Source organism: Mytilus trossulus, chromosome 3 (genome assembly GCF_036588685.1).
Source record: "Mytilus trossulus isolate FHL-02 chromosome 3, PNRI_Mtr1.1.1.hap1, whole genome shotgun sequence".
In the NCBI taxonomy this organism is placed as follows: Eukaryota; Metazoa; Mollusca; class Bivalvia; order Mytilida; family Mytilidae; genus Mytilus; species Mytilus trossulus.
In genome coordinates this window covers 2,810,044-2,882,132 of record NC_086375.1, presented here as the reverse complement: position 1 = coordinate 2,882,132, position 72,089 = coordinate 2,810,044, and the positions used below count along the sequence as shown (strand labels likewise).

General features: G+C 31.8%; 2 protein-coding genes across 2 annotated transcripts; both read left to right on the top strand.

Annotated features, from left to right (window-relative positions):
- Positions 1-13,007: 13,007 nt before the first annotated feature.
- Positions 13,008-17,416, top strand: LOC134709878 (leucine-rich repeat and transmembrane domain-containing protein 1-like). The gene is made up of 3 exons (XM_063570008.1): positions 13,008-13,195; positions 16,775-16,846; positions 17,341-17,416. Exons 1-3 carry the CDS (start codon positions 13,014-13,016, stop codon positions 17,414-17,416), a joined length of 330 nt encoding a protein of 109 aa, XP_063426078.1. The 5' UTR covers positions 13,008-13,013.
- A 19,295-nt stretch (positions 17,417-36,711) lies between these two features.
- Positions 36,712-63,738, top strand: LOC134709173 (adhesion G-protein coupled receptor D1-like). Its single transcript, XM_063569352.1, has 20 exons — positions 36,712-36,821; positions 39,694-39,893; positions 40,215-40,400; positions 42,026-42,097; positions 43,193-43,301; positions 44,200-44,319; positions 46,715-46,787; positions 47,855-47,969; positions 48,314-48,360; positions 49,348-49,471; positions 51,664-51,767; positions 54,559-54,661; positions 55,299-55,449; positions 55,858-55,927; positions 56,400-56,466; positions 57,415-57,500; positions 59,219-59,345; positions 60,721-60,762; positions 62,604-62,687; positions 63,550-63,738. The coding sequence occupies exons 9-20, from the start codon at positions 48,326-48,328 to the stop codon at positions 63,604-63,606; spliced, it is 1,050 nt and encodes a 349-aa protein (XP_063425422.1). The 5' UTR covers positions 36,712-36,821; positions 39,694-39,893; positions 40,215-40,400; positions 42,026-42,097; positions 43,193-43,301; positions 44,200-44,319; positions 46,715-46,787; positions 47,855-47,969; positions 48,314-48,325; the 3' UTR covers positions 63,607-63,738.
- Positions 63,739-72,089: the final 8,351 nt, after the last annotated feature.

Below are 72,089 nucleotides of genomic sequence, written 5' to 3'. Positions count from 1 at the left end.
CTTACAGTTTTGCCATTTGACTTTTTGAATTGTCAGTGGAGGACAGTATTTAGTTTATCTGTGATGCTGCAAACGTTTGAAAAAACAATAAGTTGTTTTCTCCGTATGTCTCATTGTGAATTGGATAGTCAGGTAAAGTCAGGAATATCACAGCTGTTTCAAATGTTTTGTCAGGTTGTATGGACTATCCCTTTTCTTAACTTATCTTCAAGTTTTTGTTTGGGGGAAGGGAGGCTAAAACCTAACGTGAGAAAGATTGGTGATACATCTTCTCATATTGACTTATTCATTACAGTCAAATTAACAGCATATATTTAGTATTACATTTAAATCATATTGATTACGATGTCCTCGCCTTGAATGACAACTAAATGATCATTACACATGAAGATTTAGTCATTATTTAAAATGAAATTGAGAGTATTACAAGTTACATATTAAATAACATAGGACTACCAGTTTTTGATTTGTTCATTTATAGATATAAGAATATGTAATGAGTGCCAATGAGACAACTCTCCATCCGAATCACATTTTTTAAAAGAAAAACCATTATAGGTCTTCTACTTCTAGAACTGTCGGTTTCTGACAACAGTCATCATGTTGACTACTCTGTCACTTTTGGGTGTACGCAAATTTAATTTTGAATACAATAACAAAAAAGGGTGCTATGCAAATATTTAACAGTGGTTGTTAAAACAGGGGGTATTGATTTATGTGTTAGTCAAGAGCCTTTTAAAAGATTTAAGTCTGCTTACAGATGTAACTGGGGAGGGTAAGACATTCCAATTCCTGATGGTCCTCGGGTATACTGACTCTTTCCTAGTTGTTGTGTTACATTTTGGAACCTGGTTTATGTCCATATGTCTTGAGATCCAAGTGTGTGGCTTGCTGTAACGTTGACCTCTTGGTTGTTGATCGCACTGTGGATCCATTGTTATTCGTTGGATATCAATTTTCGTGGTTATCGTGGGTAAAGGTTTACCACGAAAATTAATGTTCAATTAATGACAAATTTCCTATTGGCTTGTACGCAGACTTATGAAATTAAATATCGACAACAATTTTAGTTTTCCATAATCCGGGAAAATAAATATCCACAGAAAAAAAATATAATCGTCAGTATCTTTATATCCTCTGATGGTGGCCACTTTAGTTATTCCAACATATCAGTATCGGATGATCGATCTGTTTCTGTTCCGGTTTGTTCATATCTGGTCGATCTTCTTTTTGTAATTTCTTACTTCTTTTTTCAGGTGTGGATTCCATATAGTGCTGGAATACTCGACTGTTTGTCTAACTAGGGAGATATTAACCTAACTTAGATATCGCTGGTGGATATATTGTTTTTTTTTTTCAGAAATCCAATTACTTTATTTTACTAGGCTCATATGTTTCTTATATGTTTTTTTTTCATTTAAGTTTTGATGTTATAGTACATGCAGTAAATAATACACCTATGTATTTTGTAGATGTCACGTGCTCCAAAGTGTGGCTATGTAAAAGATAATTCTTTAAGATAGGTATTCGGTTCTTTGTTACTGAATTTACGTATCATTTATGTTGATGGCATTCGATAATCCATTTATCAACTGATGTTAATGTGATGTATGCAATTATGCCATCTACAACTTACCTAACAGTCGATTTTTTTTCTGCGATGTAGTTCATATAAAAGAGGAAGATTCCTATATCGATCCTTTTAGTACTTCAGACTCTACATCTAATGAGTCAGATGTTTTCCCATCTATCAGTGCTCGCATGGTTCGTTCACTTAGGAATCTTTTAGTCCAGTTTTTTTTTTCTTGTTGTGGCATAGAGTTGGAGCTTGTGTGTCAGTAGACTATGACTAACCTTGTCAAATACTTTAGAAAATTCCAGATTAATCAGGCAGTTTGTTGTCAACTCTAAAGGTTTTTGTGATGTCGTCTATGAATCATATCACCTGGGTTTCACATGAAAGGTTCTTTCGAAATCAATCTGGATGGTCATACAGGATGCTTCTGTTAACTGCACTGTACATGATATGGCTTGATGCATTGTGCTCCATCATTTAACAAAATATATGAATTTTTGAAATACTAAAGCTTTTCTACCTCAGGCATGTATTGTCTTACCTGTATTTGGCAAAACTGTTAGGTATTCTGGTCCTCAATGCACTTCAACTTTTTAACAAAATTGAGTATGGAAATGGGGAATGTGTCAAAGAGACAACAACCAAAACATAGAAAAAACAACAGCAGAAGGTCATCAACAGGTCTTCAATGTAGTGAGAAATTCCGGCACCCGAAGGCCTCCTTCAGCTAGCCTCTAAACACATATAAAATAGTTCAGTGATAATGAACGCCATACTAATTTCCAAATTGTACAGATGAAACTAAAGAAACTGAAATAATACAAGACTAACAAAGGCCAGAGGCTCCTGACTTGGGACAGGCGCAAAAATGAGGCGTGATTAAACATGTTTATGAGATCTCAACCCTCCCCCTATACCTCTAGCCAATGTATTAAGTTTATTTGGCCTTTAAGCTATTTGGATTCGAGCGTCACTGATGAGTCTTTTGTAGAAGTAACGCGCGTCTGGCGTATATACAAAATTTAGTAAGTCTTGGTATATATGATGAGTTTATTTACAACCACTTGGTCGATGCCACTACTCGTAAAGATTTAGTTCCCCGATATTGGTCTGTGTTTGATTGTGTCAATATTTTATACTGTTTTAAATACTGGACAAACGTTTGTTGATTTCCATAATGGCGATATTATTCATGTTTCATATGATCTGATCAAGACAAATTATATTATAGGAGTTATTGCATTGGCTACTTCTGCCAGAAGCATAGCTGCATAGGAAAGATGTAATTAGGAGTTAGACGATTTAGTAGTTTCGTTATTCCTTCTTGTGGGATGGTAATATCTGGTGCTTCGGAGTGCTGGACAGACATGTTATATCTTTTCTTATAGTCTGTGTTGTTGAGGTAATTTTTACTTTAAAATGCTCCCTGGAACTGTGTATTTTAAATGTAAGCTTTGTCAGTTGAGTCGGCGTGTAGCAGACCTGCTGATTTAGGAGGATGTCTTCTATTCCCGTATGACCGTTAATGCTTAATGAATGTACGTCCAGAATCTGTTCATGCATTCAGTACCTATATCCGACTCACGTCTTGGTAAGGCGATGTGTTCGATACACCTTCTATATCCATTTCTTAGTTCTTTTGGGGTTTTGCTCTTAAGGTCTTTATATGCAGTACTGTCACTTTTATCACTTGTTTTTTCTTCTTTTTAAAAGCTCTGTCCATTATTTGTATGATTTTTGTCAGGTCTGATGTCATCCATGGACAAACATCCTTTTTACGAGCTGTCTTAGTTGGTATATTGTCATTTACGCATTAACGTGATGATACGCAAACGTTCTAGATGTCATTTACAGAGGTCAAATTACGGTCTCAAATACAGAGCCTTAGCTCACATAGATCAGCAAGCTAATACATTGTATAACATATGTTGAACATTCGTCATTCAATGAAGACGAGATTAAAACCTAATTCATTCATATGTATATTTTGTTTAATTTACTTCAATGCTATTTTTTCATCATATTTAGTACATTGTTTGTAAGTTTGAAATGTTTGTTTAGCATGTATATGTGCTGTGTGTATGCTAGTGAAATTTATCATGTGTATTGTATCATGGCACAATAAATATTGAAACAAGTAGCATGATATACTTACGCATATGTTAAATATGTTATGTTCGGAGTAAAATATTTCAATCATCTATACAATACTTTATAAAACACGTTAAGTTATCAGTATAGTGTTAATTGTTCAAATCATATGCTTTTAAATTGAAAGCTTATTATGGACAGCCACTTAACACTTTTTACTTATTCTAAGCCTCTTGCTCTCTTAAAGGTTGCATTTCTGTGTATATCGGCAATACAATTTCTCACAGGAATTTCCTTTACTGCTAAAACTATACCACGTTTACTATGATGTTTTGAACACAAATTGTTTCTTTGAAAGGAACGTTCTTATTCACTACTATTTTTTTCAAAGGTCAAAATATAGGGTTGAGTGGCATCTTTTCAACGTTTATGAACCCCAAATTTGTAAGAGTTCAAACATACACTAAAATCCTGTAATACCTAAACATTGGCTTTAGGTTTTCTTCAGATTTCAATTTGACCATTATGTATATATGTACTTTTAATGGTAACATTCCCATATTCTACAAGATCACATATAGGGATCATATCTGGGAACCAGTCAATAAACATAATTGATTATCTATGAATATTATATTTCTCCCAAAAAGAGGCGTGGTTTAAGGGGGGTATACCTGGTATATGGGAGACAACTCTAACACATGTATCGAAAATCATTAGTGCGTTTTAACATAGAAGTAAATTAAACAGTGATCAAGCATTTTTTTTTTACATTTGGCTGTGAGAAGGATGTTTTAAAAAATCCACCAATGAAATGAGTGTGGGGAGTTCTGGAGCAACTTTACTGACTATAGTACCTTGTGCCAGTTGTGGCATCATTTTGAAAAAAAATCTTAGAATTTTTTGGAAATTCGATTTGAACATATGAATTAAATAATAAAGTCATATGGTTTTAGTGCTAATTCATTGATACAGAGTTTGTACTTACTGTTCATGTTTTTTTTCAAATATAAAAGGCAGTATTATAGAAAATATGATATGAACATCAATCCTAGTACAAGCTTATGTTAATAGATAATCGACATCAACACAAATATAGTACTTAGATAGTGACAAACTGTCAAAACCATGAATTCTGATAGCGTCTGCTATTGATGACAGGAGCATTCTGTAGTCTAGAGAGAGAAACCAATAAAAAGTTTTGATAAAGAATTATGTCAACTCGCCCCAAGGATACTCGTCCAATACTGGATATTACTGTTTTTTGTTTTTTTTTGTTTTTTTTGTTTTAAATAAATCTTTTATTGCACATTTCTCTGATGTTTACAACTTACTCGACTCATAGCATGCAGTCGGGTATCCCTGTAAATTAGTTACTGTTTAACCAGGAGTAGATTATACAGTAAAAATTATGTCTATTGAATATGATTAGTTATATAATATTAATATATAAATACATTGATTTTGACAATTTGTTTTTTACAGTTTAGTCATATTACTTAATTACAGAATTGTATTATCGATTGTCCGATATTGCTTATACGTTAATCGTTGACCTTAATCTTGATCAAAATAAGTTCACGTAAAATTGAGAATGGAAATGGGGAATGTGTCAAAGAGACAACAACCCGACCATAGAGAAGACAACAGCAGAAGGTCACCAACAGGTCTTCAATGCAGCGAGAAATTCCAGCACCCGGAGGCGTCCTTCAGCTGGCCCCTAAACAAATATGTATACTAGTTCAGTGATAATGAACGCCATACTAAACTCCAAATTGTACACAAGAAACTAAAATTAAAAATAATACAAGATTAACAAAGGCCTGAGGCTCCTGACTTGGGACAGGCGCAAAAATGCGGCGGGGTTAAAAGTGAAAGTTTGCAACTATTTTCCCTTATAAAATTTATTAAAGTTATTATCGGGACAGTACTCCTTTTGACTATTACACATAAAAACAATGCAAAGAAAGTATGTAGGAGGTTTTGTAAAAGGAAAATGAATTTTGTCCCAAAATTCTACTTTTTTCGTGTGCCTTGTAAGCCAACTTGTTGAAAGATTTTGAAAATTTCAAACGGTCAAATTCGATATAAGTTTTGGAATTTCAAGATTAGTAACCAATAAAAGTTTAAACAATTTTTTGTAGGAATAAAACGACAACTTTTTCTATGGATAAATTTGAAGAAAAAAATGTGTTATCTGAGCTGGCCAGACTTTTCGCCGTATCGATTATTACAAAAACATTTTTTTTACATTCCGGCTATGTATATTACCATGATGTTTCAGATTTACTTTAAAATATGTTTCTTCTATGCAATTTAACAGTCAGGGTTATTTCTAATGACAACATGTGCAAAAACACTCAATGAAATTTACCTACTAGTGTTTTCGACCGTTTTTTAGGGTACCCCAAAACTGGTCATATTCAATATACCCTTAACATAAAATGACACAGTGAAACAGTTTTCACTAAGACTTTGGCATGATGATGCATATACCCTTACATTTTCAATGATGTAAATATAAGAAAAATTATACAAGAGAAAATTGTTGGTGTTACCAAGTCCTACCTTAAGAAACAGCTGTATTTAAAAACTGCAACCTATATATTTATAAAATATTACGTCAGTCACATCACATTGTGTGTTTATCAATTAACTGAGGTTCCAATTCAGGTTCACAAACGTACTATATATTCCGAAAGTTCGTTGATGTCAATTTATCTCAAAACTCGGAACTTTTGTTATCCGTCATGCAATGTTATGTTTTTGTAATCTAATAAGTTTAAACTTTAATTTCTCGAAAACGTCATAAAAGTATTTTATTATTTATTCAAAGACAACTGTAATGCACTGGTATTCAATCATCCTACCCATAGTTCAAAACACGACTTTAATGTATAAGGAAAACCTTTCCATCTATTTATATAATTTATAGTTGACTACGCTTCAATTAAAAAGATCATATTACTCGAAAAAGTGATCTTATTACCCGGACAAATTGTTTACAACAATGTATGTTTAAATGGTGACACGAATAAAAAGAGTGATGTCTTACATTCCTAATATTTTGTGACCGTTTAATACACAAAAATATAGCTAAAGAAGTTTAAAGGGGTATTGAATACAACAATGTTCTGTAAAGGAAGTATCTGAGGTAGGTCATAATTTTTTTTTCTTAAATTGTGTATAGATTAGTTGATGTTGTAAATATGTTATAAGTAATACATACATTGCATTAATGTGAAATACTTTATAAACAACTGTATTTCAGCTCTTAAACATTAGATACTAGTCTTAATGAAAATACTTCTTTTCAAAATGAATGAGTTGTACTTTTTCCCCATGAATGCCGAATCAGAATGTACATGTTTAGCATTCGAGACAAGTTGGACAACTGGTTAGCTACAGGCAATACAAGAGTAACTATTGAAACAATTCCACGTTGAATAACATGTAAACTCGACATATGCGTTTGTATGACTATATGATCAAACGTTTAAATGGAATTTCTCGTTACCAGATCTATGACCGGGAAATAGCATCACATGATTAACATTTCTACTGACATTATCAACATAAAAAGTTTTGCTGTATATAGATAACTTTATAATAGAAAGTATAACAGTCTAAAGTCTTATTAAAAACAACAGGTCTTCAAAGTCTTACATGTCCTAAACAAAACCAAGAACTCCAAATGTATCATTTTGCAATAGGACAGTATCAAACATGATTAAAATTGAGAATGGAAATGGGGAGTGTGTCAAAGAGACAACAACCCGACCATAGAGCAGAAATCAGCCGAAGGCATCAAATGGATCTTCTATGCAGCGAGAAACTCTCGCACCGGAGGTGTCCTTCAGCTGGCCCCTAAACAAATATGTATACGAGTTCGGTGATAATGGACGTCATACTAAACTTCGAATTATACAAAAGAAACTAAAATTAAAATTCATACATGACTAACAAAGGCCAGAGGATCCCAACTTGGGACAAGCGCAAACATTCGGCGGGGTTAAATATGTTTTTTGAGATCTCAACCCTCCCCTATACCTGAAGCCAATGTAGAAAAAAACCGCACAACAATCATCGCAATCATAAGGAACGCTCGAAAAACAAATGTATAATTATATCACCAATTTACTCACCATAGATTCATGAGATACCAGGATTGAAATTGTGTATACACGCCATACGCACGTTTCGTCTATACAAGACTCATCAGTGACGCTCAAATAAAAAAATGTTAAAAGTAGTTGAAGAGCATTGAGCACAAATATACCTTAAAGTTTTGCCAAAATAGAACTTAATATATAATATCAAAATCATTGTAAACTTTCCAATTTGTTAGTTTTTAGGGGTTCTATAATCGTAATCCTGAAATGTGGGCAATTTTTACAAAACTAATAATATCCATAGCGATAAAAATAAACATGGGCTTTCCTTTTTCACCATACATAATTATAATGAATACATTATGAACATTTTTATATTGGTAGACATCATCAAATGCATGGTTTTGTATTCTCAATACATATTGTAGGTCATCTGTAATATGGTGGCCATATTCTATTTTATCGGGGCTCTGAAAAGTAGTCATAAGCATCACTCTGCAAAGTGTCATGCTTTTATGATTAAGAGATAGTTTTTAATTTGTAAACTAATGTATAGTTTATGAAGGTTAACTGCTGGTACTTAAACACCGAACAAGTGATTTTAAAAAAAAAATTCAGACTCAATCAAAATATAATGAAAATATTGTTACTGGATATTAGAAACACAAGTATAGTGCAAACAAGAAAAAGAAATAAAAAACGATAAAAAAAAAACAAGAATCGGGTCATCTTAAGTCAAATTATTGATTAAATTATCAAAAACATTTATTGGCCAGGATGTTATTCGACTTATTAGTTTAAGTGCATACAGTACAGTTACTGCGGAGGTAATGACGTTGCTAATGTAAGATGCTATTTTCACGATATCAAACCGTGACTTATCGAGTATATGTGCATTATTCGACTGATATTGTTATTCAGACTGACTTCACTTAAAGTCGAGTTCATGGGCTACTTTCCTATTAAAGTGACATCATGTTTGATTACTTATGAAGGTTACCAATGCCAATTTCTATTTAAAATTAGCTATGAAATTTTTACAAACAGATAAATATATCACAAAAAATGCCCTTTTTCTATTAACGTGAATATTTGATAAAAACTAATTATTTTTGAAAATAATTATAAAAATAAAAAGCATATTATTGTAGAAATAGATATCAAAGGTACCAGGATTATAGATATTCCAGATGATTTTGAAAAAAAAAATGTATGTCTTTCGAAAGAATAGAAAATAGACACCGAAATTGTTAGTAAATTTTTAAAATTTGACTCCATTCATCTCTAAATTCGCAAAAATTATAAATGGAATGCCTTAGAAGTTCAATTTATCTTGATTTGCATATTTTTCTGATATCTAATGCATAAGTTTGGGTTTTTATTTGCCACAGAAAAAGAATAAAGGTTCGGTAGTTTTTTTTTCAATTATATTGTTTTCAAACAGCAAAATCGCCATAGCGTTTGCACATAGGTTACAATTTATTTGATTAACGTTGGAGGAATATCTAAACAGCCATTATTATGTACATGTCGGAGTATGCGCTAAGTAAAGGTATATCGATAATTGTGTCACAATGCTGTTTTAAAAGAAGCACATCATATGATTTTGTTTAAAATCTTTTGAGTTGATTTAAGGCATTATCAGACGTTGCTAATATTAATATATTACAAATTGCTACGAGTGGGTAGGTCGTACAAAAAGTTAGTGCAGATTAACAATTCCCGCATGTTCAGTGAAATTAATGAAAAAAAATAAGAATATAAGTATAATAAATATCATCATTTTATTCATAGCGGGTTTAGTAAACCTCATATTAGAAAATATTGAACCACACAAATCTAAATTTCTGAACGCGATATTTGAGAACTGATTGACCGGTATGCAATCAATATCGCAAACCTTCTTAGGCTAACTTGACCCTTGGGGGATTAAGAAAGAATATCGTATCAACGAGTTAATGATTTTGATTGGTTACAATTTTAACTGGCTACAACCAATCGAAAAGTGCCTATAACATCGGAATCATTGGCTAGCGAAGATTTATTATGCAGAGCCATAACACTTTGATTGTTTGTTATTTAAGAATAAGATCAATCGGACTTTAAAGGTGTTTAATGTCCTTGTGTCATACATTGTACTTGATAGTTGTTCTTCGCAAAACTTGTCAAATATATCAGTTATTCCGGTTTAATCTATTTTGAGCAACTATATACAGCAAAACATATTGATAAACATTAAATTGCGTTGTACAAATGTTGAGGAAGCATAAGAGTTATATCACAACGGTATCATGAGCAGTACAGCCGATAGGCTTACATCGTAGAGAATCAAGTTAAAAACTTTGTTATTTATAATTGTAATAAATTGGCGCAATTGTTACATGCAATTTTTGGTCTAGACAGCGTACACACGTTGAGAAGACTAGAATTAAACCAATTGCAGTTAAAACACGAGATATAACAGGTGTTTTTGTTTATTCTAACATGATGTGTAAAATGATATTAATGCATGTTGTGCATTTTTGTTTTATTAAAATATGTCTAATAGTGGAGTGACAAATCACGAAAAAGGTGATTATTTTACGAGTTAATGGTCCGGCATACCTACAGGCTGAAAATTATATTTTTGCAAAGCCAATACATTAATCTAACTTTTTTGCCCGGTCGTAGACATTTCGTACGGTGCAATTTTTTTTGAGAGGGAAAAGAAAATGAATTTTCGATTTTAACTTGAAATGCATTCCAAAAACATTTTTTAACATGATTTCATTTTTATAATCCACAAAATCTTAATTTTGGATTTTATTAAGAGAGTAACTACACATGTATATTATAAAATGAGAATTTGTTCTATTGAACCTCATTTTTAACTTTGTTATCCCCTTTGAAAAATGCATACTCTTTTTTTTTATTTGAACGGAGAGTTACAAAACTTGTAATTCATAATTTATCGATATATGTGAAAAGTAAAAAACTTCATTTTCTAAACTTATGAGACCAACTTCAGCTCATTCGGATGAGTATATCTATATTTTTAGCAATTTATAAACATTGCTATGAAATTCATTGAATTTCCGGATTTTTAATTGCTTACCGATACGCAGTATAATTTTTTTTGATTGATTTACCTGGATGAATCACATCAACATTTTGTCACAGTATTTTTCGTAGTTGTTCCTTTTCAAAGTCGTTTTTTTAATATTTTTGTATTATAGGGTCATTACACATTGTTAGTGTTTAATTGTTACTGATCAATTTTGAGTCAAATGGTTATCAAAATGTATTTTTACTTTGACAAATTAATAGGTCTTTTATAATTTAAAAGTTGAATTGGTGCGGATAAGTTGTTTATCTGGAAAATGTATACTTTTAGTAGCCCATTGAAGCTTACGGCTTCGCAAGCTAACAATTGCCGTATGTCAAAACAGTGGAATCTTTGCATTATATGTCAAGTTTCAACGGTGGAAAAACTGTCCTCTTTATCTACGAAAGGACAGCAAACACCTTTAGATGCTGTGAATACAAGAAAAGATGACGTGTTTCGTCGACCTCCTGATGAATATAGTTCACTTGCAGATGTAGATATTGAAAGATTGTGTTATCACAAATCTTGTTACAAATCCTACACTAGTAGAGTCAATTTAGAAAAGTTTGTAATGCCTGATGTTAACAATCTTAAAGACACTTCCAATGCGAATCAACCATGTTGTTCCCATCCTGATCAGACCAGATCAATGTTCACGCCGTTTGATTGGACTACTTGCATTTTCTGTAAGCACAAGTCGTATAAGCGCGACAAAAACCTACGTCACCTAGAAAGTGATGAAAGACTACAAAAAATAAGTGAATTAGCAGACCATAAACGTGATTTAGAGTTGAAGTCACTTCTTTTTTTCGGAATAATTTAAATCTAAAGCTCTTTACCACAGAGCTTGCATTGCTAATTATTTACTTAGCATTCAAAAGAAAGAAGAATTTAATGATGAGGTGGACATTTCTGTACATGACAAGGCTTTTCAATCCTTCGTTGGTCACATAAATGAAGACTTGCTTATTCACAAAAAGGCATACTTAATGTCTTTTCTTTGAGAAAAATACTGTTTCTTCTTAGCTCCCGAATTAAAAACGAGATATACTTCAGCGAAACTTCAACTTCAACGAAGGCTAGAAAAGCATTATGGAAATTCGTCATTCAGACACAGAAAGGGCAGGAAAGATCCAATATAGTATTCAGCAGTTCTATATCTTTGAGGCCTGGACTAAGTGAGGTGTGTCTATTTTTCTGCGTTGGTCTTTGCAGTATGTATTGGGGTTTTGTTTTCTGTTATTACATTGTAGTTAATACTTCATTATCATTATGTATATCTTTCATATTCATTTGAATAACCCATATATTAAATGTTTGCATAGCATAAATTGTTCTAATTAATAAGGATGTTCTATTCCCAAGCATAAAAACATAGCCGTATTTGACACAGCCTTTTTCAACTTTTGATCTTCAGTGCTGTACAACTTTGTACTTTTTTTCGCTTTCGATCTTTTATATCTGGGCGTCACTGGTGAGTCTTGTGTGGACGAGGCGCGTTTTTGACGTATTGAATTTTAAACCTGATGCTTTTTGTTATTCATTAATCATGTGTTTCTTTGTCTAATACGTTCTCCTATTTATTTGTATTGTAGTCCTGTAATATTATGTTGTCATTTCAATGTTACAATGTATATTTAACATTGCCATTAAAGTGCGAGGTTTTGCATGCAACAAAACCAGGTTGAACCCACCTTTTTTTCCTTTAAAAATGTCCTGTACCAAGTCAGGAATATGGCCATTGTTATATTATTTTTCGTTTCTGTGTGTGTTACATTTTAACGTTGCGTCGTTTGTTTTCTCTTATTTTTGAGTGTAATTTCATATTGCGATAAGACGTGTCACGGTACTTGTCTATCCCAAATTCATGTATTTGGTTTTGATGTTATATTTGTTATTCTCTTGGGATTTTGTCTGATGCTTGGTCCGTTTCTGTGTGTGTTACATTTTAGTGTTTCGTCGTTGTTCTCCTCTTATATTTAATGCGTTTCCCTCAGTTTTAGTTTGTTACCCCGATTTTGTTTTTTGTCCATGGATTTATGAGATTTGAACAGCGGTATACTACTGTTGCCTTTATTTGTTTAAGATGTTGATAACAAATATGGTCTGGTCGTTTAAAAACGTTTTTTTTTTTTTCAGAATGAAAACGATGAACTTCATTGTAGCTTTCGGACTACTGATAATTGCGATATATACAAACGTGGTTTCAGCATGTCCAGACAACTGTTACTGTTCTACAACAACGCCATTTGCAGGTCAAGTTAATGTAGATTGCGATTCTAACGGCTTGACTGTTATTCCAAGAAACTTCAACAATGACTCATACTCTATGTAAATATGTTCTTCATAAGTTATAACTTACAAATATGCTTGTATTGACCAACAAGATGATCAATTGATTTAACAATGAACAAAACCCATACCTAATAACAAGCCATAACAGTTCCCAACATATCAAACTATTCAAATGAGAAGTTAATGGCCCGACGTATGCAAAAAAAAAACAGTACACGAAAAACATTTATGTTTTAAAAACAATTACTGAATTACAGGCTGTGGACTTTGAACGGGTGCATGCAAAAAAGTACAATATAATCATGATAATGTTAGACTTTTCCAAATATATAACTCCTGGTAAATCTACATGAAGCCTCTATTTTAATATCCATACTATTTAAGGCCTGATTTTGTGTGTCGCTTCTCTTCCTTCCACAATGAATTCATTGTCATGCCTCTGTGTCCTATAGGTACATATCAAAATCGAATTAATCATCTTTGCTTATGATTATTCAGTTGGGCTATTTTGGGAGGAGAAGAAAATAAAGGTGTCTGGATAATATTTCTTTCATCGAACTGACTGACTTTTGAGGCACACAAAAGACTTCTGTTTAAGACTGTATTAAAATTACACATACTTTTCATAAATGATTTCATTGAAATTTTCACATGGCCTGGTCCGTGTTATATAAAATTTTATCCTGAGCCTTAGCGAGTAATAAAATTAACAGATATCAATGCCTAGACTTTAGGCACGTTTCCCTCGGTTTAGATTCGTGGCCCAGATTTGTTTTTTCTCTATCGATTTATTAATTTTGAACAGCGGTATACTACCGTTGCCTTTATTTATGTACATATACAACAATCTGTGGCTTCAATGAATTGTTCCGATTCTAAAAGTGCAAAATAAAGGCAACAGTAGTATACTGCTGTTCGAAATTCATAAATCGATTGAGAAAAACACATCCGGACAAATACGGTCATGAAAAAACTGAAGCAAGGTTGGGTATGACGTGTGAAGGGTTGTTCTATTATACCCACTATTATATGAATGTTAAACGCAATGGAAAAACCTTCAGCCATGGCGTTTTCATTCTCATGACGTCATATCTTTAAAATACGGAAATGCGCCAAAAATATTGTTTAATCCATTCAATTTTTCAAAAATGATTCTGTAACATTAATTTCTCCATAATATAAAGAATTGATAAGAACTATAACATTGCAAGCCATTTGATAAACAAAAAACTTTTCAAATTTTAATTCAGAATTTTGTATTTCTGTTGTTTTTTGCGTCCATTAAAGTCATGCTTATATACCCCTTTATTTCTACTGTAGTTTTACAGTTCTTCAGATAAGAGATTGTACTGGTTTGCACTAACCCAGTTTTATTTAGCGTGGATTGTTGTCTTCCTGCGGACAGCGTTCCAGTGTACAAGCACTATAAAATGTCCTGCAACTACGTAAGGCTAGCAGAAAGCAGTTAAAATTGTACATACACTCTTTGGATTTTTATTTTTCTATATTTTTTTGTACATACAAAACCCTTTTATAATTATTATTGCAAAATCCACATACATATATTTAGACATATTTCGGTTTATACAAGATATTTGGCCAATAAATTCACATACATAATTTGGTTTAGAAAATTATCCACTGTTTAATTGGCTTTTGGTGTACCAGAATGACGTTGCTGCCGTTTGTTATGCTTAGCCTTTTCTCCTGTTTCTACTTTGGTGGTTCCTTTTTATTAATTATTTATTTTTGTCGGTATATTTTTTATTTATTTTGTATCTCTTTTGTTTAATATATTTACTTCTTTTACATTCTTTTCTTTTCTTTAATTCAAAAAAATATTTATTTATTGTTTTATTCATCAATTTATTTTTTTTTTTAATTATTCATCAATTTGTTTATTTATTTAGTTAATCAATCAAATCATTAAACTTTTTACACCTTTTTTTTAATTGTTTTTAACTTTTTGTCATCCTAAATAATATCAATTACCACATGGTTAAATTTAATTATTTAAACGCCTAAAAGGCGCAAGTTATGGCCGACCGTGCACGGTCTGTATAGCCAGTCAAGGTAGCTAAAAACTTCCATCTTCATAAGAGCATGTTGATGTCTGCAAAAAAGTAAAAAAGGCTAAATAAAGTATGAACTTTCAAGTTGAAGATAAGCCATATTTTCCTCAACGCAATATTTACATGCCATTTAAGCCAAAATTAGACTACGAGCTGGGTTAAAATATGCGTTCTGAAGCAGCTATTCTTCTTAACTGCCAGATGTATCCTTAGCGAAACAATATTGAAATAAATCGTATTACTGTCTACTGGCACAAATCAAGAAGAAACCACCATAGCATTCTTTACCGAAAAATTATTATCATAAAAAGAAAAAGAATTATAATATGATATCTATTTCATTTAGAAAAACTTTTAAGAAATAACAAAATTGGTCTATGTTTACACAACAAAGAAAACTTATAGCACCAAAACACCAAGTTAAAGCCAAAGCAAGTTATTCACTGTCTTTATTCAACATAATATAAACGGTACTAAATAGTACAACATGATTAAAATCGGCAACTTTAAATCATAAATAAATAATATTATTTCACTGAAGTGTAAGCAACATATGCTTGGTTGAGACTATCCCATGTGACAATGAACAAACATTCAAATTCTCCACTGAAATTCTAGAATTATCGTATTATGTAACGCGAGGTATATATATATATAAATATAAACAGTGTAGTCAGCAATGTGTTTATACCTATTTCAAATGTTAAAAAAAAATAAAGAACAAAATTGTACAATTTACAGAATAATTAGTTCCTGTTTTGATTAGTATTACTTTTCATCATGATTTTGTGTTTTTAAAATATGCTGTTACATAATTTTGGAATTTATTAAAATTAAGGAATACATCTGCCTCATTACTCCTGGTCCAGCCTTGTCCTTTTTGGTTTGCATGTCTTTATGTTTTTAATAAAATTTGAAATTCGATTTTTTAAATATTAAATATCTTGGCCTCCAACATCACAGAAGCGACATTGATTGTCGAAATGCAAATCTGGTGCAGAAAAAATATATCATTTATGTTGTTATCAATGTTTTTGTCGTGTTTGGATATAAAACATTAATGGAAATTAATATTTTATTTTCATGTAATAACAAATATAGGCAGTGGAATTAAACCCTCATTTCCAATGGCTAAAGGAGACTTTTCCACCTTTGAAAAGTCATATTTCCCTCGGAAAAAGCCCCAGATTTTTTTTTTATCTTGAGCATGTTGAGTGAGCAACTGTTTATCTTCCTCAGGCATGATAGATAAGTAGATAACGTTGAATGCATAGATCACTATATTGAATTTAGTTTGTCTGTCTCGGGACTAATTGATGTGGTTGTCACCAAATGTTTTTTGAATAATCTGTTACCAGCAATTATAAAAAGTTGAACCAAACGTGTGGATCGTCAGTGCACATTTACCTAATATGTTCATTCATTATCCACCGCTAACTGCACTATTTATGTGGAACAAGATATTTCAACAACCCCCTAGAAATAAAGAAATGATAAACAGACAAGTAACCTACAATGTAAGAATACTTTGTATGCATTTCAGAAATATGCATAACAATTCCATTACCATAATTGAAGAAGGGACATTCCAGAACATGACATTATTATATCAATTGTAAGTATTAGCTTGTTATGTTTCATATATTATTTTAAAATTTACGTTAACTATAAATTTTCCTTTTTGATTAATGAAGAACACGAGAAGTCACATGAAATATAATAAATTATTGTATCATATACAAATTCGTATCAATAAGGTGGTCGTATAATTTACATATAAAGAAACTAAAAAAACTGTTCCTCTTGTAAAGCGTCTTATAACTATGCTATAATGTAGGTGACTCGAATATTGATCAACCTATTATAGAATGAAATAATACAAATGAACTAAGCTGACTGGCAATTTTCGTGGATATCACAAGTCCCATAGGCAGTACTCTGATTTTTTTTATATACTTTGTAATTAAAGTTTGGAGACAATCATTTGTTAAAATACCAATCTGAAATAGAACATTTGATGCCATATATGCTAATAATGTACGTATTAATATTATTATATCATTCATTGACAAAGACATACATATCATTTATATAGTTCATTGTTTTTAGAGATATGAATTCGTGTGAAATATCAACCATTGAAAGAGGTGCATTTATAAATTTGCCAATCCTTGAGAACTTGTAAGTATCCGCAAGTTGTATGTCCGCATGCTACTCACTTTTAATAGAAGTTTAATATACATGATTCTTGTTGAAACTGATAATGGTATTTTATATTTCAGTGTATGCTTTATTTAATATATAATACAATATAAAAAAACGTATGAGAAATTGCGGTAGCTCCTGATACATTGTTTGTGTAAATACTATACATATCTATCAAAACTGAAATAATAATTTCTAATGCGTTGATGCTTTTAACATGTACAATTGTTGATGAAGAGAAGAACTTACCACAACTTACATGTTCTCTCTCGCTTTTATCAAGACCTTCCCGATTACATAATTTTTTAATACGAATCTAATACCAATGAACCACAACTCCGATATGTTGTCACTAAATACATATCGTGACTTTCTCATTGTAAACTGAATGCATTTTTCTTTGTTTCTTATTGTAAACTGAATGCATTTTTTTTTGTTTCTCATTGTTAACTGAATGCATTTTCTTTGAGAAAACATGAATTTCAAGGTATCGTAAACACTTATCGGTATTGGTGCTAAACGTAGAGGTATCAAGCAAATGAAGTCGTTAGAAAGTAGAATCATCGTAGCGAGGTAGTACTGAGGACGACCAGATCGTAGTAGCTGCGTTATTTTGTATTCCTCATCTTAATATAATCGTATCAATATCGTAGCAGAAGCGTTAAATAGTCGCAATGAAACTGTAGAAAGGTTTCATCGAAGTATTTTCAATTGGCTACCCCGATTGTACTATGTTTCAAATACGATGCGTCTACGCCTATCCCGATCTATTTATATCCTTAGTACGACATTCATACTCTTATACTACGACTAGTTGTGGTCACGACAGCACAACACATTTTTCGAGCATGTTCAAATTTGGTCGTGGATCTCAACGATCATGACGCTTCTAAACACATCCTTACTACGACCTGACCACGACCACCACGATCTTACAACAACTTCGGAATACTTCATAATTTCCGAGGTCATAGCGGAATTCTTACTAGTATATTGTTTTGGTTATAATAATAAGAAATTGACAATTTACTTGGAATCCCTTCATACTAACTGCAGATGAAATTCCGACTTCATTATGTTCTTTCCAAATGAAGTTTCAATAGTTTATAAATATTGACCCACATATTTCATTCGCAAGGGATGAATTATCGGATACAATCAAATATCGAAATTTGTCGATCAACGGCACACTTTATGTACATAATGTACCAAATTCCATCAAATCATAAAAAATTGGGTATGTATCAACAAACATCAATTAAAAAGTTTGTATCCTGTAAGAGTTTTTACTCCAACTGCAAGGATTATGAAGTCTTACAGTTAAAATATCCGATTAAATTACGGGGTTTTAAACTTGTGTACATGTCGTTAATTTCCATCATAAAACAAATCATATAATATCAAACCGGTTAAGGATTTAAAGTGAATAATTTCTGTATAGTTGAGTGTGTGTTCATACAAGCTACTTACAGAAACTAAAAGTTAGGTCCTTTTTTAATTGATACAAATTAAACGGAAGATTTATATTTAGTGACATTAAATGGAACAAGATTAATATAAACAGGTTTCTTAGACCTACCCACGATTAAAGTGCAATATTCATTGAAATATGTTTTAAAGACTTACTCTACAAAGAATACTTCAGTGAAACAGCATGATAATCAAATTAATGTGCCAATAATAGGGATTATACATCTATCACGAGTATTTTTTCTGTATAAATATTTTTGTTTCTAAATTGGCATTCAGACAGTAGTAGTTTTTTTTTCTCCCAAGTCTGATTTAATCTTATAATTTTTTAAATAAGGAGGAAAGCTTTACAAGCATAACTGAATAAAATTATTATAGAGTGCATTTGATGAGTTACTTCATGCCCTATAATGGATGAAATAAAAGAGAAATATGAATGAAACATGAATTTCATCAATTATAAAGGTCGAAGAATACACTTTAATACCTGCAACAGTCAACCTGATTGAGGAAAAAAACAATGCAATAATGAAAATCACAAAGTCATCATCTTATCATTTCTGATATCTGCATAACAATCGCATAACAACAATACACCAAGGAACGTTTGTAAACCTTCCAGCTCTCAAAGTTGTGTATGTATACAGTTTTAAAACACTTAACAGATGCTAAATAAAGACAATAGTTGTATATCGCTGTTTGAAATTCATAAATCGATTGGGAAAAAAACCCAAATCCGTGTTACAAACAAAAACGGAGGGAAACTCATCAAATATAAGAGGAGAACAACGACCCAACAAAAACACTTATCTCTGAAATGTAACACACAGATAAACTGACTATGCGGTATGGGCTTTGCGCATTGTTGAAGGCCGTACGGTGACCTATAGTTGTTAATTTCTGTGTCATTTTGGTGCTTTATGGTGAGTGGTCTCATTGGCAATCATACCACGTCTAATTTTTTATATATGATATAACAATGATTATTTTCCTGACTTGGTACAGAGCATTTAAAGAAAACATGGTGATTGAACTTGGTTTTGTGACTTGCCAAATTTCCCACTTTTGTTGTAATGTTTAATATAACATTAAAATGAAAAAAAACATTACGTACATGACAGGACTAAAATGCAAATAGATGGAAAATATACCGGTCAGAGAAACACACACATACTAGCAATCAAAAGGTACCAGGCTTTTTATTTAATACGCCAGACACATGTTTCGTCTACATAACACTCATCAAACAATTCAAACGAGAAGACTAACGGCCTTATTTATGTATAAGGTTATCTGCCATGGATAAGAAAATCCCTAGTATTTAGATTTTTTTTTTTGCAAACAGTAAATTTTTGAAAGTGACTATATAATAGATGTACATGTTCACACCGAAGTGGTTACTGACTTCAGAATAAAAACGAATACATAAAACAACCCAAACCAGCACATTAAAAGGTCACAGTCGAACAACATATTATATGCTAGCCGAACAGATCAACGTACACAAGTGACGACACATTTAAATTTCTAAAATATTACAATAAAGGATCTAATTGTTAACGTTTTATCCCGTGTGTCTTGGATGGAGATTTTTTTTTTATACTATAAGTTATATGGTTCGGTACTGACCCCGTACGGATTCATAGAGGGTTAGTAAAATCCCCTATGATTTTATTCACTCTCTATGGATCCGTAGGGGGTCAGTAGTTAACCGTATAACGCTTGACTTTTTCTGCTGCGTATTGTTGAAAAATAAACAATCAAACACAACAACATTAATAGATGATGTCACCATTAACGCGTCATGAACCCCATATGAAACTTACTACCCCCCCTAAGGTCTCATAGGGGGTCACCACGTGAAGGCGTTTAACCAATCACAACCTGATAATTTATCTAAGGTCCGATAAAACATCTTATTATTTATATCAAAGGTAAGAATCGATCGCCAAGGGCACTAACAATCGATTGTGTTGTCGTTACTTTGTTGATGGCGTTTGCTTTTCAATCGATCACTCCAAGTTTAAAAGTGAAAGTGCATAAACTTATGCCAAATGGTACAGAACTTTTGAACTTTCATTGACAAGTTAACACCGATAACGAAGGGAAACCTGTTATGGTTTAGACTGCTTTGGTGAGATAGATTTCTATCCAGCTATGTCATCAGATAGCAGTCTCTAGTAATTCATTGTCACTTTGCTTATTAATTGATTTTATTTCATTTGAACAAAATGTTTCTAAATGATAAACAGATATGGAATACGGAAGACATGACCCATCACTTTTGTTAAGACCACAGATTCTTTTTTGCCAAATAAGTTGCAAACAAACATGCATGCAAGTTCTAAATTAAGTCGTTCAGAACGTCCAAGAAATGCTCGCACTAACAAATTATCATCTTATTTATATACATGTAAACAAAATCTGTTTTAGATTTTCTACATAGGAAATGCCTTTACCAAGTTAGGAATATTAAGTTGTTATGCATTCGTACGATGTGCTTGAGCTTTTTAGTTTGCCTTTTGATTAGGGACTTTCCGTTTTGCATTTTCCTCGGAGTTCAGTTTGTTTTGTGATTTCACTTTTTTCTCGTTACTAAGTGAGATTATTTTTCCCATAACTAAGTGCAACTCGAAGAGCATTTTGTGACGCGGCTTCATGAGTTGAAAAATTACTCTTTTTGCAAAATATTTTTGTTTGTTTTTTTACATCTTTACTTTATTGTTCTTTGCTCTCAAAATCATTACAAAGGGATTAGCTCAGTCACTTTCTAAAAATTGAAACCTGTTCAATGTCACTTCACAGTTGCTTCACTACGTGTGAGTTCCTCAATTAAAAGCTCATTAGGGATATTGAACAACTGTCGAAAATCTTTGCAAAAATAATAAAAATAACACAGAGGCGCTTCTACTTTGTCGTTTCAGAAATTTGTTCAACAATCAAGTAGCGACATTAACACGAGAAACGTTAGCAGATATACCAGCTCTCTATGTTTTGTATGTATATAGTTTTACTCTACTTTATGTAGATGCAGAAACCGTGTCTACTTTAATAATTGAGCTTTAATAAAGTATGTAACAACAATGTGCGTACTCCCAACAATAAAGATGTTTATGTCTTGTATTCCGTTTAGATAAAAACTACGACATTTTTTAACAGGTATTTGCATTTAAATCGTTCACTTATATTGCAGGAATAATCAACCACTCTGACTTGTGGATAACAAAAAAGCAACTTAACACGTAAATGTATCCGATAGCCCTAGATTAAGTCACCAAAATGAAATTAAAAAAAGACAAGCTCAATAAAGTCATCATCTTATTTACATAACATAACAACGTTTGTCCTTTTATATTTTTTTCTCTCACTGTTCTTATTTAACAAATGTTTACGACTTGTTTCACTAAAGAAGACAAGTGTAAAAAATGTATGGTCTTGATATTGAAGTAATAAAAGACATATACTACCATTTGCTATACAGTTGGATTACTAGACATTAATTTACGTCCACTCGTTAAGAGACTTAAATAAAAAAACGTAACAATCAGAATAGAGACTAAAATGGACAGCAAATTCCCAGCAACTTTCAACAGTTTGATAAGAACAATCACTGCAAAATAGATCATAATGAGAACAAAGATATATTGTCGTTTCAGAAATCTGTACAGCAATAAAATAACTATATTACACAAAGGAAAGTTCGGGGACGTACCAGCTCTTTATCATCTGTATGTATGAAGTAACTTAATATTTATTAAAATGATCAAGAAAAAAATATCTATTTTAAAGATGGTATATTTGTTAAACTAGTTTGAAAATCAGAGTGAGTACTTTCCATAGTATTGATATCAATGTGTTTTATTCTGTCATATTATACTTGGAAATTAGTATTTGCTCCTGAACCATCTACTTATAACTCGTTTGATTGATTGGTGCTTGAAGTAGAGGACTACTATAAAATGGAGGATGGCTGTAAATCGTTCAGTGTTGAGGTAAAATGATAAATCAAAAAATGACTGAACTTCGAGGAAAATTTAAAACGGAAAATCCCTAATCAAATGGCAAAATCAAAAACACAATCACATTACACGAATGGACAACAACTGTCATATTCCTGACTTTGTACAGTCATTTTCTTATCTCGCACCGTGTCCTCGTATTTTTGTGTGCATATCTTACATTTATTCACCAACAAAGCAACAAAGGTTACATAAGACAGTTTGTACCATATAAAAGCAAACTAGCTAAATTATATAACACAAAAACTATGTCTACGGTTCTTACACTTGTATAAGGTGTTCAAGTTCTAAAATATGAAAGCAAAACATTCTAATACTGGCATAACAAAAACAACAGACAACCGTTTACCATACATACAATCGTTTTGAGTTCGTTGCTTTTATCCAAATATCAAAGGAAACAACACGTAAATACAGAATAAAGACGCATGGATAGGACCAAAAACGAACAGCTGAATAATACTGTTGTCAGTAAGTTTTATAAGAAGAACACTAAATCAGTCCTTAAGATAATAACATTGAACAGTACAGGAATATTGTTTCAGGTACTTGGCAGATAATACAATAACAACTATACAACAAGGCGCATTTGAACAACATGCAGTGCTACAACGTTTGTATGTATACATTTTATATAAAGATTTATTCAGTTGCAAATGAAATGCATGTCTAGATTAATGTTTGACTATTCCAACTGGTAATTAAAAAAGCGATATGCATTATCCTATCAAGTACAAAAAAATCACGTGCCTTTTTTTGTAAAAAAAACACAAACTAAAAAGAAGAATAGTTATCATTTTGGATACAAATAAAGACTTATACAATGGTTTGAAATAAACTCATCATAGATACCAGGATCAACATTCTATATTTACGACAGACACGCGTTTCATCTAACAAAATGTATGTATTTCTGTGAAATTTCAGCACGTAAACATTTGACTCAATTTCCAAAGTATCAGACAGTCATCATTTTTATTCCATTCACGTTGTCGTCTTAAATATTTACTCACAAAACAGATAGTGTATACATATGAATACATATGTTACTGCATATACACTATAGGAACACGCAAAAAAGGAAGTGAGAGTCTAGTCCCAATGTTTAAACACTTGATACCTAGCTTCCAGGAACACGCGAAAAAGAATTAAGAGCATAGTTCCCGTGTTTAAACACTGATTTAATGAATGAAGACAATCTTTGAATAAAACATATATACAGATACGTGTTTTAAAATTAAAAAGAGCACACATTTGAACTGGGTATCACCAGCCCAGTAGTCAACACTTCGGTGTTGACATGAATATCAATATAAATGTGGTCATTTAAATAAATTTCCTGTTTACCAAACTTTGAAATTTTCGAAAAACTAAGGATTTTCTTATTCCAGGCATAGATTACCTTAGCCGTATTTGGCACAACTTTTTGGAATTTTAGATCCTCAATGCTCTTCAACTTTGTACTTGTTTGGCTTTATAAATATTTTGATATGAGCGTCACTGATGAGTCTTATGTAGACGAAACGCGCGTCTGGCGTACTAAATTATAATCCTGGTACCTTTGATAACTATTATGTTAATAAGTATCACACACGTCGGAACTGGAATCAACACATTATCAACTGTTTGTTCAAACTGCATCAATATACTAGATAACGTGACAGTTAATACATTTAAATTTGTGTTTAAATCAGATTATCATATGACACATACATTTAACAGTAATGCTGACTAGTTATTTTGAAATACTGATAAAAAACATTCTAAAAAAGGATTTCGCTGTTTTTTTATCCTATATCTAAAAGAAAAATAAAAAAAAATATGAGATCAGTGTTCATTTAAGCTCACAATCTGCCATCGAGAGAGGCATGCATTTTTGTTGAGGTAATATTTTTTGTTGAACTAATAGGAGAAAAAAGGTAATATCGAAATAAAAAAAGGACTAAATTACAGAAATAGCTTAAATTTTACAAAAGTTTATTTTAAGTACAGTTTATTTTAGAAATATAACAAAAAGTATACACGTAGGACACTAATGAGTTAAAACAATATTTCAATGTTACTGCAAAAAACTGGCATTTTTTTAACAAGGGAGATAATTTTGAGCTTTTTTCAATGCTATAAACATTTTAAAGTTATCCGGGGCCAAAACAATTTTTTTTTGGATGATTTTTGTACCATATCATAAAGTAACAACTAATAGTTATCAAAAGTACCAGGATTCTAATTTAGTACGCCAGACGCGCGTTTCGTCTATATAAGACCCATCAGTGACGTTCGATCATATCCAAAAAATTATAAAGCCAAACATGTACAAAGTTGAAGAGCATTGAGGATTTAAAATTCCAAAAAGTTGTGCCAAATACGGCTAAGGTAATCTATACCTGGGACAAGAAAATCCTTAGTTTTTTTTTAAATTCAATGTTTTGTAAACAGGAAATTTATAAAAATGACCACATTAATTGTGTAATACATAATATTTGTAATGAACAAAAAAGTTTAGATAGTTGCTGAATTTTGTATACCCGCGAGCGATCTTAACATGTTATCAATATATCAATACTTGCCACATATAATAAAACCGTATTATAATTTCAATTATTTATAGAGACTTGAACGATAACAACATGATACATCTCAGGAAAGACACATTTGTGAATCTGTATTCGTTAAGATATTTGTAAGTACAAAAAAATAAGAAATACTATTCTTTTAGGATTGAGGCCTGATATCTATTTATTGCATATTAAGATAAATCTAGTATCACACTGCACGAAGTGTGAAACGAAAAAATTGAAACGAAAATGTGCGTTAATTTGATTGTCTTATACATGATCTTTAGGAGATATTATTACATTTCCATTGTCTATTCGTTAAGTCATTGATGAGATTAAAAAGTTATGTATATTTCGTCCATGGCAAGGTTTTAACAATTTCTGAGAATTGGATTTCGCTTTATATCAACTCCAGCGATATCCCATTCTAACTCGTTATGAAACCACTAAGTATCATTTTTGTTTATATAGATAAGATGAACATAAAGTAAATTCCGTATATGTTAAATTAAAATTGTAAAAATTTGCAAACCCTTCCATACACGCTATTTTATAATTCACTGCTAGCATGTACTCTAGATTGTCATGATTGTTCTGTAGCTGGTTTAATGTACTATATGAAATTGTTATAATCCTAGCTTTAACGCACTACAAACTCCTCAGAGTCTGAATTGACCAGTTTTTGTGCTCGACCAGTAAAATCGTGCACACATTTTACTCGACTAGTCTCGACATTGTCTCGACTGTACTTAACTGTACTTAAGTGTACTCGACTAGGTCTCGACTTTACTTAGTTAGTCTGATTCAGAAGTTGATGATCTTTGTGTGGTCTGAAATGGTCTTGACCAAGGCTCGACCTGTCTTGACTAGTCTCGACTAGTCTCGACTCAGTCTCAACCAGTCTCGACCTGTCTCGACTAGTCTTGACCTTCAAATTTAGTTTTGACTGGTGTAAATCAGCCCATCTAACTAAATTAAATATTGATCTTACAAAATTCAAGCTTATTAGGTAGTTTGATTTATTGCTGTGAAATGAAAGAATTTAATTTTACAATATGTAAAAAAAAAATTATTATATAAAAATTCAGATAGGCATCTTTAATTTTTTTTATAACTTTTTCAAATCAACTTGGATTTTCATCAAACTATACAGATATCTTAGATATATATCAAGCTTACTGAATCCTATTTCATTTAGTTTTTTTTGTTGTATTGCTGTAAAATTTAAGAATTAAAGTAATTTTGGTATAAAAAGCTAGGATTTGCAATTCGGACAAAATAGAGAAAGTACACTTTAATTTTTTTCATAACTTTTTCAAATCAACTTGGATTTGCATCAAACTATGCAGCTATCTTACATATATATCAAGCTAACTGAATCCCATTTCATTTAGTTTTTTGTGTATTGCTGTAACATTTAAGAATTAAAGTAATCTTGATATAAAAAGCTAGGATTTGCAATTCGGACAAAATAGAGATAGTACACTTTAATTTTTTTAATAACTTTTTCAAATCAACTTGGATTTGCATCAAACTATGCAGCTATCTTAAATGTATACTAAGCTTACTGAATCCCATTTCATTTAGTTTATTGTTTTATTGCTGTAAAATTTAAGAATTAAAGTAATCTTGGTATAAAAAGCTAGGATTTGCAATTCGGACAAAATAGAGATAGTACACTTTAATTTTTTTAATAACTGTTTCAAATCAACTTGGATTTGCATCAAACTATGCAGCTATCTTACATATATATTAAGCTTACGGAATCCCATTTCATTTAGTTTTTTGTGTATTGCTGTAAAATTTAAGAATTAAAGTAATCTTGGTATAAAAAGCTAGGATTTGCAATTCGGAAAAAATAGAGATAGTACACTTTAATTTTTTTAATAACTTTTTCAAATCAACTTGAGTTTTCATCAAACTATGCAGCTATCTTTGATATATATTAAGCTTACTGAATCCCAGGTTATTTTGTTTTTTGTTGTATTGCTGTCAAATTTAAGAATTAAATTAATCTAGGTAAAAAAAGCTAGAATTTGCAGTTCGAACAAAATAGAGATAGTACACTTAAAGTTTTTTAATAACTTTTTCAAATCAACTTGGATTTTATTAAAACTATATAGCTACCTTGGTGATCTTACTAAATCCCAGGTTGTTATGAAGTTTTAAAATATTTTTTTGTCAAATTTAATGACATGGCACTATACATGATTTAATTACATCAGTACACGTGAGTTTTACAGGTAAAAAGAAAGCCCTACTTTTCTTAAACTCGTGTATTACTTATCTAGTGAATTAAAAGCCCTGCGATTTAGATTTAACAGGATGTTGCAACTTTGAAGAAATGTTATTTAGAATTTAAAACTCTCTGGTAGATGTGATCTTTTTAATAAGTTTGCCCCAAGCAGAAGGTATTGCTTTATAAATCACCACAAATCAGAAGAACTATTTTAATAATTTCTAATGTTTCATCCCTTTTTGATATATTTATAAAGTGTATATCAAAAGGAATAAAACATTAAAGGAATTATATAACTATTTTACCTATTTAACTATTTTGATCTGAGCGTCACTGATGAGTCTTATGTAGACGAAACGCGCGTATGGCGTATAAAATTATAATCCTGGTACTTTTAATAACAATTATATATACTTTTTCCCAAATTATGAGAAAAGATATATTTCTAATATCGTAGCTTTTTGACCTAGGTTAATTAAATTCTTAAATTTGACAGAAATACACCAAACAAAATAACAACCTATGATTCAGTAAGATCAATATATTGCAAAGATATTTGTAGAGTTTGATGAAAATCTAAGTTGATTTGAAACAGTTATGAAAAAAATTAAAGTGTACCATCTCTATTTTGTCAAAACTGCAAATCCTAGCTTTTTTTACCTAGTAAATTTGACAGCAATACAACAAACTGTATAACAACCTGGGATTCAGTAAGATAAATACATCACCAAGGTAGCTATATAGATTCAATAAAATCCAAGTTGAATTTAAAAAGTTATAAACAAAATTAAAGTGTATACTATCTCTATTTTGTTCGAACTGCAAATTCTAGCTTTTTTTACCAAGATTACTTTAATTCTTAAATTTTACAGCAATACAACAAAAAACTAAATGAAATGGGATTCAGTAAGCTTGATATATATGTAAGATAGCTGCATAGTTTGATGAAAATCCAAGTTCATTTGAAAAAGTTATAAAAAAAATTAAAGATGCCTATCTGAATTTTTTTATAATAATTTTTATTTTTACATACAGTATTGTAAAATTAAATTCTTTCATTTCACAGCAATAAATCAAACTACCTAATAAGCTTGAATTTTGTAAGATCAATATTTAATTTAGTTAGATGGGCTGATTTACACCAGTCAAAACTAAATTTGAAGGTCAAAACTAGTCGAGACAGGTCGAGACTGGTTGAGACTGAGTCGAGACAGGTCGAGACAGGTTGAGACTAGTCGAGACAGGTCGAGACAGGTCGAGCCTTGGTCAAGACCATTTCAAACTACACAAAGATCATTAAGTACTGAATCAGACTAATTAAGTAAAGTCGAGACCTAGTCGAGTACACTTAAGTACAGTTAAGTACAGTGGAGACAATGTCGAGACTAGTCGAGTAAAATGTGTGCTCGATTTTACTGGTCGAGCACAAAAACTGGTCAATTCAGACTCTGAGGAGTTTGTAGAGACGTCTTTGTGAAGATGTGTATGACATTTTTTCCCCAATTAATAACAATGTCACTTTTTTTAAACTGACAAATTGAGCGTTTTAATGTTCAGAGCGTTCATTAGTGATAAAGTGTTAGATTACCATACAATTAAGAAGTTTGCTTTATAAAGCTTTTTTTACCTAAACGCTAAGGCAACCATAAAAAAATTGTTAACTATAATGCATCTTTCTTTTAACTCACAAACCACATGTTTTTGCGATATCACATCTATACATACCTTACAGATTGTCTAAAAACAGTATGACAAAGTACTGAACCCCAAGGCAAATTCTAAAAAGGAAAATTATTTTTTACTAACAAAATCAAATGATATTAATATACAGAAGAAGTGAAAAACAGCTGCCATATTTCTGAGTTTGTTAATGCATTTTCTAACAAAATGTTACGATAGACCTGGTTTAAAAGCTACATAAACCTTTCACATATATGACAGATATTACTAGTTCTGCCATATTGAAAACAAAAATAATATGGAAATGCAACCCAAGCAGATCTAGACGTATTGTTATATTTTGTATTTACATTGTGTCACAGATCAAATTTATTCGTTCAGTGTATGTTCACTTCATTTAATTATATATAATATGTCTTTTAATTGAATGAAGCCTATTTAATTGATTAGTTATGTTGCGTCCTTTTTTTGGGGGGGTTTTGCCATATTGTTTCAGATAATGGCGAAGGTTGGTACATTGTACCTATTAAAACGTTTAAACCCGCTGTATGTGTTTTCACCTGTCATACGTCAGGAATCTGATGTTCAGTAGTTGTCGTTTGTTGATGTGGTTCATAAGTGTGTCTCGTTTCCCGATATATATATATATATATATATATTATAGATTAAACCGTTGGCTATCCCGTATGAAGGGTTTAACACATGTCAGTTTGGTGCCCTTAAGAGCTTGCTTTTCGTAGTGAGACAATGCTTCGAGCTGAAGTTTCATTTGAAACTGTTGTGAAACAAAATAAAATTAAGGAAATAATGATACGATATTTGTATTGCAAAGACATAAAACAACATACCTGCATGATTTTGTGATTCCATCTCTATTCCAGATATCTCCAGAACAATCAACTAGTCACAATTGAGACAGGATCATTTCGATATCTACCACGACTTCAAAGACTGTATGTAACATTAATTAATAATTAAGATCACTTAATTTTTTTAAGAAGTAAATCGAAATATAAATAATGTCAATAAGTAACGGTTTATGTTTTTTTTCTTTTGCACGTCTAAAGTTGTAACTGATTGTTTGCCATGATATTTCATTTATTTACTAAACTGTTATCATAAAAAAAAAAAGTGTTGAGTTCATCGTGACTTTTAACTATGATTTCATATAGATAATGATATAACTGAACTCGTAGTTTCTTAAAACATAATTTAGAAATGTGATGAAAAAACACGACGGTGGTCAGAGGTTGAACTGTTCTTGTACGACTGAAATCCTGTGCATGTGTTATTCTTACAGATATACACGTACATGTAATTAGGGAAGAAATATCTGAATGATTTCATAATTAAAACAAAATACTAGCCTAAACATAATAAACAAGGAACCTAAATAAAGGCAACAGTAGTATACCGCTCTTCAAACTCATAAATCCATGGACAAAAAACAAAATCGGGGTAGCAAACTAAAACTGAGGGAAACGCATAAATATAAGAGGAGAACAACGACACAACACTACAGTGTAACACACACAGAAACGGACCAAGCATCAGACAAAATCCCACGAGAATAACAAATATAACATCAAAACCAAATACACGAATTTAGGATAGACAAGTATCGTGACACGTCTTATCGCAATGTCAATTTACACTCAAAAATAAGAGAAAACAAACGACGCAACGTTAAATTGTAACACACACAGAAACGAACTATAATATAACAATGGCCATATTCCTGACTTGGTACAGGACATTTTTAAAGGAAAAAATGGTGGGTTGAACCTGGTTTTGTGGCATGCCAAACCTCGCACTTTGATGGCAATGTTAAATGTAACATTGAAATGACAACATAATATTTCAGGACTACAATACAAATAAATAGAAGAACGTATTAGACAAAGAAACACATGATTAATGAATAACAAAAAGCATCAGGTTTAAAATTCAATACGCCAAAAACGCGCCTCGTCCACACAAGACTCACAGGTGACGCCCAGATATACAAGATCGAAAGCGAAAAAAAGTACAAAGTTGTACAGCACTGAAGATCAAAAGTTGAAAAAGGTTGTGTCAAATACGGCTATGTTTTTATGCTTGGGATACGAACATACTTATTATTATTTAGAACAATTAATGCTATTGCAAACAGTAAATTTTATCAAATGAATATAACAGATATACATGATGAAACTGAAGTATTAACTCATTACATAAAACAAAGACGAATACATAATGCAAAGACAAACACAGAATAGACACACCCGACTCAGTCCAGGCCTCAACGCAGTAAATTATGAAAATGACGTCACATACGATGGTGAAAAGGTATTAAAAATTACGTCACATACCAACGGCCAAGCGACAAGGATTAGTCATATAAGACTACAAATATCATGAGAAAAAATAAAACGACCAGCGATCAAGCAACAGTAACAAACAGTACACATAAAATAGAATCAATGACACATACCCACTCCAAACACTTATTAACCAATTCTTGTTTGAACTCATCGACTGAGCAAAAAGTACAACTGTGGATTGATGTTGGCAAATATTTTTTGTATAGAAACAATCAAAAAATATATGATTGATATTCTCTGGTTAGTATTGTCAATAAATCAATTTGACACTTAACGTTAAAGTGGACACAATCTCGTAATAATTGCTGTCCTTTTTATATAACAATCCACCCTGAGTTTTTAAATTAACTGATTTGTGATTCTTATACATTTTACTATTATATAAAAATATGGTTGTTGAAGGTAACACAGTTGTTCAATTAACCATCTAGAACTAGCATTCTTCTGATTATTTAATGCCGGTTTAACATTTTCAATAATAAGGACATGTCTGCACTTTCATTTTTAACAATAATTTCTACAATACTTGTTGTAGATGGTTTAAAAACAATCTAATAACCACACTTCACAAAGGAATGTTTCAAGGCCTACCAGCGCTATACCAGCTGTATGTATATTATTTTCAAATACTATAAATAATATATGCAAAGGAACACTAATTAAAGAAATATATCTACTGCACAACGTACAGTAACAACAAGAAGGAGTTATAACGAATATTCCTTCATAGTTAAAAATGAGATGACAAAATCATTGCTGTTGTCGATAACAAATTGTTTTCCAAACCGCCCTCAATTGATATTTCTGTATGTTTGTCAAAATATGATGAAGATATAACTTTTTGGGGGTATTCCTTCTTTCATATTTGATGGAAAAGGTGCATTATAAATCAATACACATTAAATAATTTAGTGAAACATTGTGAAAGACATCATCATTCCATTTTTCATTCTTAATTTGTTCTTCGCAAAACTATTTTAGCATGTATCATTACCAGGTTTACAATTGTGTACGTTTAAATAAGCTATATTTATTTTCATAATTTTGTAAAGTAGATTGGTATACGAATTTGATAGTAGAAGAAAACAAAAATACCAAACTTCAAGAAAATTCCGTACGATGACATATTTTGAGGTCTATTCTATATAATGTGTTGAGCTGTTACGAGTTTTGCGAGAATATTGTAATGATTTATTGTTGAAATAAATTATATGAAACACTTTTCGTCGCTACCTAAATATTCCCACTACGTTTTTTTGCTAAAGACCATGGACATTTCCTACCTGTTTTGTTCTGTCTTAGAGTTGAACACACTTTGTTTTTCGCAGAGATGTTGTTGGTAACAACTTTACCTTTGTCAAGAGTGACACATTTACCAGTAATCCAAGTCTACGATTTCTGTAAGTAAAATTTTGAACAGTTTCAAATACAATGATAATTTGCTATAGAGTCACCAGCAAACTGGGTTATATTATTGGGATAGGCACTTAATCTGTATGTCAATGTTTAACTTGATATTCATAATTAAGGTAATTTCAAAATGAAATTAAATGTTCCCAATCAAACAACAAATCAAACCAAAATTAATGTTAGCTTTGAACCATTTACATCAAAGATGCGAATTAAGGAATAACAGTACTGTAGTTGAAGAGTTGCCACCGTCAATTGTCAAATGCATTACAAAAAGAAAAAAATACGATAAAACTTGAAAAACGTCTAAATTTGACAAATAGAAAATAAATCCGCGAAATTGCATGAATAATTTTGGCACAAAGACGTCATTGCTAAACGTGACGTCATACAAATGAAAACTTACAAACTGGAGGTTATTACGATACCTGTACGCTTCAAATTCGGATACAATTACATTAAAACGGCGAATTCGAGGTAGGTGTTGTTTAATTTTCGATTATATAGTAGTAATCGAACATTTGTTGATTCAATCAATTCAAAATGGTGGGTCCCTCCTTAGTTACGACTGGTCAACTGTGGATTTGACGGTTACTTTTAGCCAATGATACAAATTGTTTCATCCAAATTGCATTAGAATGCATTATACCTTAAATTGATAAAAGGATTTATAATTGATTTTGAAATTGAATACTACTTTGAAGACGGGATACTCTTGTCATTCTACAAATGACCTCTATCACCTAACCCTCTTGCTGCTAAAGGGACATTTATGGCTTCTACACACAAATCTTGTTGATTGTGTAGAACGTCAAAGGTCTATGGTAACGTCACAATACTCAGGGGCACTGGCAACGTCAAAAGACGGCGCCAAAAGGAAGCAAACTGTATTAATAAAATGCATTAAAAGTATACTTAAACCGGATGTCAAAAAATGATACTGGATCATAAGCTTGTTAGTACTATAATAATAGCATATTTAACGTGTTTACTACTTATCTAGTTCGTCATTTTCATGTAAAATGTTGCATTCTTTCGAGAAATGTGTTTAACGTTTTTTTCGCACATCTTTCAATCAGAATAACTTATGTAACACTCGCTTTCCTAATAAATATTCATAAAAAGGGTAACTGTTATACTTGATTATACGCGAAATATTAATATTCAGTCACAATACACGCTTTATTTATGCCGCGTTTGAAATCTCAGTTAGGATTTATTTTTGTAAAAGTACACACATGTTAACCGATATATTTGCATTGCCATGCGATATTTCAATACATTTTAAACCCGTTTCATTATGGAAGCATTGTATTTGCATTCGAAATAAGGATGTTAAATAAGTAGTAGACACAATGATTTCTATTCCTATCATATATATAATCGATATTCTTTCCCAGTGGCAACCTCTTTTTTTCTGGCATTCATCACAGATCTTTTACATTGTAGGACCCATTGAGCAATATATGTACTGTACATTAAATTTCAGACGTCCTTAATATAGCATGAAATATTTGCCACTGAACGTTGAGAAGAAAACAATTTCTCAATTAACAGATTTTAAAGATATTTTGTGTATGTTAATAACAGTGTGTACTTTATCATAGAAAATGAAAATATAGTTTGTAAAATGTATGTAATAACCATGAACTGTAAAACTAACAAGCTATGATCTTATATATGAATTCACTGAATAAATTCCCTGGTTATCCAGTGACTAATTCTCAGGGATACTCGGCCAACTGCTGTAGGTCGAGTAATTTGTTACAACAGCAAAGAAAAGTGCAATAAAGACATTATTTTATTAAAAAAAAAAAAAAAAAAAAAAAGAAAATGAAAATGAATTATTATTGATTCAGGTTCACTTGTAGACAATAGAAATTCATTTTAGAGAATTTCGTCCCTCGTTTTTAACTATGTTTTTTTTCGTATTCTCTAAAATTTGGAGCAATAGGTGGTCAACAAAATAATAATAAACATGATTAAAAAATAAACAAAATGAATATGGATGATCTTTTGTAAAAAATATTTCCTCGCCTAACGAAACAAGGCTCGAATGAAAATGTTAATCTGCCACGCTTGATACTTTACAACAAGAAGTAGTTCATAGAATCAGCTGCTTGGAGATCTTATTTTATTTTTATTTGTACACACATTGTTTTTATTTTTGTTTTCATTGGGTGCCGATGTTTTGCCATTTATATAATGATTTGAGAGACTTTTTTCCGGTATTTACCAATTATAACAAGGTTTAATAAGCTAATCCAAAAACGAGAATATATATATTTTAGTATTTTAGAGGTGGCTAAGAATCATTTATGCATTTCACTTGACAAAGATCAAACAAAATCGCCTTCAAAGCTATTAGCAATTGGTATATCATTTTCACTTTATTTAAGATAAGACATATAAAAAAACAATATTTCAAGGTTAAAAGTTGTATTTTTAAATAATCTTGTATTCAAAATATCGTTTATGACAATTTTAGAGCAATAACTTCTGTAAAATTACTTACTCATCGTTTTTCATAATTGCGGCTACAGTAACGCGGGAAAAATATGGACGGCGGGAAAGCGCAGTTCTACAGAGAGAAACAAGTTTTGCAACGTCACATATAAGAAACATCAAGATGCTTTTGCGCGACAAAGCAAGAAAAATACTCGGCAGTAAGAGGGTTAAGGAATAACAGTACTGTAGTTGAAGAGTTGCCACCGTCAATTGTAGATTTGACGGTCGCAAATGCAGTTTTACTGTTGAGGCGTAGCGGAGACAGTAAAACGGAGATTTGCGACCGTTAAATCAAAATTGACGGTGGCAACTTTGGGAATGTGATATATTTTTTTTATGTCAGCGCAGATCACAAAAAAACAATAACAGCCTTCAAAATATTTGAATTTAGAGTAGCAATAAAAAAGCAATCAACATAGGCAATCAATTTCACTGAATTAAAACCAATGAAAAAATCACAACCACGACAGTAAATAATGCACATCTCAAGATTGTTTGATACCGTATCAACAAAACAAACGAAACCATCTTCTGTACCCAAGAAATATATAATGCCTCATGTTGTGCTACTCAATACAGTCAAGGTCGTTAAACATTTCCATTTATTTGTTTACTCAATACAGTTTAATTTAAACGATAACTCGAACTCCACGAACATATATTGACATCATTTTGATAGCAATATTAACTCTTTGAGTATGAAAAATTATTTAAGGTTGTTTTATTAAGTTTTATTATTATTTGAATGCCTGATATTAACTTAAACACTAATATCACGTGTGTAAAGTCTATATAAAATGTGTTTTTCTGGATTGACCGTCATCAGGAACACTCACATATATATATAAAAATAAGAAAATGTGGTATGATTGCCATTGAGACCATTCTCCACAAGAGATAAAGCCATATATTTGAAAACAAAGAATGTCTGCTGTTGGTCGGGTTTTTATCTCCTTTACCATTTCTATTCTCAATTTTATAAAACAGTTGAAGAGCTACATGTATATAATCAAACTAAATGTCTTCACAGACTATTCTTGTCATCCTGAGTACTGTTCAAACGGTGGGTCTTGCAGTCAAAACAATAATGGTGATTTAGACTGCTCGTGTGTTGGTGGCTGGATTGGTGAAAAATGTACAGGTAAGAGCAAATATTGGATCAAATGTTTTTCATTTATTTATCTCGGATTCATTATACAATTGACCACATACTTTTAGAAACAAATTACCAAATTAAGTACATGCATGTATTGTATACACCATTACATCGAATGAACGGATAGGATATACATATTTTTCTATATGCAGTACGGTCGTTTGTATTGAAAAAGAATGAACGCGTAGATGTTGATAACATTAGACGGTGAAAACGCAATAAGTTTATAAAGATCGGTGATACTTTTGAACATTTGATTTAAATCGTATTTTATTGTATCTGCCATGAAAAAAAATATGCAAAACTTGGAGTTCATCTTATCAATGTGCAAATTATTGCCTTACACAATATTCATCCACAAGTGATGTTTGAAATTTCATTGAGGGTGTATTATACTTTACATTGTTATAACAATTATTCAGATACAAAAGAAAAAAGAAAGCTTTGAAAATATGTGAAACTCTTCTTTTAATTAGTTATCAAAGGTATCAGAATTATCATTTAATACGCCAGACACGCGTTTCGTTTACACCAGACTCATCAGTGACGCTCAGATCAAAATAGTTTAAAAGCTAAACAAGTACAAAGTTGAAAAGCATTGAGGACCCGAAATTCCAAAATTTGCCAATAACACTGTGTTATCATTTAAACTGATGGGTTAAGCCATTAAATATTAAACATAATATGTCCATTGTTATATTGATTACCACAGTAAGTTCAAATTTTAAAATTGTTTGTATGCACATTGAACGACAAATTTATGTGACGTATTCTGACGTCGGACACTCAAGTAGATCCATGTGTTCGTGGATAGGTTTTTGTGTCCTGTTAAATTGTTCCTTTTAAAAGTTTTGGATTCTCATAAATTCTATGTATAACTTTTGGACTAGTTCGATTTCTGTAATTTATTCTTACATACTTTTGATTTTTTAACCCTGTCTGCGCTCATTGCCTATGTAAAATTTAAAATTGTTTATAATCCAGGTACTTTTGATAACTATTGTATGCACATTGAACGACAAATTTATGTGACGTATATAATTTTTCTGACGTCAGACACTCAAATCAATCCATGTGTTCGTAGATAGTAGATGTTGTTGTGTCCTGTTAAATTGTTATACGATGATGACTGATGTTCCCATATTTTGACTATTTTATTGATTGTGACTGTTTATTTAACGCATTATGTAAATGTAACGGAATTTGATGAGACTGTTATTTTAGTGAGAGGGTTAGCGCTATAGAACCAGGTTTAAACCACCATTTTCTACATTTGAAAATGCCTGTACCAAGTCAGGAATATGACAGTTCTTGTCCATTCGTTTTTGATGCGTTTTGTTTTTTGATTTTGCCATGTGATTATGGACTTTCCAAATTGATTTTCCTCTGAGTTCAGTATTTTTGTGATTTTACTTTTTTCAACCTCTTCTTGTTGACTTATGAGGCTGGCTTCATACAGGAACCTCTTAGAAAGAAAGAAATCAAGTAGGCAGTTTTCGTCAGTCTAACTTTCCGCTATTTAGATAATGTTCTTGACTATGCTGAATACATCTATCCAATCAAAATTAAGATTTACGACAAGACAGTTACAAGGTAGTCAGTTGATAACACAACTTTGTTTCCTTCTTATATGGTTGCTGCTCACAATGAGTCATTTCTCTATCTCAGATATGTGTGAACTCGTCTGATCTATAGATTTTTTTTATTATTGTAATTGGTACTTTTGTTTTTACTGATTTGAAATTTCCATAGACGAGAAGGTTTATACATGCAAAGTATGAGCTGTTTATCTTGTCACTAATGTTGGTTTCGGTCCTTTTCAAGTTTATTTGAATCATAATTTATTTTGCTAGTTTAATTTTCCTCTCGCTAATTTACTTACGCCATTATTTATTATCATTTTTTTTAAGTCGATTTGCTTTGTTGTAAAATAAAATGCACGTACACATTTTTTATTCGTTATATGATAACAAGGATGGCACTACTCGCTATTTATTTCATAGTTGTGTTTTGTGTTATATAACAATACGTATATCGTATAATGAAAAGTAAAAACACAAAAATACTGAACTCCGAGGAAAATTCAAAAAGGAAAATCAAAAATCAAAAGGCAAAATCAAAAGTCCAAACACATCAAACGAATGGATAACAACTGTCATATTCCTGACTTGGTAGCATGCATTTGTAAAAGAGATGGTTTTTTTTTATTATTATTTCTTGGTAGGAGTCGGTGTTAAATGTAAACAAATAAGAATCCCTTAATGGTTATAAATGAAAATAGTTTAGATCTATTGTTGTGTTCACTTCTCATGCTTAACATTGCTCATAATCTGCAAATTTCACTTTTTGTAATTTACACATTTACCTAACCCAATCTCATTGTAACAACGAATTTGTGGTGTTTACGAAACATATATACCTGTTTAAATGCATAATTCATTTGTATGCAAACTGAATTTTTTAACAAAGTTAACGTTATTATAAATTATAAATCTTCAAAATCCATGTTTAAAAATTTGATGTTTGTTTTGGTTAGCTTGTAAGTGGCAAAATGTAATAAATAAAACCAAGCTGAACAGGACGATCCAAATTTAAGTATAGTATAAAAGTTAGAGAGTACTCCAACCTAATATGGATATTATTGTTGGGTTGTTTATATTTGAGCTATGTTTTTGTAATACCTCTCAGTATGTACTCTACCAGTATCTTATTATTTTGACACAAAAAAACATCTTCATAACAACAAACTACTCTTTATCACATTTTTACTCACTATTTTGCTATCACCTTCATAAATAAATTAATGATAATCATGATAATATTGCATGTTTAGTTACCCTTTACTGTCCTATTGTAGATTCTTCAAATCTTTGTGCAGAAAATGTGGACAATTTCGATACTATATGCAGCATAACTACACAAAACACAATAGCTACCTTAAAATGCAGTGGGTATTATACAGGTTATGTGTCAAGATACTGCAGTAGCTTTGGGAAATGGGAGGAACCGAACTACAGCAATTGTATTAGTAAATCAATACAAAATATCAAATCACAGGTACACTGAGTATACTATGACTTATTCATAAATAACATATTTCAGACTTTTTAAAGCGATAAATTGTATGAATATTGGTATAAGCACCAATGCGGCAACTCTCCATTCAAGTTACCATTTGAAAATGATAGCCATTGTATTGATTTATAAGCTAACATAATGACATAGTTTACATTGTCAACGTCAGTTTAAATAACAAAAAAATAACACATCATGGAGATATATATCTAAAACGTTCTGGATATTTGACAGATAAATAAGTACAGTTATATTGATACCTCTATATCATTTATCTAGAAATTGTTGTTTTCATGCATAAAGACTAAGTTATTAGCTGGAGCCAGTGACTATGATAATGTGACCCTAATCTTGGAAGATCTAGAAAACATAACTAGAGATAACAACGAACTACGGTCTGGTGATCTGCTTACGTCATCGGCTATATTGAATGATATCGCCAAGTATGTTACAGAACACAAAGACAAACATACATCTGATCAACTTGAGGTAAATTACGCAATTCAAATTCATTTTGCACACACTTTTGTATTATGAAGCAATGCAAGAAATATAACCAGAACTTTCCAGATGTAAACAACTTCTAAATACATAGCTGTTAAATCAAGCGTGTTTCACCATCTCTTTTGCAAAATAAGTCATCCGTACAATAATGTCTATCTAATCAACATATAATAATACTATCTTGTTTTATCTGTCTTAGTCAAGTGCAGTGTTTATATGTGCATACCCAAGTAACAGGGCATTTAACCATTAAACCTTACCAAGCCCGTTTTATACAAGGAGTGCTAAATAATTTGGTTGTAATTTGTTTGTTCTAATATTCAAAAAGTGGGCATGATTATTGTTTTCATTTCAGGTACGGCCAGTTTTTCAGACAAACATCAGGGTCATTGTTTTATCTTAAAATATCCCTTCCTCGAAAATCAAATTGTCCGTACCTTAGACTTTCTTTTAATCTAGCTTGAGATTATTGACTTGGGATCAACATTCAGCAAGGTTATTATAAGCTGGGGTGTGTGAGGTTTAACATGTTTTTGTAGGTAAACATTACAGCTGTTGAACTTTTTTTTTAGTGTAATTAAGTTTTCCCTTCATTTGAGAGGAATTGTGCAATGGGAGTGAATACTCACTTGCTACATCCCTTGTCTCTTTGAAAGGGTCATGCTTGTAAATTTACACGTGGCCTGGGCCGTGTTAGTCGTTGATTTTATCCTCGCTAACGCTCAGGATTTCATTCGAATATCACGTCTCAGGACATGTGTAAATTTCCAACAAATCCATCGCTTCCATGAATTTATTTCTAAAACAGCCTTATGACAAGTGCTAGAAAAGGGGGAAGAGGCGTATGCCTTCTTAACCTTCTCTACATGTATCCGCTAATGAATAGTTCTTGCAATAAAATCTGATACGTTGTTACAAACACGAGCAAATCGAAAAAGTTGAGATATATACAAAACAATATATAATACAATATGCTTTTTAAAAAAAATCCGTCATATTCACATGTGAAACAAGAGGTAAATACATACAAAATACAATCACATACATGAATAAAATAAATAAATATCATTAGATTGTGACAACGGAGCCTCGCCTTCTAAAAATAGATGATTAGCAATAGGAAATAAAAAATCATCTATTTATAATACATATTGGTTGTAAGCGTCCCCTTACAGTCGAATTTATTAAGATTCAGGGACGGGCAGTGTTGTATTTGTACTAACTTTCTTTGACCATTTGAGCGGACAAATCTTTTTCATTTACATGTTCCAGAACATACGCGTATGATCATGACAATATACGTATACTCAAATTGTCGACCGTATAGTCGGACAATCTGTGTATATACTCCTAGTTATTAGTGGGGTTCGTATTGTTTATTCTTTAGTTTTCTATGTTGTGTCGTGTGTACTATTGTTTGTCTATTTGTCCTTATCATTTTTAGCCATGGCGTTGTCAGTTGATTATCGATTTATGAATTTGACTGTCCCTCTGATATCGTTTGTCCTCCATGTTCTTTTATAGATTTTACCGAGCACCACTATATGAGAATTTAGGCCATAGGTTGATTTGGCTAATACATATTTACTTCGTTCATATTTGTCTTTCAGATCTTTGGTACTCTGTGCAACAATTTACTAGACGACAGAAACTATCAACAATGGAATGAGCTTAACGTCCAGGTTTATATTTTACAATAGAAATCTCAATATATACGATCGGGTTTTTATAAGATTTGATACCTATTCCAACTGAAAAACCAGATTTACAGATCTTAGTGTGTTTTTTTTTAGGAATTATCAGTTTGTACGATTGGGTTGTTTGAAAGGAAAGATACCGATCTCGATAGTTTTAGTTTCTTGTGTATAATTCGGAGTTTAGTATTACGACCATTATCACTAAACTAGTATACCAATTTGTTTAGGGGCCAGGCGATGAACGCCTTCTGGGGTGTGAGTTTCTCGCTGCATTGAAAACCCTTTGGTTGCTTGCGGCTGTTTTCAGCATTTTGGTAGGGTTGTTGTCTTTTTGACACATTCCACATTTCCATGATCAATGTTATACCTTATATGTATTGACAGATTGTATCTCTTAATCTTCAACAAAAGGAACTTTTTAACGACCTTGACTGGCTATACAGCCCTTGCAAAATCGATTCTTAATCTAATTAATTTTTTTTTTAAATTAAAAAAATGCTTCTGGTAAATTAAATCAAAGAACATCCACCTAACATGAACTTACGATTTAGAATAAAAACATTGGTGTCCATTTTAAACTTAAATTTATCAATTCACGAAAATACGGAAAGGTATGTGATAAAAGTATTTCTCAAATCGCACAGTTTCTTTTTAATATCAATGATCGACGACTCGAAAAGATTGAAGTTATGTGTATGGGAAGGAAAAAAGGTAGTTTTTTGACAAAGGGGAAATACACAAGATGAAACCAAAATAATTAGTAAAGTCATTAATCGATTAGACAAAGCATATTCGGGTTACACACTAAAACCGTGGGAAACATATCCACTATCAGAGGGATACAATAGAAAAACAGACACACTGAGGTGCAGTAAAAACAAACATCAACATACATAGAAACCGCTGACTACTTGATAACAGCTGCCATGTTCCTTAATTGGCATAAAACTTTTTGTGAGAAAAAATATATAGGTTGCAACTGGTTTCATGGCTAGCCAAACCCCTAGCTAATATAAGTGATGGTTCACTGCTGGTATTAAGATATTTATCGATATTCGTGATCTATCTTTTTTTAACCAGGGGTCAGGTGGTATTACTTCACTCGTACGCGCAGTTTCTGACTTTACTAAAGCATTTAATGATGTGTTGGACGGTGAATTCTCCCTTGTCGTAGCAAGGGGAAATGTTGGTAAGTTTTTGGATTTACTTTGTTTCTTGTTTGTAATAATTTTAATTTGTGAATATCTATTGTTTATGTAATGTTAGTACGTAAGTTCGTTTAAACCAAAACTTGTATAACGCTCTTATAGTAACTTATATCTCAGACCTTTCCCATGACTCAAGCCATGTTGAATAAAGACCACACACACAGCAATACGAACAGTTAAATTCAGAAGACTGTATCCGATGTTACTGACATATAAGCCGCTGACCACGAAAAATCTAGTTGAAAAATCTTGCCTTATTCGTGTGAAAATCAAGCACATTCCCGCATGTTTGGGGTTACGCATCATATCATCAATAACATATACGTAGACACAATAACCTCTAGCATGCAAACAACTGGTTTTAGAATAAATGCATTCATTTCCGATGCACGATATCATTGAATCAATGTTAAGTCAATCGTTACATTGTTGCTTCTAAATAAGTCGTATTTTCGCTATAAAGTGGGTTTTTCTGGTAGCTGTTTAAAATGTTTAGGCAGAATTCCTGAACTTAAAATTATCGTAAAACGTGATATTGTTGTAAAAAAGCATTAACGATAGATTCTTATTATAAAAAAAGAAATGTGGTATGATTGCCAATGAGTATATTGTAAATTATGATTTACATATTAGCATGATTATTTCTGGTACAAAATAGCAAGCATTGCGTTATCAAAGCATGCAAGCAGTAACATTCAAATTGGATGTATTGGTTCTGATAGTCATTCTGTGAAATTTGCAATTTTTGTCATATAAACAAGCATTACAGAACTTATCCATCGCATACAAAATAAGTTATAATTACCATTAATCTGTAATATAAAATACTTATGTATCTTTATTATAAACCATTTATTTAAATTAAATCAACTATTACAGTAATACAAATAGGGAAGACTTCGTCGGATGAGATACATGTTCCTGATCGCCTGAAAACGTCAGACTCGTGGATATCAGAAACACAGACTGAAATTACACTGACAAAGAACACGTGTAACGGTAAATAAATGACACATTTAAAACAAAAATAGCACTGGTATCGGAATTACTTTATTCCTTGAACCCTAGATCGAACATTATGAAATTAAACCAACAAACTTTATTTTTAAGCAGTTGCTTAATATTTTACGAGCTAGCTCTTGATAACTTGGATACTACACAGACCGTTCGTAATTGAGGCGGTATACACCCAACATGAAAATATAAAACACAACGATTTGGAAGAAAGCAAAATGAAGAAAAAGATACTAATTCTGATACTCTTGTCAATAATATAGCTGATGCGTACTCTTTATAGCTTTTTTTTTGTATATTCATGACATTGGTTTTAATAAATTTACAGAACATTCAACTCTAATTATGTCATAATAATTTTATATACTATTCAAGAAGTTAAATTCTTAGTGTTCTACAAACAAGTAAAAAAACTTAAAAAGATATGAATGCTTGGTATTTCCGTATACGTGTTCACAAAAATTACCTTATAGAATGCTCTCATATTGTAAGGGAGAGAAATGTTCAATAGGGGAAATTACAAAATTATTTTTAGAGCAAAACCTGAATTAAAGGTAACAATGAAACGCATTTACACTCAACATTGTTAAAAGTAAAATCCCGAAAATACTCACCTCCATGGAAAAGTCAAAACAAAACGGAAAGTCATTAATCAAACGCCGAAATTAAAAGCTAAAACACAACGTTTTGCATAAGTTAATGCCTGTTACAAGTCAGGAATATATGACAGTTGTTATCCTTTCAGTTAATTTGTTTGAGCTTTTGATTTTGATATTTGATTAGGTACTATCAGTTTTGATTTGTTTTTTCCGGAGTTCAGTATTTTTTGTGGATTAAACTTTGTTTTAAACATGCTTTCTTAAGTATTTACTTATGTGATATCAAGGCATTTTTGTCAGATGAAATGACCTTGTGATTTTGTAACTACGACACAGGGTAAAATATTTGCCTTACAACATCCATTTTCTCTTCATATTAGCCTTACATTCCATAAAAGAAAATTTATCAAAATTGCAGCAAATACTAGCTTTCTTTTCCTTCTATTTGAAACCAAAGTAGCAAAAATGCATATAAAAGGTTAAAATCTGAGTCAGATTTGTCTACTTAGCAGCTCGCAAAGGGGCTTCCTACAATTTCAAAATATGTAGTTTCAATTAGTACTTAAATTATGCTTTTTTTACTTAAGATTCATATAAACTTTTTAGATAAATTTAATTTTGCCTAAATAAACAGAAGAATACCACTATTCGAAATTCATCAATCGATTGAGCGAAAAAACTAACCATAAGTAATCTTTTATTTAATCAAAATTAATTTGTCTTTTAGTGGTTTACATGAAACTGTTGTTACTAAGCAGTTTGAATTTCTTTGCATATTATTATAGAAAATTATTGCTGGTATATTTGCATATCCATGTTGCTGCTACTTGTCAGGATTGCACTCGCTGAACAACATGTGTTCAAACAATTTACAACAGAGGATATTGATTTACTCTGAAACTACATTTCACATAATAAGCAAAACGTTTAATGTCGGAACATTTCAGATCTCGATGATTTGGATTTTTCTAGTGAGAAAGGTGGTCAGCTTAAACTTACAACTTTGCCAAAAGTATTTTATAGATGCGTTTTCTCAGTTTAAGTTTGTAGCCCGGATTTGTTTGTTTCTAAATCGATTAATGAACAGCAGAATACTACGCTAACCTTTATTTATTTTGATATGCCTCCAATAAATATATGACATAAATACGTAAGATCATAGAATCGGGAAAATACTTACGGATAGATAAAGGCAACAGTAGTATACCGCTGTTCAAAACTCATAAATCCAGGGACAAAAAACAAAATCGGGGTATCAAACTAAAACCGAGGGAAACGCATTAAATATAAGAGGAGAACAACGACACAACACCGAAACGCAACACACACAGAAACGGACCAAGTAACAGACAAAACACCACGAGAATAACAAATATAACATCAAAACCAAATAAATGAACCTGGGATAGACAAGTACCGTGCCACGTCTTATCTCAATATCACAAAAATAAGAGAAAACACAAACGACTCAACGTTAAAATGTAACACACACAGAAACGAACAATATTATAACAATGGATAGGATAGACATTTCTGTTTCAACAGCTTTAGATTACAAAGATGTCAACAATTCTTACTCAGTTTGTCGGTTAAAAACATAAAATGTTTCTATTTTATATATTTTTTTGTTATATAGTACTGAATATTCATGTTTGTATTGAGCCATTAAATACCCGTTATTCTCTTATGTGCTTTAAATGAGAAAAACAATCTTGATTCAAATAATGATTTGACGATTACTCATGAACTAAACAAATTGATTTTCAATATTTCTATTTAAGGTTTGACTGGATATAGCAGCACATTCTATAGAAGTATTTCAGGACTGTTTCCGAAGTATTTGATACTAGATGGGTAATAATATTAACGGTACCAATTACACCAGATGCGCATTTTGACAATTATTGTCTCTTCAGTGATGCTTGAGACCCACAGATTTTATAAAAAAAAAAGAGATAATTTAAAATCATAATAGCTTTAAATTATAATGCACAAAGCGTATGGCCAGGAATAAAATCCATGAGGGAGATATATTCTTTATCGAAAACAAATTAAAACATTTTGTAACATTAGATTGTACAAACCCAAAACCGTATTGTCATGCAACGAAGTACTTAGTTGGTAATACCGTAGTAGACTAACCATAATTTGTTTGTTATTTGAAGTTGCTATTAAATAGTAAACTTTAAAAGACTAACATTATTCCTTTTTTCTTCTTTAATTTCATCTGATAAACACATGAAATTGTATTAAACAAAGCAACTGGACACTCATTCATGTACCCTTGTTGAATCAACTAACACGTGTTGATAAAAAAAAAGATTGAAGACTACATAATTATGTTCATGATGCACCTCAAATTATTCAACTAAAATCGGATTTTTTTTTTCATTTACCCGTCGACTTGTTTTTTTTATTCACGCTTCTATATTTGCATTGAATGATAGCTGTTTTCCAATTATTTGCGGGTAGATACAATCAAACGTTTGATTTGTTCTTACCAAAGATCTTATCTTTGCATTTTTATTAATAAGTAAAATCACAAAAATACTGAACTTAGAGGAAAATCAGTCCATAATCACATGGCAAAAGCAAATAACAAAACTCATCATAAACGAATGGATAAGAATTGTCATATTCCTGAATTGTTACAGGTATTTTCAAATGTAGAAAATGGTGGATTAAACCTGGTTTTATAGCTAGCTAAACATCTAACTTTGATGACAGTCTCATCAAAGTAATACTGTTCTTGGTGATGTAATATATCTTTTGAATGTTGAAAAAACATCTTTGTGATCAGTCTTGTCTAGAAAATATTGAATATTATAGAAAGCTTGTTCACACTACCGTTACACAAGCAAGTGATGCGACACACGTATTTTATTTTGCTTTGTTATTAGTAATATATATATATATTTCAGGAATGTAAAACCTTTTAATGGGAGTTATGATGTTAATTCTATCATTACGGATTTAACGATTCATGGAACATCTTGCTTAGATTTTTCCGTAATTATAAAATTCGACCACATTTTGGTAAGTAAAAGTATTTTAAAAACTGTCTACAATATTATTTGTTACTGTGGTGTTATACACATCTAATGTTTTGCGAAACTTGCTGGATCCATTCCATAAAATAAATATATTGTTACTTTAAATTTCGTTTCGTATTTGTCTAAAGAAAGTATCATTTCTTTAGCATGATTGTTTTGCATACGAATAAAACTTAATGAATGTAAAATACCGTTAAAGGGATTGTTCTATCTGTACGCTTACTAATATTGGTTTTGATTATACAAAATCTAAAAATGTTCTATAAATGCAAAATTTAAAAGTTTAAAGTATAAAAATTACAATTGCATTTTTTTCTTTTAATCAAGGATAACTTCTCCATGCCATTTTGTGGACATTGGAATTTCAGTGCTATGTAAGTTTGAAGTCTTTATAAATTAAGAACATTTGTATTGGTGAAAAGTGACAACTATATACTGGAAGCATGTTAGATATCTGCCTGAAACAACATTCAAATCAGAAACTGCATAGTAATTTGTAGCATGCCACAACATTACAAAACAAGAAAAAAAACCATCTTTTCGTCTGTTAACATACATTTAATAAAATAAAACATATTTTAATAACATGAATGCCGACATCTAAATTATAAAAGGAAGGTTCCACACAATTTGCAAAGGATCTTGTGGAAAACAACGGTCATATTATTGACTTGGTACAGGCATTTTTTAAGAACAATGATTGGTTATGAAAATCTAGAATGAGAACAAAAGGCATGTTCTAGAACAATCAATCCTTAATAACCTAGTCCGTTCCTGAAGAACTATTTGAAAACTTTTGATTGATTTCAGTTCTGCTTTGCCATGTTTCATTTGATTCCTCTCAGCTGATTGATTCTTAATATTTAAGTTTTGTTAATTGAGCATCATCATTTGAATCACTTGCAAACAAGATAAACAATATTCAAATGATACTTAAGAAGGCGCGAGGGTACAACAATTTCAGCAAAATAAAAAAAAAATCTTTACACTCATAGCTAGTTGTTTCTATATGATATGGTACAAAAATCAACCAATACAATGTTGAAAAGCAATCAAAATATAAACAGCATAGCAAAAAAAAGACACATTAACCTTTAAAAATGATTGCTTTATAGTAAATGTTACCAAAGTGTCAGTAGATTCTGGTCTATGAATATCATGTTGCTCATAGAATAAGAACGCATTAATAAGTTTCATTCGGTATGTGACCTTTTTAGGAAAAGAGAACATGATTATTTTTATTACATTTTAAACATATTCGTTGTAAATTGTGTATCCGATGATGTCCGTCGGATTTTGCAATGGATGATTTCAACTTTAGCATTTATAACTCTTTATTCAATAAACAATTTGTTTTGTAGAAATACTGTTTATGGAGCGTGGTCTTCTTTTGGTTCACGACTTGTTGACGCTTCAGATTCATACACAATATGTGAATATAATCACACCACTAATTTCGCCATATTGATGAGCCCAGGGAAAACAGTATGTGTTTTATTACAACTACCAATTGATTTATTTACGTTTTACAATAAGATACATCGTAAACATTTGAAGATCTTTTACTTGAACAATCAATTTGTATTTATATGTAATTACAACTACCAATTGATTTATTTACGTTTCACAATAAGATACATCGTTAACATTTTCACACTATGGTCCAGGTTGAATTTGTAATTTCCACTCGCCCACGTTGGACAATCCAATGCCTTCCACTCTCTGTCCACGTCCATTGTACACCGTTTGCGTGGTGCCCAACCTATGTCAATGACATCCTGGGCGTAGTGTCCACTCTATACCGCGGACAGCCGTTTTTGTGACTTTAACAACATGTATTTAATGACACATATATGTGTGTGGTGGAAAATTACAACACTTTCTAAAAGGTGAGCTACACTAACTTAAAACGCAGAAGAAATGTAGAAATGTTTGGGGATATCTTAGCGATTATTGAAATAATCTTATTTTGAACGATAATCAATTTATGACTTTAATTAAATCTTTCAAGATTGATTTTATTGGTAGAATATTTAACTAATACAACACCAAATTTAATGCACAGAATGTGTATTTCGAACAACAAATGTCTCCTTCGTGATGATCAATGACAACATATTTGATTTTTGTATCAACCTAAAACAATAACTAGCATTCCGATACACAGCTGTACATTTAAAACCGTACAATCTGACGGTATCTATATGTTGGGCAATGTACAGGTTATATGTTTTGCTAAACTAAATGACATGAGTACACAATTGAGAATGGAAATAGGGAATGTGTCAAAGAGACAACAACCCGACCAACGAAAAAAACAACCGCAGAAGTTCATCAACAGGTCGTCAATGTAGCGAGAAATTCACGCACCCAGAGGCGTCCTTCAGCTGGCACCTAAACAAATATATACTAGTTCAGTGATAATGAACGCCACACTAATTTCAAAATTGTAGATCCTTTTGGAATATGACAGTGTAAGGTGTATCAATTATGTGGATTTTTTTATTTAAAAAACCCTCTTATTCTAACAAAAAATAACACATTTAGCAATGCCAACATTTTCAGACATGTAAGAAAGATTCGATTATGGTAAGGGAAACTGTGACAAAGAGACATTAACCCAACAAAACGAGTGGAAAATAACCAATTTACGCCCTGAATATATTCCGACACTTCGACATCAGGTTATCACCGCCCCGTAATATGTACTATCGTTCATATTTATGACGTATTGCAGGTGAATCCTGGCCCACGTCAAACGCAAATATTACATAACGATGCGTAGTAGAGCTAGGTTTATTGATATTCGCAACAGTAAAACCGCGTTTTACGATGATTGCGATTTATATACAATTCGGTTATCTAAATTCAAATTCAAATATAGATACCAGAACAAATCAGAGTACAGTAGTTTGGAATATGTTTCCAAAATCGAAAAATCTGCAAACCGACTGCGACTTATCTTAATGACACCCAACTGCACCTACGTAGATTGATTGTATTCTTTGGTGACGTTATGACAGTTAAAGGGTTCGTGTACGCCTCAGGAAATAATAAAAAATGTGATCAAAACGAAAGTTGTGAGTGAAAGTTGACTGATCTAATTTACTATTGAAGAAATTACTTGTCTATGTTATGTGGTTTGTTTTTTGTTTGTCTATAAGTCTGTTTATTTTGAAGCCATGAGTTTGTCAGTTTAATTCTGACTTTAGGTTGAGTGTTCCTTTGATATCCTTTAACTCTCTTCTCAAATCATTTCGGATTGAATTTTTTTTACTATACTAAGTAACAAATAAGTAAATAGAGAATTTGGGCTAGTTGTCATGGAATCGGAACTATTGATCATGTTTTGATACAAATTCATATTTTGAAATTAAAGATTTTCAGAAAATGATTGTATTCTCAAATAAAAAAAGTAAGTGAGGTATTATGTAGACTGTTGTCTTATCGGGGTTTCGTTTTTATGCAATGTATTGCCAGTTTCATTTTAGCGCAATAGTATGAATATCTGGTCTCTCTTATACTGATTAAATTTCCCCCCTTTTTAAATATTTATGCAGATACATCGATTTACCATTTATCACATAAGGAGTATTTATAATTTCAAAAATTATTCACATTTATACATTTATTGAATGCATCTTTTTTTCTAAATATGATTTTGCACTTTTTACAAGCCATCGTCTCACTATTTTCCATTGAGTGTCATATCAGCCATTGGATGTGGAGTATCAATCTTGTTTCTAGTCATTACAATTGTCGTTCACATAGTTCTTTGGAGGTAAGTTATACGTATTGAAAGCATCGTTGTTGTTGTCAATCAGCATTAATTTGATATAGGAAGATGTGGTGTGAGTGCCTATGAGATAACTCTCCATCCAAATAACAATTTATAAAAGTAAACCATTATAGGTCAATGTACGGCCTTCAACGCGGAGCCTTGGTTTACTACGAACAACAAGTTATGAAGGGCCCCAACATTACTAGTGTAAAACCATCTAAACGGGTAAACCAACGGTCTAGTCTATACAAAAAACGAGAAACGAGAAACACGTATAAATTACATTAACAAACGACAACTTCTGTACAATAGATTCCTGACTTAAGACAGGTGCAAATATTTGCAGCGGGATTTAACGTTTTGATGGCACCAAAACCATGCAAACCTTCTCCTTTTTTTCTGAAACAATAGGATAACATCACAACATAGAAAAATTGCATGCATATGTATAACGTATTATCAGAAGCAAATACAGACTTTTCACTAATCATTCAATCAACCTTAAGTCTAGTTTCAGTTCATTTATATATTTAGTATCACTTACATGTTTTTCATCGTAATAGGCTATTATAGATATTTTTCTATTTTGTATTCATAGAAATTTATAATAGTAGAAGTAGTGGTAATTCTTACCGTTCAAACCTTTACTTTCATTGATAAATTATCATTTAGACTCATAAATTAGCATAAAGACCCGTCGAAATTGCATTTAATTGACAAATTCAACAACACTTACTGTTATCTTGATGATATTTTTTCGTTAAATAATTACGAGTTTTCTCAAAATACTGCTGAAATTTACACCAAGGAACTTACTTTGGATAAATCAAATTTATTTGGTAATAACTGTCTTTTCCTGGATTTAGATATTTCGGTTTTAAACGGGAAACAACACACTAAAATTTACAACAAAAGAGACAATTTTTTGTTCCCTATTGTTAGTTTTCTATTTTTAGATGGTGATGTTCCTTTGGCACCATCTTACGGTGTTTATATTTCACAACTTGTTCGTTATGCCCGTGTCTGTTGTGACTTTTTTGATTTTAACGAACGCAACCTATGTATTACTGGTAAATTATAAAACCAGGGATATCGTCACCATAAATTACTAAATTTTTCCATAGATATAAAGATTTGGTTTTGAAGTTTGGTTGTACTAAGAAAACTTATTTAAAACGGGATAGCACATCCTCGTTTTTACGGAAATGTTGTTAACCATGCCCGGAAATTTAGAAATCATCCATGTAAACTTGTCGCTCCTGTAAATAAACTTATTCTAAAAGGGTACCTATTCAATACTGTAATAAGATCATTGAATATTGTTTTTATTGGTATAAATATTGATTTTGTTATCAGTAGATTTAATGCTAACTAAATATTACTAGTATGTTATATACATATACATATTCATGGATCTACAATCTGTCGATACCTGTAACTTTGCATTGCACAAGGTCATGTTTTCCTCTGGCTGTTTATAACGTCTTTACACTAAATCCATTGGATGTTGGATGTGTACGGATTGATTGTTTAGTCTTAGATGCGTGATTGTTTTATTAGTTGTTAGTGGCTTTGAACTAGCTGTCAGATAACTGCGAGTACTCTCAGATTTGTTGATTGTGTCTTTTTGTGTGGTGATGTATAAGTTTCCGGCCACGTCCACTTGTATTTTTTGTCTTTCTGATGAGTTAAGCTTTTTCAACTGATTTTTATAGTTCGTTCTTATGTTGTACTGTAATACCACTGTCCCAAGTGAGGGGGTGGTTGGGATCCCGCTTACATGTTTAACCCCGCCAAATAATTTATGTATGTGCCTGTCCCAAGTCAGGAGCCTGTAATTCAGTGGTTTTCGTTTGTTTATGTGTTACATATTTATTTTTCGTTCATTTGTTTACATAAATAAGGCCGTTAGTTTTCTCGTTTGAATTGCTTTACATTGTCTTATCGGAGCCTTTTATAGCTGACTATGCGGTATGGGATATGCTCATTGTTGAAGGCCGTACGGTTACCTATAGTTGTTAATGTGTGTGGCATTTAGGTCTTTTGTTAAAAGTTGTCTCATTTGCAATAGAACCACATCTTCTTTTTTTATATCATTCTGCGTCCATTTCTCAGGTCATTTAAGTTACTATACACAATCTTTCAAATTTTGATTTAATCAATGTCATGGCTTACAAACAAAAAGACAAATAATAGTACATCAGACACAACATAGAAAATTCAGCAACACAAACCCCACAAAAATTGGGATGATCTCATATGGATGTTGATTTGCTTACCATTCTGGAGTACCTGAGACAACCCCCGGTCTTTGATGGGGTTTGTTTTACTTAGTCTTTATATTTCTTTGTTGAATCTTGTGTACAATTATTTGTCTGTTTGTCTTTTTTCTTTTTGCAATAGCGTAGTCAGTTTATTTAAATCTTTGAGTGTGACCGTCCCTCTTGTATCTTTTCTCCCTCTCTGATAATGTAAATACCTTTTTGATTATTGATAAACGTCTAAAAACCTTGTAAATATACGTAAACATGAGAAGATGGCCCAAAACGATACAATAGAAGCCTTTAATGCAATCGCACTTGTTAAACTTTAAGAATATAATTATCAAGAGCAAATTATGAATTGATATTTCATATCTTTAGTGATATCGAAAGCTTGACAACGAATGTCGGTTAAGAACTTCTCGAATAACATTTTGTTTAGTTATTTGGACTCAAAGATACGAATGCAATCATAGATTGAATGAATACGTATACTTGTCATATGTCGATCTATATTGTCATGTTTTCAGGTATGTGAGAAATGAAAGAACACAAACACTGATGAACTTATGTGTGGCATTACTTTTGTCATATGTCATTTTTTTAGCTGGTATTTCAAGAACAGAGAACAAGGTAACAAACACAGGAAAGTCATTATTTATTACATAATTGGTGATACATTCAAAACTGAAATCAGAAGCATATCATTCGAAGTAAAACTGATAACACCACTGCAAAACCAAAAAAAAAATACGAATAATTAAACACAATTTTCCCAAAACATGAGGAGGGCTATATGTATCTTCCTACTAGCGGCTTATATTCAAAATGTATAACGAAAAGCTTCTCAGACCTAAAGTACACGTTATTTGACTCGAAAATGCAGAGCTGTTAATTTACGTTCATCACAAATCTACGATGCACATGAAATGCATTTGATCGTTCTTTGTACCAAAGATACCAAAATTAAAATGTATATGCTAGCAAGAAACTATAATTACAACGCCGGGTTAACCTTTTTGAACTAAAATTCAAAATATAAATTTATATGATATAGGGTTAAATTTTAAACTACAATCTATACTTTATAGAGGTAGTACTCAACATTTTGAAACGTCAAAATCGACAAAAATAAAAGAAAATTAAATCATATCTATGAACAAAGATAAACAATTCTAAAATCAACTGGCATTGTATAAACTTACCTGCTTACACATAATTGCCACATATTTATATTTTGTGTTATACTTTTTCGTATATTTTTTTTAAGGTTGTTTGTTCAGCGATTGCAATTGTTTTGCATTATCTATTCCTGACAGACTTTGCACTGATGTTGGCGCAGGGTATCCAGATAGTGAGAATAGTAGTCATAATTTTTAACAAAGGCTCTATTATCCGTAAGCTGATACCAGCATGTTGGAGTAAGTATAAAACCCTACGTGTAGCAACATTTCAAATTGAAAGTCTAAAGAATAAAGTAGGCTTCTGAATAAAGTAAGTTTCTGAAAAGCCTGTTTGTTTTTGATATTGTTAACGAATTTGTGTTATCTTAATAAATAGAACAAAATATTTTTTTGTGATATGTCAGGCTACTATCGTTTTTTCTTGTTGCAACAAGGAATGAAAGTATACTGCAAACAATCAAATATTCGTAGTAAATAGAGAAATCTGAGATTATATCGTTACTTTACTTACAAGTCAGTGCAGGAGAGATATTGTTACTAGAAAACTTGACGTTAATAGCAAAAACAACTGTGTCATTGAACTTATAACGATGGTTCGGGTACATAGGCTTTGATTTATAGAAAGGGATTACTTCTTTATTCCAGTTATTCCTGCTGTTATAGTTGGAATTTCAGCTGGAGCGACAAGACTCAAAGGATATGGCAATCACCAATTGTACGTATTAACAAATTCATTTTCAAATTAAATGTGATTCATAAATAAAAGTATAAGCCAGAAACATATTAATTTTCTTCGTAACATTTTGTATTACTATGGTTGATCAATACGATGTGTCTAAACTATCTAAGGACATTTGTGTCTTCTTAGATAGTGGTTTACCATTTATGTCGTTTGGGCTTACGTACCGAACGTGACCTATTCCCCAAAATTACATGTTTATATAAATGTGAATTCGTATTGCTATAAGACGTGTCTTTTATTTTTATTTTATTTTCTACCTATGAGTTTCCATCTTGTATTTTCTGTCTACTTTTACTGTGTGAAGGCAAATTACACTGAGCAAACACATGCTAGATGGGCATACTTGATGTATTTTAAGTGTGAATGCGCTGAACATTTACAAAACAGAAGAAAATCGTAAAATATTTATTTGATAACCATCAAGATATTGCTTAAATTGTTTGAGTTGTTGGTTAACCCTTGAGTCAAATCTGATCTGGACATTTATTGGACCAGCACTGCTGGTTATTTTGGTATGTATTTCATGACAATAATATAACAAATCATAGAATATCATGATCAATTATTAAATGTGTAATTGTCATTATTTTTTTCATTCTAATTTTAACCTTTAATATTCGTGATTATTTTTTGGCTCAAAACCTCGTTTGTATACAATTTATATAACAGTATTAAGATCTCTCCTAATAAATGAAAAAAAAAAAAAAATATTATAAAGATAGGAGTACAAAACAAACATAGTAGCACTAAAAAAGATAAAGGCAAGAAAATATAGATTATACATTTGAAGCATTTAAAAGGTTGAGTATTTTCTATTTTCTGGTAGAAATATTTAAAAACATTGTTCGACAGAGGTACAATAATATTTTGCAAATGTAAATCAGAGGATGATGTTTACTGTCGAAAACTTTTGTCAACAGTAGTATGAAAAGAAATAATTAAGATTTGGTCATTAAACGTCAAAAATGCTTGATCAGACCAATATTTCTTTTTTTTATGTTTCGGTGTGCCGAATGTCTTCAGTAACAATAGCTTGGTATTGACATTTTTTCGGCTTTTGTATACTAAGATGTGTCATAACTATTGCTATATAGGCTTTTATTCAAGGAAAAAATAATCAACATAGCCATAAACGCAGCATTTGATAATGTCAGATGGTTATGAAATTAAACGCAATTACACCATGACAACAATATGACGCACTGTGTATTTCCAAAGACTTAAGAGGTTTTATTTAATAACAACTGTATTGTGTGCAATAACTCAAATTCAAAACAAAAAATGTTAATATAAACATGCTTAAAAGTAGGAGGGCAATGCAAATCAGATAAAGAGATGCATAGAACAACATTAAATATCATCAAAAAATCAAATTGCCATAATGATCAGAAGTTACTTTTTTTTTGTATTCCTAATGTATTTTCAGTTAATTATCTATATTTTCACATTGTCTATTTCAGATAAATCTAATTATTATCATCATTACGGTGTATAAAATATTGACCAGTACAGGGTTAGCTGCCAAAACACTTCAAACGAAATATAAGTAAGACTTCGATGTATTGAATCACTACTAAAACATAATTTGTAAACAATCCTTTTAATGCATTTTTGACATAAGACATTAGTCATAAACATTTAATAGCAAATAACAAAAAATACTGCCTTGATGAGAACTCGCTTGTAATCTATATCACCCATAGTAGTATGCAGCTTTTCCTAAGAAATCATGTTAAAATCCCAATAATAAATGTACGCAATATAGGCATTAATAACATTAACGGTACCAATTTTCCTGCACCAGATTTCGACGATACATGTCTCTTCGGTGATGATCATGACCAATATATTTGAAATCCAAAGCTTATATAAAAGATGAAGAGCTATAATCCAAAAGTCCAAAAAGTATAGCCAAACCCGTGAAAGGAATCAGAGCGTTGAGTGAGGGAGATACATTCCTTAATTTATAATAATTTCTAACATTTTGTAACAGCAAATTTTAATAAAACAAAACAAACCCGTATTTTCATGCCAGTACCGAAGTTCTGACTATTGGGCTGGTGATACCCTCGGGGACAAACAGTCCACCAGGAGAGCAATGACCCAGTGGAAGTCAAACCATTAACGTTATCAGTTTTTTTTGCACCAGATGCGCATTTCGATAATACATGTCTCCTCAGTGATGATCGTGGCCAGAATATTTCAAAACCTTAGCTTATATAAAAGATGAAGAGCTATAATCCAAAAGGTCCAAAAAGTATAACCAAATCCGTAAAAGGAATCAGAGCGTTGAGTGAGGGAGATACATTCCTTAATTTATAATAATTTTTAACATTTTGTAACAGCAAATTTTAATAAAACAAAACAAATCCGTATTTTCATGCCAGTACCGAAGTTCTGACTATTGGGCTGGTGATACCCTCAGGGACAATCAGTCCCCCAGCAGAGGCAATGACCCAGTGGGAGTCAAACCATTAACGTTATCAGTTTTCCTGTACCAGATGCGCATTTCGATAATACATATCTCTTCAGTGATGATCGTGGCCAAAATATTACAAAACCTAAGCTTATATAGAAGATGAAGAGCTATAATCCAAAAGGTCAAAAAAGTATAGTAAAATTCGTGATAGGAATCAGATCTTTGCACGAGGGAGATACATCCCTTAATTTATAATAATTTCTAACATTTTGTAACAGCAAATTCAATAACACAAAAAAGTGGAAGTAATAACTGTCTTCGTAAACTATAAAGACAATACATTGCATATCAAACGTTACTTGGTCAGCGCACTCCATGTAATCTATATAACAAGTCAATACAGTCACTTGGCTTTTCCATTATCGCTCGGTACAAATATGTCAAAGCACATATTTAAATGAAAGATTAAAAAAAAACACGACTGAAGTTTACTTTTGTTGTCTCTAACTCGATTGGCTCGAAAATAAAAAAAAAGAATAAAGCCTCCGGGACATTTTAACCCAAAATTATAAAATATAGTGTCATGATAAAAAAAATGAAACACAGCGACAATTGGACAAATCAAAAAAGAATAGGTAGGACACTACAACCTGGACAACACTAACCTAAGCAAAAAGGAAAACATGGATATGCTTAGGATTTCTTCGTTCAACATGTGACACATACCTTGCTGTTCATTGCAGTACATATAAGGTGAGCAATAAACGCTCTGTAATATCGTCTGACCTGAGAAATGTATACTTTATATGTATTTGTTATAACACATTCATCTTGCTTTTTGATAGGACTGGTTTAAAAAGCATTTGTGTCATTTTACCGTTGTTTGGTGTAACTTGGGTGCTGGGAGCATTTTCTTTGAACGATGATTTGGTCATGTTCCAATACCTTTTTGCAATTTGCAATTCTCTCCAGGTACACTATATCAAATTTAGTTATCCCCTAGACAAAAGCATTTACGAAATAATCAAAACTAAATGCAGGCATCTAAAAAAGTAATTGTAAAAAGTAAAATCACAAAAATACTGAACTCAGAGGAAAATCCAATCGGAAAGTCCATAATCACATGGCAATCGGATATTAAAGTATAACAAAATTAAACTTGAAGCTTTTAATTTCGATATAAATTTAGTGTACCAAATAGATGGAAATTACCAAATAAATATCAATAATAACAGGTTGAAGACAGAATAGCAACCCAATAAAAATACAAACAAAAAAATACAAAAAGAAAATCATTTGTCATAAAAGCATAGAAAAACTAACGATTACCAAATTGATCAAGTTTCACTAAAAATAGCAACCATCTGTTCAGGAAACGATATTACAAAACGAATGCTCGATAAAATCGTCTCAAATCGGAAATAACCACTCGATATAAAAACGTTACTGCGAAGTTGCCACAGAGAAATGGTTCACAGAAGTTGTCTTTTTTGTAAGAGTGATGTCCTTGTAAGCAAAACACTATATTGAAAATTGCTTTGTAATACATGCATTGTTCTTGTCAGAGATTTAGCAAAGATGAATATAAGTTCCGGATGATTGTATAAAATCAGTGCCTCTCATCCTTTTTAAGAATATCAGGCATATGGAAAACTGCTCTTTAGGTGCTCTGTTTTTCAAACTATATATGTAAGATTTTTATATAACCAATATTTTGTAAAATGTCGATCATCAGAACAAATAAGCCTTTTTTAAAAATTAAACAGATGCCTTTTAATAATATTAATGCTTTGTAAATTTTATAAAACATTATTCAAACGTTTATAACAACAATGTCTCAGACAGGTTGAATGATCAGTGCATATTATCCTTTATTAACAGAGATATATGTTTGATTGGAAATAGCATAACTCTTTTAACAATTTTTTTTTAGATATTGCATTGGAAATAACGAAAATGGTTAAACCGGTGCAAATGTGTGTTTTTGTAACTTGCAAATATATCATATTCAACAAACTGAAAGTTTGAAGTAATTATGACATGATTCAATTTTCACGGCTATGTTTTAGACTATTTAATCACAAGTTTCGAGCTTCGTATTTTTAAATTTGACTTCCCTGCTCCTTCTATTCGATTGCAATAAATAAATCTGATTTTAAGAAAATGCTCGTCTAGCTCGTTCATACGCAATTAGCCAATAAAGAAGCCTTATCAGCGATCTCGAAACATGTCATTACTAAGTCCTTTTTTTTTTTAAATTGTTAGTGTTTTATCTATTGGTATTGATTGATATACATGTATCTTATCATTTATAAACATATTATTGTTTTTATTTTCCTTTAAACAGGGTCTGTTCATATGCCTGTTCCACTGTTTTTTGAATGAGCAGGTATGTATCATTTTGATAGGATATAACAAAATGAAGGAAAAGCAAACATTTACACGAGCTATCATCAATCCAATATCCACAAACATAGATAGAGTAACAGAAACTTTCAAAATGTATACATATACAATCCAACTTTCACCACACACAATAAGAAAATAATCAATGAAAGAAATACCAGTTGTTTTTAGCTATGTTACCGGAGAGCATGATTTTACTTGCAAAATGGCATGTCTCCACTGTGACTCTAACCCGGGACCTCTGTGTTATAAGGCAGCGCGTTAACCGACTGAGCTAAATAAGTACTTACCTAGCTCACCCGCTTACGGATGACTACGTATCTACCACATGTTCTAAAAGAATCAATCCCGTTACACTTCCCCACCTCAATAGTCATCATACCAATATTACTCTCACTCAAACGTACCCTTGCTAGAGTTCCCCTCTAAACTCCGTGTTTTATTAGTTGGGCGCCAATGTAACTGGAGAATATGATTCTGCAAAATCGCATGAGTCTACCGGGACTCGCGAGAACTCTGTGTTAAAAGGGAGCGCGTTTCTCGACTGAGCTAAAGAAGTACTTCCTTAGCTTAACCGCTCATTGCAGACTAGGTATTTACATCATGTTCTATGTCCATTCGTTTTTGATGCGTTTTGTTATTTGATTTTGACATGTGATCATGGACTTTCCTAATTGATTTTTCTCTGAGTTCAGTTTTTTTTGTGATTTTACTTTTTTTCTAAGGGAAACAATCCCGTCCCAGCTAGCTAACTAGGATAAACCTGACATATTTGTCAAAATGCCTTACATGGATATACATTTTTTTTTACATTTTGTGTTGTTTCTAGTGTTCCTTAATTTAATTCCTGCATCTTAGATGAGTTTGCTTACAACCACTGGATTAACTTTTATCAAATATCCTTCCAACCACCGTAATCCTACCCTATCTATTTATGACCTTATCAATGATAATGTATGACAGCAAAGAAATGCTAGCTTCTAGGCGTATGACACCTGGGGTTCCGTGGATGCGGTTGGTGCATCAGATAAACATTCTATAGATAGACGATCATATTATTTGTAGGGTGTCACAGTTGACATACAAATGTACATATTGTCCTGTAATCTTGCATATTTCTACAAGGAGGAGTTTTAAGATAAAAATTGTTAGGTCTGTGTTTTTTTTTCGACGGCACGAATTCGGATTGAATGTGATTCATCAGACTAATGAAATATTGTTAACTGATGTTATGGTCTTTGTTAATATGTTATATATATCTGCACATATATTCGTATGGCCTTCATTTCGTGTTGCCAAATCATAACCAAAATCTTAACAACATGAACAAGATCGAGTGAGCAACTATTGAAACATTGTAACTTCAAAGTACGATACAGACATGTGTTTAAATACAAATATTGGTTACTGGATCCTCTGATATGAGATGTTTACGTTCCAAATGTCTATAAGTTGAATTTTACTAGGTAGCATGCCAAGATTGATGTTATTGAAACTTTATGATGGTAAGAAGTTTATTTATCTGAGCTATAGGTTACTAGAATTAAACACAATAAAAGGTTGGGCAGAAAATACTGGAATAATATCAAGTGCAGATGGGATGTTTGAATAGTTTGATCCTCATTTGACACTCGTTCTGGAAAGAACATGTAGTATGATTGCTAATAAAAAAAATCTACACAAGTTACCAAATAACATAGTAATAAACAATAGCTAATATAATCACAAGGCATCATTAAAATCACTAATATTTTCAAAAACTAAATGTATTTTTTCTGTTTTCTTTTTAATTTGAACATATGTTAATATGTATCAATTCTGCAGGTAAGGCTTGGCTACAGTCAGTATCAGAGACGACGACATGCTGGTTGTATGGATTCGAAACTATCTACCGAGTCAACTAAATCTGTAAGAATTATTATACAGATATAAAATTTAACAAAGGTTGATAAGAAACGGTGTCATACCGACAATAAGTAATTATCAAGTATATTCTTTTTACCGGAACAGTGGCATGAAATTAGATGCCAGTTAAAATATACTTAATACACATGTCTGAAGCAACACCAGTTATTAGTTTATTTTTGTAGATGCAGTGTGTTTCTTAAATCATGTATCATTTAAGAGCTCAAAATATTATGATTTTTGAAGGTGGAATTAGTTTCTATTTTTTTTCTCTCTGTTGAATACCTCATTTCGACTTTGACAGGTACAGCATCTTAACAGCTCCTCGCATTTGCTTCTAGTGTTATTTTTGCTATGCATGCACTGAATTGTCATGATTGTGTTATGGATGAACACCCCATATCCTTTCTTTTTCAATTATTGGTAACTTTATACTAATTTTTTTTTGTCGATTTCAGAAAAGTGTTATATTTATTTTAGGCTTCTGCTTTCTTCTACCTCTCCTTTTTATCACGAAGAGAAATACTCCCCGTGTAACTTGAAAAACATAAGTAAATTTCGTCGAATGCGAGTATTCTTTTTTTTAAAAGTGTTTTGCAAAAATGTAATGTTTTTTTTATCATTATCCAGATACAAAATCGGGATACATAATGCATTGAACCTTGAGGAGTGATACAGATAGTGAAACAACCGATAAAATATTTAACGATAACATTTTTCTGTAATAATTTACAGAAAAAACACGATGTTTTGGCATGAGTTTTTCTTTAAACATCTCTATTATCTGATTATCTATGCACATTATGGTTTCGTAAGATTCATTGATGATTATAATCGATAAACTTACCGTTTCTTTTTCTTATAGGAAAACCACAAAACACAACAGCCTATCTTTGACAGTATCAGCTCAGAGACTAAATAAAGTAGAGACTATGGCAATACATACTTACGCAATCTTGTGATTTGTTTCTTTATTTTTACCTTCGGTATATATACCAATCTATCATTTTTATTAAAATGTCTTACCGAATTACATAAACTTGTACTTAAAATGTGTCGGATTTGATGTTTATTTTGCATACTTTAAGATGTTGTATTTTTCTGATAATAGAACTGTTCTTATTAATACAATGTATTTCAGTAGTGCTACTTGCAAGCTTAACAATCAAGTTCAATTAATACGAAAACAGAATAATTTGTATTATTATGCCTTACATATATTACAAAAACATATATTGGGTAGCACGTTATCACATGACATGGAATAATTCAGTTATTTTTCATTCCATTGCAAGGTAGGATGAATAACCCTAAACATTTACAAACAAACAAAAAATTCTCTGAAACCGATATTATCAAGATGCTTGATTTCTTGATTGACAACATATTTGTTACGTTCGGAGGACGTGTTTTTCAACAGACTGTCGGCATCCCAATGGGAACAAACTGTGCCCCTCTACTTGCTGACTTGTTTCTTTATTTTTATGAGGCTGACTTCATGCAAGAACTTCTTAGGAAGAAAGATAAGAAGTTAGCAATATCCTTTAACTCTACTTTCCGCTATATAGATGACGTTCTTTCACTAAACAATTCAAAATTTGGTGACTATGTGGATCGCATCTATCCCATCGAATTGGAGATAAAGGATACTACAGATACAGTTAAGTCGGCTTCATATCTTGACTTACATCTAGAAATTGACAATGAGGGTCGGTTGAAGACAAAACTTTACGACAAAAGAGATGATTTCAGCTTTCCAATTGTGAACTTTCCATTTCTTAGTAGCAACATTCCAGCAGCACCTGCATACGGGGTATATATCTCCCAATTGATACGATATTCCCGTGCTTGCATTTCCTATCATGATTTTCTTGATAGAGGGTTACTGCTCACAAGGAAGCTATTAAACCAAGAGTTCCAAATGGTGAAGTTGAAATCATCCCTTCGTAAATTTTACGGACGCCATCACGAGTTGGTTGACCGTTATGGAATAACCGTTTCACAAATGATATCGGATATGTTCCTTACGTCGTAACTACAATCCCCTTCCCTTTCATGAATTTGACCTACCGAATTAGACTATTTACCGGATTTGTAATCACATAAGCAACACGACGGGTGCCGCATGTGGAGCAGGATCTGCTTACCCTTCCGGAGCACCTGAGATCACCCCTAGTTTTTGGTGGGGTTCGTGTTGTTTATTCTTTAGTTTTCTATGTTGTGTCATGTGTACTATTGTTTTTCTGTTTGTCTTTTTCATTTTTAGCCATGGCGTTGTCAGTTTGTTTTAGATTTACGAGTTTGACTGTCCCTTCGGTGTCTTTCGTCCCTCTTTTCTTTTACATCAGCGGTCTATAACACTAGTATTCACCGGCGAAAAACCTTTTTAGTTTCTTGACTTGTAACGTTACCGTTATCTCCACTGACGTCACAAAGGTCACGTTACAGGTTGGAGATTACCGGTAGCCACTCAAGAGACGAGTAGACAAGGCTTTGGACATGCACCAGATGCCGATGATATCTCTTATCAACGGTCCTTTGCAGTGCCATTTAAATTTTACAAATAGTTATCAGAATTATAATTTAGTACACCAGAAGCCAAACAAGTAAAAAGATGAAAAGCATTGAGGATCCAAAATTCCAATATACTGGGATAGTGATACCATCGGGGACAAAACGTCCACCAGCAGTGGCATCGACCCAGTGGTGTAAATAGTTATCAAAGGTACCAGGATTATAATTTAGTACGCCAGACGCGCGTTTCGTCTACTTAAGACTCATCAGTGACGCTCATATCAAAATATTTATATAGACAAACAACTAAAAAAAAGGAGGGCATTGAGGATCCAAAATTCCAAAAAGTTGTGCCAAATACGGCTATGGTAATCTATGTCTGGTATAAGAAAATCCTTAGTTTTTTTTCGAAAAATGCAAAGTTTTGTAAACCGGAAATTTATAAAAAATACCACATTATTGACATTCATGTCAACACCAAAGTGTTGACTACTTGGGTGGTGATACCCTCGGGGACAAAACGTCCACCAGCAGTGGCATCGACCCAGTTGTGTAAATAGTTATCAAAGGTACCAGGATTATAATTTAGTACGCCAGACTAAAATATTCTAATCTGTGTGTACTAACGAGTAGTTCTAGTCATAAAGGTATGTTCGAACGTCAAAACAAATAAAGTAAGCTCTTTTTAAATCATCTAAAAGTCCAGCTAAGAGAAGACGTTGCTTACTGTCAAAACTGGTTTCCGATCCATTTGCCATTTTAACAATAACATAAACCAATTTACAATGCATAACAGTTATCAAAGGGACCAGGCTACACGCCAGACGCGCGTTTCGTCTACATAAGACTCATCAGTGACGCTCATGCCAAAACAGCTATAAAACCACTAGGTTCAAAGTTGAAAAGCATTGAGGAACAAAAATTCCAAATAGTTAAGTAGACCAAAATTGATCCAATTAGTTTATTAGTCAGGACAGGGTGACGGGTATTAGCTGCATACATCTTTAATCCTTTGGCCGAGAATTACGAGTACGAAATGAAAAAACACAAGGCACTATCAAGAGCTGAGATCAAGATGGAACGAGAAAAACAGACAAAAAAAGATACAGACCAAAGGACAGTCAACACCATACAACAAAATAACCACTCAAAATTCTAATCGAAATTAGATCCCTGTTAGCAGTGGAATTGTAACCCCTTGGATTTTTTTTTGTCATGAGAGTTGGCATTGGATAACAAAAGTTTCCAATAAATCACCGAAGAACAAAAGAATAAGAGGACCAAATTAAATCATACAGTACTACTATTTGAATGCTTTTAAAAGATGTAGACGTTTTATATATCTTCAAGAACACGTTGCTTAGTGCATGTCTCACTTTACCTTACAATCTCGGTTATCAACGGTTCCACTTCTCATCCGGTGTATAATGCAATACAAGGTATAAAATTGGCACACGAAATCAACGGTTTAAACGATCCTACAATGAACACCTGTGTTACATCAGAGTCTAAGCCCAACTTTCTTGAGCACACATCAAAGTCTCTGGTTGGCTAATGAGATGTGTTTATGCTAAGGATCAATCTGGTGGTTATATTATTTATAAATATATAATCGTTTGAATAATGTAATTGAATTAACTATTTTAGATTTCTTTAATGAAGTATTTAATAATGCATTTTCATTCATAAGGTAAAGCCGTCGTTTTATTAAAGTGAAAATGAATGGAATGTTTTAAATCTGTACCTAGGCAAGTAACACATAATACTATCCAATCCAAATTGTCATTTTTGAAAACTTAGTTTATTGAAATTATAAACTATAACATGTATAAGTTTCAATTCACTTTTAAAGGGGACGAAACGACGGCTTTTATTGGACCCTGTACTCTTGCTGTCATTATTTCAATGATACTTGTGTCAGCCTCCAATCCGTGTACATTCTTAAATGTGTGTCCTCGCCTCAAATATGTGTCCAATCAATAGGTCGTTTACATATATATGTCAGTTTAAAGAGTGTGGCCCCAAAACTATGTCCCTTTATTCAACTATCTTTCCAAATATGTACGCAACCCCTATAATGCAAGGTGTATTAACGAGTAACAGGTTACCTGCAATGCCAGACACCAGTCAGCATAAGAAGGGCGAAAGATAAACTAAAATGATCTTATGTGATTTTTAAAGGGTATGCATATCTTGATCCACGTGTGGCACCCGTTGAGTCGATCACGTAAGTACTGACCCGGTAAGGAATCCTAGTCAATATGTCAAACTCGTGAAAAGGATACATAATTTTAGGAACGACATAAGGAACCTTGCCGCTATTATGATTATGGCGTCCGTAAAACTTTTAAAAGAATGATTCCAACCCAACCATTATGAAATCTTTGTTTATAGGTTCTTTTAGTATATCAGTAATCCTCTTTGAAAAATGTTTCTATATATAAATATATTTATATGTTTAACTTTTGTATCTCAAGTTCGATGTAATAGATGCGTTTAACACAGGCCTCATTTTTTTATCATTTAGGGAGAGGGACACAGTTGGTTTCCATTGAAATGCCTATAGTTGGTTGATAAACACGTCTTCCAAAATTATCAAACATGTTTTCATAATATGAAATAAAGCATTTTGATAATATCTGTTTTAGAAATATTTTTGTTTGAATCAAAGATATTGTTTACAAAGTGGAAATCTTCTTAGACAAGTTAAAATTATTACGTTAATGTTACACATCATAGGCCTGACCTCTGGGATTATGTAGTAAATGTGAGCAACAAGTAAGTATGATTGCCATTATGTCATTCACTGTTCAATTTACCACCGAATACTGATTTTTAAATGTTTCCAACTAAATTATCAGATCGGAAATTCATATTCTCACAGTATATAGTGTTTTTAGAAACATCTCTGGAGTAAAAAAAAATAAGATTTTATGATTGAAAACAAAATAAAAAATGTTTGTCTCTTTTATAATAAAATACATTCTTCAGTTCTTTCTTTATGTGCTGGATCCTCAGTTTCTCTTTGTTTTTGCTTCTGCACTTTCCATTTCCTGAACTGTTAGTTCGTTTGGATAGTTTTGATCTTTCACAAAGATCTGTTGTTTATTCAAACATTATTCATGCCTGGGGTCATCACTTACAATTGTGGACGTCTTGCGTGAAGAATGAACACGTTTTTGTAAATGAAAACCTTGTATCAATTTCAATTTCAATTTGAACTTTTTGATATATTGTACATGCGAGGTTTGGCATGCCGCAAAACCAGGTCCAATCCACCATTTTTTTTCTCATTAAAACTGTTCCGTACCAAGTCAGGAATATGGCCATTGTTGTTCATGTTATATTATAGTTCTTTTCTGTGTGTTACATTTTGACGTTGTGTTTCCGTTGTGTCGTTTGTTTTCTCTTGTGTTTGAGTGTGATTTCACATTACTATAAGACGTGTTACGGTACTTTTCTATCCCAAATTTCGCGTATTTGGTTTTGATGTTATACTTGTTATTCTCATCATGCTCATCGGATTTTGTCTTATGCTTAGTCAGTTTCTGTTTGTGTTACACACGTATGTTGTGTCTTTGTTCTCCTCTTTTATTTAATGCGTTTCCCTCAGATTTAGTTTGATACCCCGATTTTGTTTGTTGTCTATGGAATAACGAGTTTTGAACAGCGGTATACTACTGTTGCCTTTATTAATACCCTTAAATCCCATCACGTGAGTTGGGTATGTTAGAATAACTTGAATTCCAATAGTGTAAAAGACATATGAATACAATATTTTTCATTAAAAAAATAGGCGTTTTATCGAGTATGATTTTCAATCCCTACAACACAAATTATATAAACTCTTAGTCATTAAAACATATATGACTAAAGCCAGGATTCATTGGTAACTTATCCTAGTTTGTGTGGCATATAGGTTAAAAGACTGGTTACGTCTAAGCTTTCCAATATTGCATCTTCTTTGACTTTGGCTGGTAAATGATTAAATGATTTAAAAATTCAAAATGTTCACGGATACAACAAGATTCATATTGGCATAACGATTTTGAAATTAAGCCACTGAAATTTCCTGAGCTGAACTTTTAGGAATTTTGGTTCTCAATTGTCTTCAACTTCGAACTTTATTTGACCTTTTTTACTTTTTGGATTCGATCGTCACTGATGAGTCTTTTGTAGGCGAAAAGCGCGTGTAACGTATATACTTAATGTAGTCCTGGTATCTATGATGAGTTTATTTATTCATACAAGAGTTTTTTTTTAATTCCGATGCATGCGAAATTTTGTTGTTGAATTGCTGTTTCTATTTCCTTGATTTTGTTGATTTATGGTAGCCAATAACGAAATGCATAAAGAAAATTGCAAAATATGAACAAAATGTCCTTATTGTATTACCGATGAAGAAGTTTTTCTATCTTACGTAATTTGAGTAAAAAACGAGGAAATTTTATGGGCTATTTACATCCACAAAATGTCAACAACGCCAAATATCTATGTTTAATTTGATTGCAGAATTCTATAGACAAGTTGAAATAAAAATAAAACAAACAAAGCGATTAACCATACATATAAATATATACAGGCATCAGTAGTATACCGCTGTTCAGACAAGTTTAACAATGATACCGTCTATTAACAGAGGAACTGATCAGTTATAAAGTGTTCAATTAATCCTCAAATCTGATAAAGACTCACTGGTTTCACTGTTGATAACTTGATGGTCTGACAAATGCGGTTCTTGGTAATAATGGTTTAACAAAACCTTTACATAGACTTATTAAGAAGGGATATAGTTACGATACTGTTGTCAGGTCATTACAGATTGCATATTTTGGTGTTAATATTAATTCTTTTATAGGGGTTTTGCATCGGAACTAAACACATTTATTCAAAAACCAGTTGTTGGCATGACACGGGTAAAGTTCTTCTAATATGTGTTATGATGGTATGATACTATTTTCATTTATTTTCTTTGGTTACATCTTATGACTTCAGACTCGGACTTCTCTGGAATTGAATTTTAAATGTACGTAGTGTTATGCGTTTACTTTTCAACATTGGCTAGGGGTATAGGGGAGGTTTGAGATCTCATAAACATGTTTAACCCCGCCGCATTTTTGCACCTGTCCCAAGTCAGGAGCCTCTGGTCTGTGTTAGTCTTGTATTATTTTCATTTTAGTTTCTTGTGTACAATTCGGAAATAAGTATGGCGTTCATCACTGAACTGGTATATATCTGTTTAGGGGCCAGCTGAAGAACGCCTCCAGGTGCGAGAGTTTCTCGTTACATTGAAGACCTGTTGATCTTCTGCTGTTGTTTTTCCTATGGTCGGGTTTTTGTCTCTTTGATACATTCCCCATTTCCATTCTCAATTTTATTAATAGTAGATCATAATGTCGTGTTAAAATAGGAAATATGGGGAAATGCCTCCAAGAATGACTTATTATCTATGTAATACTAAAATATATTTCTTCGTAAAGGTCTTTCATTCTCACATTAATAATATCAGTTCATGTCAAGATACGTCACTTTGTAATGAAATCGATATTTTGAAAATACGCCAACGGAATTAGAAATGACCTCACTGACCACGCTATAGACCAGTTGAAATAAAATAACATACAGTGCAGTCCATATTGACCTTTTGTCATATTTAATGGTTAAATTCTGTGATTTTGGAAAGGACTCATAAATATACTATTTGTAAGCATACATACATCATCAACAATAACAATACGTTTAGTTACTATAATATGTTGCACACAGTATTTTACAGTGCAGAATTTTTTTTTTTTATAAAACACAACTAATGCTATTGAATTAACAATGCATATAACCCTTCAATAATAACAATTCATATATAACAAGAATGTTGTTTGACAATCAAATGACTGGTCGATTCGTTAAAACATTTAAATCTTTAAAAAAACCTCATTTACGATGAGTATTGTTCAGCGATCAAGTGTTGAAGGTATGTGTATTTTTTTACTTGTTTATTTAAATCAAAATATATTCGCAAAATTGTTTAAGTTATCAGGTACCCATTATTTAAAAAATGCTTTTCTAGAATGTAAACACAAACGTTTTCGAGGAGATAGTTTGATTCTTCTTTCAACCAATGGTCGAACATGAAAATTACATATAGCTTTAAAACTTACTGAACTTAAGAGGAAAATCAATTAGGAAAATCCATAATCCTAATGCCAAATCAAATAACAAAACCCATACAAAACGAATGGACACGAACTGTCATATTTCTGACTTAGTACAGGCATTTTCAAATGTGGAATATGGTGGATTAAACCTTGTTCTATAGCTCTAACCCTCTCATTTTAATGACAGTCTCATCAAATTCCGTTATATTTACATTGCTGCGTTATGTAAACAATCACAATAAATAAAATAGTCAAAGTAGTACAAAATGACCCTTTAATCCCAGTAAAGCTGTTGATGTATAAGAAAAATTCGATCGGATTTGTTAACACACATAAATACATTTTGATTTTATAAAATCTGTTTACTTTGGGTTGCAGTGTTTATTCTTGACTTTATTTGATAAATTTGTATTAAATATTGACGTGATTGAAGTAAATAACTTGATGTTGTGTTACGTATACGATCTATATTACTCAGCAAGGATACTTCAAGAATGTCAATCTTGTTCATACCATCTACTAAATATGTGTCCCGCCTTTAGGACTTACAATTCACCATACATAGGCAAATTATGTAACCATTATTGGAGCAGTATTGCGGAAGATAACAATATTATTTTCAATTGGGTTTAAATGGGAAATAAAGGGACAATGACTCATAGAATTACAACTGATCAAGATTGAATATTGCATTTCAATGAAGATATTTCCAACGTGTCAATATAGATAAATCTCA

What these genes read in the sequence shown, in the direction of transcription:
- LOC134709878 (XM_063570008.1), top strand. Translation starts at nt 13,014, where the DNA reads ATGAACTTCATTGTAGCTTTCGGACTACTGATAATTGCGATATATACA. An exon ending in AACAATGACTCATACTCTAT is followed by an intron (nt 13,196 to 16,774) that starts GTAAATATGTTC and finishes TATGCATTTCAG; the next exon opens with AAATATGCATAACAATTCCA. An exon ending in ATGACATTATTATATCAATT is followed by an intron (nt 16,847 to 17,340) that starts GTAAGTATTAGC and finishes CATTGTTTTTAG; the next exon opens with AGATATGAATTCGTGTGAAA.
- LOC134709173 (XM_063569352.1), top strand. Translation starts at nt 48,326, where the DNA reads ATGCCATTTTGTGGACATTGGAATTTCAGTGCTAT. An exon ending in CAATTTGCAATTCTCTCCAG is followed by an intron (nt 59,346 to 60,720) that starts GTACACTATATC and finishes TCCTTTAAACAG; the next exon opens with GGTCTGTTCATATGCCTGTT. An exon ending in ACTGTTTTTTGAATGAGCAG is followed by an intron (nt 60,763 to 62,603) that starts GTATGTATCATT and finishes TCAATTCTGCAG; the next exon opens with GTAAGGCTTGGCTACAGTCA.